Source organism: Zingiber officinale, chromosome 5B (assembly GCF_018446385.1).
Source record: "Zingiber officinale cultivar Zhangliang chromosome 5B, Zo_v1.1, whole genome shotgun sequence".
NCBI classification, from domain to species: Eukaryota; Viridiplantae; Streptophyta; class Magnoliopsida; order Zingiberales; family Zingiberaceae; genus Zingiber; species Zingiber officinale.
This window is the reverse complement of record NC_055995.1, coordinates 105,064,097-105,136,185: the sequence shown is the minus strand read 5'-3', so window position 1 is coordinate 105,136,185 and position 72,089 is coordinate 105,064,097. Positions and strand designations below refer to the sequence as shown.

The 72,089-nt window shown below is 39.0% G+C and overlaps 1 protein-coding gene across 2 annotated transcripts; it reads left to right on the top strand.

Annotated features, from left to right (window-relative positions):
- The first annotated feature begins 38,229 nt into the window (after positions 1 to 38,229).
- LOC121985265 lies at positions 38,230 to 65,506 on the top strand. 2 transcript variants are annotated; one of them, XM_042538605.1, is made up of 18 exons: positions 38,231 to 39,719; positions 42,406 to 42,491; positions 42,586 to 42,966; positions 53,974 to 54,057; positions 54,134 to 54,568; positions 56,041 to 56,104; positions 59,740 to 59,950; positions 60,152 to 60,258; positions 60,353 to 60,562; positions 60,681 to 60,934; positions 61,016 to 61,234; positions 61,300 to 61,521; positions 61,617 to 61,670; positions 61,831 to 61,896; positions 61,986 to 62,123; positions 62,430 to 62,483; positions 63,821 to 63,880; positions 65,362 to 65,506. In XM_042538605.1, the coding sequence occupies exons 1-18, from the start codon at positions 38,534 to 38,536 to the stop codon at positions 65,383 to 65,385; spliced, it is 3,855 nt and encodes a 1,284-aa protein (XP_042394539.1). In that variant the 5' UTR covers positions 38,231 to 38,533; the 3' UTR covers positions 65,386 to 65,506. The 2 variants fall into 2 exon arrangements, 1 of the variants encoding a protein (XP_042394539.1); XR_006113107.1 differs by lacking the exons at positions 63,821 to 63,880; positions 65,362 to 65,506 and having other exon boundaries at positions 38,230 to 39,719; positions 61,991 to 62,123.
- The last annotated feature ends 6,583 nt before the right edge of the window (positions 65,507 to 72,089 follow it).

Here is a 72,089-nt window from a genome sequence, read left to right as displayed (position 1 = left end):
AGAGAAGTCTAGTCATAACTAAATGACTAATAAGGGTAAGTCCTAACTGAAGGTTAGGCAAGTAAGAAATCTACTAATTGACTAGTCCTGACTAGAGGTTAGGCAAGGATAAGTCTTAACTGGAGGTTAAGCAGATGAGAAGTCTAATAAGTGACTAGTCCTAACTAGAAGTTAGACAAGGGGAAATCCTGGTGAGTAAAGGCAGATCTTAGTGAGTGAAATTAGGTGGTGGAAGTCTTAGTGAGTGAAGTCAACCCCTAGTGAGTGAAATTATGTGGTAAAAGTCCTAATGAGTGAAGCTAAACAGTGAAAAACCTTAAGGAGAGGTAATTCTAGGTAATGGAAAGTAGTGGAGGAGTGAACTACAAGCATGAAGCCTAGTAGATTGAGTAAACTTACAAGAATACAACTTGATCCTAAAGGATTGACCCTTATATGGTAGACTTGGAGGAGAAATCTCTAAGTAAAAGATAAACCTAGTAGGTCAAGTATACTTACAGGATTAAGACTTAGGTTGTTTGTTTGTTGTAGTATACTTATTTTGCAAGAATATGAAGTTGAAAGCAAGATTGGGGAGCAAACAGAAGGTAACATAACACATGACTTGGAATAGTCAGGTCCATATGCCTAGAACTGGTCCAGGCATCCTAAACTGGTCCAGGCACCCTAAACTGGTCCAGGTGCTTGGGACTGATCCAGACACTTGGACCAAAATGTTGGATCGAGATCGCGCTAGAGGGGGAGGTGAATAACGCTCGTGACTTTCACACATTTCGGATTCGTAAAATGATCAAGAATTAAAGCAGCAGAAATGTAAAAGAACACAACGCAAACGCAAGGTATTTACTTGGTTCGGAGCCTGTGGCAACTCCTACTCCAAGGCCCATGCTCGTTGAGCGTTTACGTCGGGAAACAACTATAATATCGTTAAAATGTTTACAAATGAAGTACAATCAGCAATAGTAAAATTTACCGACGACAAACAAGAAATAGTAGAATCAGGGTTCCGGGTCGTCGACGTCAAGTTATAGCTTCGTCGGAACTTCTCGTTAGCAGCTGGTTGCGTAAGGATTGCTTGGAAGGTTATTATACCAACTGCTGCTCAAACTCTCCTTAAATAGCCTGCTTGAGGCACCTCAAACCCCAATCAAGGCGCCTTAACCCTGCCAAGTCAGCCGCGTGGATGAGTGCTAAATTTTTCGTCACTTATCCTGCTTGAGGTGCCTCCATGACCAGTCCGAGGCGCCTCCAAGCTTCCAAGGCACCTCCAATCCCTAGTCCAAGGCGCCTCGAGCTCCTCTTTGCAGCCAATTTATGCTTTGCACCCGAGGCACCTCCAAGCTCCATGGAGGCGTATCAGACACTGTTCATCCGAGACTTAGCTTGTTCCTTTTGTATCTGCAAGACATATTAGTCCCAAAACAACAGCATGACCTACAAGACAATGTCAGCACATATATAAATAAAGTATTGACAGTCTCTGGACTGTCCGGTTCTGACTTCATATTTTCGACCGGAAACCCTAGGTAGAACCGACGCCTACTGTTCCCTCTTCCGGGGAACGCGTCCTCACCTACTCCCCTCAGGAGAGATTACCTTATGTTAGTCTGGTCCTCCAAACCGACTGGACTTTCTGTTTAAGGTTACCACCCCCTAGGACCTAGGGTTACTGTCCCCTAGGGGTTTTCTCCACCTAGGGTTACCACCTCCTAGGACCTAAGGTTACCCCCCTTAGGATTTTCTTCCACCTAGGGTTACCACCCTCTAGGACCTAAGGTTACCACCCCTTAAGATTTTCACCTGCCTAACCGCAGTTAGGACTTTCCTACAAACTCATTCAAGCACATTAGATAACAACACAACTTAACTTGAACCCTTTGACATAATCAAAACATAGGTTCAATTGTCGGATACTTCCTGCACCAACACAAAATTGATTTATGAGATAAGGGTGTGACTAGATCGAATTCGATGAGAATGAATTCAGGCGCCTGAAGAAAGAGTATAAAAGCCCTAAGAGTAGAGGCTTTGAAGCATAACTAACTACTATTCTACTCTCTATCTCCGCACTCAGAAAGCTACGCTATGAAACTCTATAATTGAGGAAGTTCTAGGAGGGGTGTGATGCGGTCAAGACTTCTGGATCGACGCCTTCATCGGCTTTACTTCCTCCTCCAAAAATGCAAGCCTGTGGCACATGGCCAGACTCTCTACCCAGTACTACGGATGAGCAAGGAAAGGTCAGCGCCGATCGAAGGTAATATAAGAAGGTACAACAAAGGGAACACTTACCCTAGTGGATATCTGGGTGTGGTTGTCCGGGAGCGCCCCTAGGGTCATTATCGCCGCACGGGAATGAGTGTCCTCCCATATCTTCACAAGCATCCCTTGGATGTGAATTTGGTGCTCGGAGGCCAGAGACTCGGTGCTCGACTAGCGATATTCTTCGGTCGATAGGTGGAGGATCGCCATGATATGGCGCTGGCCGCTAGGGGTTGATTGCGCCGAGGTCACTCGGCCAGACAGTCGGGAGGAAGACGTCGGGCGGATGCCAGACCTTTTTACCTTCGAGGGCTTTGAAGTTTGTGGCATGAAGGCTATTGGCGGTGCAGCGAGAGTCCCCTGCGGCAGCTCGGCTAGAGAAGGCGTCCTATTAGACGATGTAGCTGTTATGATCTCCAGGAGGGGAGTAGGGCTCAAGGTCTCGACCCGTTCAGTAGATCGCGCCCCTGAAGTGGCAGAGCGCGATGAGGCCTCTGCTCGGCATCTCTTGCCCTTGTTCAATGGTACATCGGAGGAGGCCGAACCCGATGGCTCCTCCACCGGGATGATCGGGCGCCGCTCAGATGGAGCCTGTGATCCCGTGGCGGTTCCTCTGCTTGGCGTATGGCTGACCTTGTTGGAATGTATACTAAAAGCCTAGCTTTTGTATAAATATTTATAAGAATCACATTGGTCAAATGCCTACATTTATGTTAAGTGTAGTTGTCCGTTTAATTTATATTATAGATAACATGGTGTGAGGAGACACACAGAAGTTCATGTTATCAGTTCCTTATAAATTATAAACAGTTACTCACGACCAAGATGGAATGAGACAAACCATTGGAGTGGTTGTAGTGTAATTATGTATTAACTTATCTTGACTAATAAATTACACTAGTATATTATGAGTGTATTGAGCAGGATCATTTGAAGTAGTATCTTTTTATACTGACTATGTAAAAGAACAAAACCTCTATTATTATGGAAGTGTGTACTCTTAATCATGATATAATAACAAGCACGTATATCTAATATTTATTTCTTTAATTTATCAAAGGGTGTGATTTAGCTCGTTAAATCAATAGGCCCGATAAGTTGAGAAATGATATTATTTATATGGTGTGTTATTGATTATAGAATGAAACTGTGTCCTAGTAATCTAGGTTGATGATGTCCCATTGAGGAGCTCATAAGAATTGTCATGTAAACCCTGCAGGTGGACTTAGTCCGACATGATGATAAGGTTGAGTGGTACTACTTTTAGAGCTAGATATTAATTAAGTGAGTTGTCAGTGACTCATTTAATTAGTGGGCATTCAATATCTTAAACATAGGGAGACTAACACACTCATAATAAGAAGGAGCTCATATAGTAATATGAGATTGGTGCGGTAGTGCAATAATAACTCTTTAGTGGAATGAGATATTATTGATGAACTTGAGTTGAGTGTTCGGGGCGAACACGGGAAGCTCAAGCTCATTGGGAGACCAAAACCAATTCCTCCTCTCGGTCCCTATTATAGCTTCTTATTTATAAAGTCTTATATTCACAAAAAACCCAACCTCTTACCCACTTCCTGGTTGCCAGCCAAGCCTAGCTTGGAGCCCAAGCTAGGGTCAGCCAAACCAAACCAAGTTGTGAGCCAAGTTGTGGTCGGCCCTAGCTTGGAGCCCAAGCAAGGGTGGCCGGCCACATATAGATTACAAGAAGATTTTAAATTTTAAATCTTTCCTTATGTGGAAGTCATGGTTTTAAAAGAGAGTTTTAAAAATTTTAAATATTTCCTTTTATAGCTTTCTACAAAGGATTAAGAGAAAGGTGTAAAATACCGAAAATAGGCGAATATTAATAAGGGAATTTTCTGGAATTTTTGAAAATTTTTCGGAGCTCGAATGGACGAGTTAACGGGGATAAAAAATAGGGCCCGGGAAAAGCCTGTTTGGGCTACCCATTTAAGCGAGGAAATGTTTATTTCTTAAATTCCTTTTTATTTTTATTTTATTTTCTCTTTTCCTTAATTCCTCCGCTTCTCTCCCTCGCGCACCCGAGCCGCTCCCTTCTTCTTCCCGACGCTGCCTTTTTTTTCTCCTTGCCCTAACCGCCGCCCTCTCCCTCGCGATTAAAGCCTCACCGATCCTTTCCTCTTTTCCTTCTTCGTCACCGAGCACTTCTCTTCTCCTTCCTTTTTCTTTCCTGAGCCGCCACCACAGCCGACGCCAAGCATCGGCCACAAGAGCTCCAGCGACTGCCTCCGAGCCCTAGTCGCGTCGCCTCCACTCCGACCCGTCGCCGTGCCCTAGATCCACCGCCGGCTGCAACTCACAGAGCCGACACTGCTCTCTTCATCTTCTTCCCGAGACACAACCGGCCACCGCGAGCCCTATCTCCAATCGCCGAACTCCATCTCGAGTGCCCTAGCCGGATCTCTTCCACCGCCGGCCAAAGCCCTAAACAGTGCCGATCACTTGGCAACTTCCTTGCCCAAGTGTCGTTGATTTTCTTCCCTTGTTCCCTAGCATTGCCGCCGGCACAGTGTGTGCATCCCAGTCGTGCCCTATGTAACGCCCGCCCTCCCTGCTAACCCTAAGGGGCGGGACTACGATACTCTATGTATAAATTTTTCTTTTTAAAACAGCGGAAGACTTAAAATAATTCTCTTAGTTTAATAAAAACTTTTCTTTTGTTTTCCCTTTCATCAAATCCGTACTACACTATCATGGCCTCAATAACATGATATCAAAATTAGTAGAAACATAACATCAAGTCACACATACGGTACTACAATTCATGATACCAAAGCATAGTTCTTTAAAAGTTTTTAAAGCAGGTTCTTATTTGGTTGCCTAGCCACTGCCACACACATCTCCTTGCCTCTCCTGCTGCTCCTCTAGCTCATCCAGCTTTTTCCTTTATATGTGGTACAAGGACAGTAAGCTGTGAGCACTCATGGCTCAGTAAGTTCCTTTCCTACTCACTAAAACCGAAAATCATAGTATAATCAAAGAATGTCTCAACATGGCATCATTTCAACTAGTCATGACATAATGTAACATACTCTTTTAAGCATATCATGCAACATGAAGAAATCATAACTAGTCATGGCATATCATAGCGTAAAGCATAGCATGAAGCATAACATAATCATATCTAATCATGGCATATCGTCATAAGGAGTCATGGCATATCCTACACATGGACATATCATGGAACATAACATAATCATATCTAACCATGGCATATCATAAATCATCATAAGGTATATGCAATATGATTTTGAAAAACATGTATCCGAAAAACATGTGTATGTCTCATGATCTTTAAAACCATTTCTTCTTACATATATACTTGAACATAATCTCAACTTAAAGGGGATCCCGGCTATATACCACTTACATATTACGCGCAACCTATGTAGGTCCAAGGTAGCAAGTCTTGAACCCTACAAGGCAACATACTAGGCCCGAGTCTTACTCCATCGACCTAGGGGCACTTAGGAGCCCATCCCTAAAGAGGTCCGAGTCTTATTCCATCGACCCCGGGGCGCTTATGGAGCCCACCTTTGGTACAAGCCATATAAAGTAAAGTACATGTCATACTTATACATATCATACATCATAAAAGCATGCATCACTTAGGCACACATCCTATCATAAAAGTATGCATCACTTAGGCATACATCATGTCATAAAGGTATGCATCACTTAGGCATACATCATATCATAAAGGTATGCATCACTTAGGCATACATCATGTCATAAAGGTATGCATCACTTAGGCATACATCATACCATAAAAGTATGCATCACTTAGGCATACATCATATCATAACAATATGCATCACTTAGACATAGATCATAAAAACATGCATATCTTAAGCATAAAGCATATCATCAAGCAAGCATAATTTAACCACATAGCATATCATGAAAGCATGCATATTTTAAGCACTAAACATAGCATCAAAGCATGCATAATTTAACCACATATCATAACATAAGCATGCATATTTTCAGCTCATATCATATCATCAAAGCATGTAAAATTTACCCACATATCATAACATAAAGCATGCATATTTTGAACTCATAACATATCGTAGAAATTCTCAGCTTGTATAGCTCAAAAGCATACATGTCTAAGCATAAAAGTGTATCATGTGCTCATCCAATCATAAGGAACAATGTAACATAATTAATTTGGGTACTAAGCTTCCTAATCCTTTGGGTTCTTATCTTGGCCGAAACCCTCTTAGGTGCCAATTCAGGTTTTAAACAACATCCAAGCATGTAGAACCTAATTCATCCACATATCATTTTCATAGGAAGTATTATAAATAAGATTTACTTGGACTCTAAGTTCTCCAAGTCCTTAAACCTCATTTGGCCGAACCTTAACAAGTGTGAAACAAGGTTCTAAATGACATAAAGCATGGAAACCTTAACCATATTTATAGCATTTGTTTCAAGGAATATGGTAAGTACAATTGAGTTAGTTCCTAAATCCTTTAAGCCCTTAAAATTATGTCATGGCCGAAACTTACAAGTACTCATTTAGGTTTTCAAGCAAGCATACAAGCATGTGAACTTACTCTAACATCATGTATAAATTTATAAATGGCATCATACAAGTGGTCATGGTCGAAACTTCCCTTAGCATCAATTTAGGTCACTAACAACATATAGCATGTGAATTTTTAGCTTTCTACATTTCATATTCCATGGAGAGTGACATGAGCATGTTCAATGTAAGTTCTAGGGTTTCTAAGGCATGTATCCCTTCATGGCCGAGACTTTAAGGTGTCCATTTGAATCATAGTTAAATATATAAGCATGTGAACACAATCAACATGTTATCTCAATTTCATAAGAAGCATCTTTAACACATGAGGTCTAAATTTTAAGGTTTCTAGGTCTTTAAACCCTACATGGCCGAACCTCATCAAGCATGGAATTTGTTCAAATGACATAAAAGCATAGAAAGTCGTAACACATTTCATAACATGTATCAAAGTCAAGCACTATAAGCATACATTTAAATTGTGTCTTAGGTTTCCTAGGTTTTTCCTTTCTTTATCTCATAGCATATGTTTGGCCGAAACCTTCCAAGTCTTTAAACTAGGTTTTAGGTGGCCTAAAGTATGGAAAACCTAAACAAGTTTTATGGCAAAAATATCAAAGAAACTATACATATAAGTTTGGTTCACAAACAAGCTAGGACCCTTGTGGTCATAATTATCATATATCATGCAACCAATTTTCCTATACTCTAATTAAGCATGGGAGTATCAAACAACTTTCATATCTTATTGTCATGGAGGTTTTGAGCATGTTAAAAAAAATCGGTTTAAGCTATTCTAAACCATCCACCTTACCATGGCCGAAACATTAAAAGTGATGTTCATGAGTTTCTATCAACATACAAGCATGCAACTCTTTAAGAAACTCTATATTCTATCATATAAACATGGTGAGTTTAAATTCAAAGTCTTCCTAACCCTAAACCCTTCCTTGGTCGAAACTTGTGAGTGAGGTACTTTTGGTTCCAAGTAACCTTCAAGTATGAAAACAATAATGGATCCTTAACCATTTATTTAGAGGGTTTTGTGCAAGTTAGGTAAACAAATAAATTCCCTAGCCCTTATAAAACCTTTTGGCGAAACTCTAGGGTTAGGTACATCTCTAATCCAGCATCACATATATATAAAAATATGAGAGAAAACCTTCTTACAAAGCATAGAAAAATTATCATGAATCAAGGCTTATATTAAACATTCCTAGGATCAACAAGTCCTTTCTTTGGCCGAATTTTCACAACTTTGTTTCTAGGTTTTAAAATCCTCACAAAATCCAAAAACACATTAAAACCACTTGTACCACAGGTGAGGGGATACTTACTTCCTTTTCGCTTGTGGTTCTAAAGTGTGGTGATGGAAGAAAGGGTCTCTTCTTCTTGTTCTCCTCCTTTGATTTTCCCTTGGTAGCCTTCCTTGTATCCTAGGAGGAACCTTGTTTTGGGGGCCGAAAATGGAGGAGAGGGGGCTGAGGCTCTCGGTGGTGGAGAGGAGAGAATGAGAGAAATGAGAGAAAAATAAAATCTTCTCTTTACATGCTCCCTTTTATGTTAAGGGGGAAGAGGTAGCAAAATTGGTTTTTGCTTTCCTTCTCCCTTAGCCCTTCTTTTTTTTTAAAAAAAAAATTTATTTTATTTATTTATTTGTTCTCATCATTCATGATGAAGCAAGGGGGAATGAATCCCCTTAATTGTTCTCTTTAAGTCACGGCAGAGGAAGAGGAAGAGGGAGAGAAAAGAAGGAAGGCAAGTTGCCTTTCTCTTGCTCTTTTCTTGCTTTCTTTTGGCTAGCTTTTACTCTCATCCTTATCATGAGTTTCCCTCCTTTGCTATCAATATATCATTCCTATCCCAACTGGTTATTACCCATTAATCCTATCATTTACATTATGAGAGGTTCAAGGTTCAATCCTTGACCACTCCCTATTTTTATTTCTTTTTGGTTCAACATTCTACTAATATTTTTCTAAGGCAAATTCATAATTCTCATATTTATCTTAAAAGCTTAGTGGGTGTTACACCCTAGGTTATGATCTGTGATTTCAGAGGGTATTCGGTTGCTTCGACGCGAACTGGTAGCAACTTCCATTGGTTTGCAGTAGCCGGCAGCCTGATCCGGTAGCAAATCCATCCAGCAGTTGCTAAGAAATCAAGGTAAAATACTTGGTTTTTGGTCTTCGTTGTAGATGATAGCTAGTTGTGTTAGCAAAAGTTGTTAACTTAAGTTTAGAAATAAATCTAAAGGTGTAATTAGGGTTAATGAAGCTAACCCTAGTTGGTCGATGGATTGGAATTTAGTTTGGCTAATGGTTGTATGATAAATTAGCTAAACTAGACATTATGTTTGATGCCACAGGACTTTGACGCGAGACGAGCATCTCGACGTCGTATTTGGACCAGATTGGACTATTTGATTGGAGGCGGGTACCTCTTGACTTATCTTTTATGATATCGTCAATTGGATATGCATAGTATTTTATAGCTACAAGCAATAATCATGTTTGCCTTTGGTATATCACTGTTTGCTACCCGTAGCATGTTCTGTTTGGCGTTTGTTATGTATCCATGTTTACGTTTCGTGATTATTGCCATGAGTACCATAGTTCCTAGAGTAAGTGACAATTTATTTGGTATCAGAGCATAAGTTTTACGATCGTTGTTTTCGTATTTTGGATATTTGGGATAACCTGATACCAATTTATTGGTATCAGAGCGCCAAAGTTTGGCGACACTTGTTTGATTTCCGTGTGTTGGATTTTTGAGATTTATCTGATACCAATTTATTGGTATCAGAGCAGGGTGTGATACCTGCTTTTAGTATTCTGGATATGTTGTGCTAGCCCTAGTTTGCGAGTCAAACTGGGTAGTTATTTTGAGTTACACGGATTTTTCCATTACGTTTATGTTTTGGACTTCCGTTTCGGATTTATATGGATTTCCGGTGATTTTCTCGTACGGAATTCTGAGGACAATTTGGGGACTGGACATCGATGGAACATCTCCAGACAGCAATTAGGTATGTTATTTATTGGTAATTGTTTATATCTGTAGTAATATCTGTAATATAATTTAACAGATATGAGGCGATCTACGCGTATTGCTGCGAGACGTGGTGCTGGACGATCACGTACGAGGACCACGGGATCTCTGGATATGCCAGAGATGCCCTCTGTTGATGAGCCTAATAGCCTGGGACAAACTCAGCATGCTACGGGCGCGTCGGGCCTTCAGACCCCGATGGCTCCCTTAGAGGTACCTACCTCAGCCGCACCGACAGTATCCACCCCTACTGTATTTTCGGTACCACCAGGGGTACCATTGGCGTTCCCGACACCAACTCCAGCCCAGCCTATGGCGTATTCGGCACCACCGCCACCTGGGCCTACAGTGTACCCGACACCAGCGGCACCTGTGCTCCTAGTTCATCCAGTGTACCCAGCAGCACCTGCATTAGGGATACCGGCTACTCCACATTCGGTACCATTACCTACTGTACCTCCAGTCGCGGCCACCTATGTTCACCCTACAGTGCCACCGACAGCATATGCTCCAGTTTACCTAGCAGCACCGGGAGTACCTCCTCTAGTTTATGCAGCGGTACCACCTGTAGCACCAGCTCCAGTGGTTCCGCCAGTTCCGACAGCTGTTCCGACACACTTCATTGACTTTGTCGCGGCACGAGCCAGAATTCCAGTGTTGGCAAAGTCGATGAAGAGTCGATTCACCCTCTTCCGAGGAGACCGTGATCCGAGTGTGGCCCTGTCTTGGATTGAGACTATGGAGCGGACCTTCTGCTATATAGCTTGCTCCGAGTGGGAGAAAGCAGAGTTGGCTGCTTTTCACTTACGGGACGCGGCCGACACTTGGTGGCTTACCCAACGTTCCATCATCGGTGAGCAGAACATCACTTGGGCCAGATTCAGAGAGGCTTTTGAGAGCCGTTTCTTTCCACGAGCTTATCAGATGGCTCACCGGCAGGATTTCCTGAGTCTACGACAGAACAATCGGACAGTGACTGAGTATAATGCAGAGTTTGACAGATTGGCCAGATTTTGTCCAGAGCTTGTTGCTGAGGACAGTTCGCGTATGCAGCAGTTCATTCAGGGGTTGGATGGACATTTGCAAGTAAGACTTGCCGGTCTTGGTATCACTTCCTATCTGGAGACTTTAGACAGAGCCCTATTGATTGAGTCAGCGCAGCAGAGAGCATTTCTAGATAGAAAGAGGAAACAACTAGGTCAGACATCTGGGAAGATCCAGCAGCCTCAGGCTACACCACCGCAGAGCAGGCGTAGTCGGTCAGATCAGGGTACATCTGGGGTAGCACGTAAGCCTCAGAAATCAGGACAGTCTTCTTCAGGACGTTTCCGGTCTCCCCAGCAGAACCGGAAACAACCCGCCAGCGACATTCGTTGTTTCAGATGTGGGTCCAGAGATCATGTCACCTCAGCCTGCTCACTGGGACAGTCAGTTTGCTTTTATTGCAAACTGCCTGGGCACCAGAGCCGAGATTATCCGTAGAAGACTCAGCATATGACTTCTGGAGGGTCTGATCATGGAGGATAGTCCAGTCAGTCCGGAAGTTATCGAGGAGGGCGAAGAGCCCAACCTTCGCATGGCCAGCAGCGGAGTGCTTCACCTGCAGCAGCGGCATTTGGCATGATTGGACAGGAGTACTCCAGTGCTTCCATAGCACCCCAGAGTTCTGTTCTGGGACTTTATTATCCGACGCAGGGGCAGTATCAGATGCAGCCTCAGCCTTTAGGCCAATACCAGACTCAGTCCCAGCTAGCTGCACAGTATCAGTCACCGTCCTCTCAGTCTTCTCTGGCACATTATCCAGCACCGCCTCAGTGGCAGACTTCTGCCCAGCCGCAGCAGCCGCTGGCAGCGTTACCTCCTCCTCCTCCGCCAGAGACCTGTCGTATACATGCGATTACTAGAGAGGATGCGCAGCGTGCCGACGGATCCGTTTTCCGCAGTATGATTTCCATTTATGCATTTTCCGCTGATATATTGATTGATACTGGTTGCTCGGATTCTTTTATATCCCGTACCTTTATGCGGGAGATTGGTAGATTACCTACTTTTAGACTGCAGCGATTGACCGTCTCACTACCGTCCGGTGATACTTTAGACATCACCCAGGAGGTCAAAGGTTGCCCGTTAGACTTTGGCAACATGATTCTTACGGTAGATCTTCTAGTATTGGAGATGGTCGAGTTTGATATCATTCTTGGCGTGGATTGGCTGTCAGTATATCATGCTACCGTTGATTGCCAGACGAGGGTGGTCACCTTCCGGCCTCCGAACCAACCCTCATGGGATTTCACTGGCATCAGAGATGACGGCATATCGATCATTTCGGCGATTCAGGCTCAGAAGCTGCTGTCACATGGCTGTCAGGGTTTTCTGTTATCTTTGATCAGTATTGAGGACAGTAGTAGTTCGCAGCTCTCCGAGGTTCCTGTAGTCCGGGAGTACCCAGATGTATTTCCAGAGGAGCGGCCAGGTTTGCCTCCCAGAAGGCAAGTCGAGTTCGCTATTGAGCTAATTCCGGGGACCGCACCGGCATCGAAAGCTCCTTATCGTATGACACCAAAAGAGTTGAACGAGCTGAAGGTTCAACTCCAGGAGCTTTTGGATAGGGGATTTATTCGCCCTAGTGTTTCTCCATGGGGTTCTCCGGTGTTATTTGTCAAGAAGAAGGACAGTACCATGAGGTTATGTATTGACTACAGATAGTTGAATGCAGTGACTATCAGAAATAAATATCCATTACCACGGATCGAGGATTTGTTTGATCAGCTCAGAGGTACTTTAGTGTATTCTAAGATTGATCTGCGATCCGGATATCATCAGCTGAGAGTCAGAGACTCAGATATTCAGAAGATAGCTTTCCGTACGAGATACGGTCATTATGAGTTTTTGGTAATGTCATTTGGACTTACCAATGCTCCAGCGGTGTTCATGGACCTGATGAACCGCATCTTTTTGAAGTATTTGGATCAGTTTGTTATCGTCTTCATTGATGACATATTGGTCTACTCTTGTTCTGAGGAGGAGCACGCACAGCATCTTCGCACAGTTTTGGAGATTCTTCGACGACATCAGCTATACGCGAAGTTCAGCAAGTGTGCGTTCTGGCTATCCTCAGTCGGTTTTCTAGGACACGTGGTCTCTAGCAGAGGTATTTCAGTAGACCCTCAGAAGATCGAGGCTGTCACCAGTTGGGAGCAGCCGAAGTCAGTTCAGGAGATCCGTAGTTTTCTGGGATTGGCCGGATATTACCGACGTTTTGTCGAGGGTTTCTCGCGTATTGCTATACTGCTGACACGCCTTACCAGGAAAGGGGTGAAGAGATTTGGCCTCAGAGGTAAGCTAGCTCCGCGGTACATTGGCCCTTTCGAGATCTTGGAGAGGATTGGAGCGGCAGCTTACCGGCTAACACTACCACCGTCCCTGGCAGGCGTCCACGATGTATTCCACGTATCTATGCTGCAGAGATACATACCTGACCCGACGCATGTGCTGACAGATATTCCAGTTCCAGTTCAGCCTGACATTACATATGAGGAGGTTCCGGTACGGATTTTCGACCGGAAAGAGCATCAGTTGCGGAACAAGACTATCCGACTGGTTAAAGTCGGATGACAGCATCATTCGGATGAGGAGGCTACTTGGGAGCTCGAGGATACGATCCGAGCTCGATACCCCCATCTTTTCACTTGAGGTATGTGATTCAGTTTACCATTCAACATTTATACTTTCTGTTTATTATTAGTACTTGCTGATGGTAGATAACGAAATTTGGGGACCAAATTTTTATTAGTGGGGGAGAATGTAAAATATCGAAAATAGGCGAATATTAATAAGGGAATTTTTTGAAATTTTTGGAATTTTTCGGGAATTTTTCGGAGCTCGTATGAACGAGTTAACGGGGATAAAAAATAGGGTCCGGGAAAAGCCTGTTTGGGCTACCCATTTAAGCGAGGAAATGTTTATTTCTTAAATTCCTTTTTCTTTTTATTTTATTTTCTCTTTTCCTTAATTCCGCCGCTTCTCTCCCTCGCACACCCGAGCCGCTCCCTTCTTCTTCTCGACGCCGCCTTTTTTTTCTCCTTGCCCTAACCGCCGCCCTCTCCCTCGCGATTAAAGCCACACCGATCCTTTCCTCTTTTCCTTCTTCGTCACCGAGCACTTCTCTTCTCCTTCCTTTTTCTTTCATGAGCCGCCACCACAGCCGACGCCGAGCATCGGCCACAAGAGCTCCAGCGACTGCCTACAAGCCCTAGTTGCGTCGCCGCCACTCCGACCCGCCACCGTGCCCTAGATCCACCGCCGGCTGCAACTCACAGAGCCGACACTGCTCTCTTCATCTTCTTCCCGAGACACAACCGGCCACCGCGAGCCCTATCTCCAATCGCCGACCTCCATCTCGAGTGCCCTAGTCGGATCTCTTCCACCGCCGGCCAAAGCCCTGAACAGTGCCGATCAATTGGCAACTTCCCTACCCAAGTGTCGTTGATTTTCTTCCCTTGTGCCTTAGCACTGCCGCCGGCACAGTGTGTGCATCCCAACCATGCCCTAGGTTATGATCTGTGATTTCAGAGGGTATTAGGTTGCTTCGACGCGAACTGGTAGCAACTTCCATTGGTTTGCAGTAGCCGGCAGCCTGATCCGGCAGCAAATCCATCCAGCAGTTGCTAAGAAATCAAGGTAAAATACTTGGTTTTTGGTCTTCGTTGTAGATGATAGCTAGTTGTGTTAGCAAAAGTTGTTAACTTAAGTTTAGAAATAAATCTAAAGGTGTAATTAGGGTTAATGAAGCTAACCCTAGTTGGTCGATGGATTGGAATTTAGTTTGGCTAATGGTTGTATGATAAATTAGCTAAACTAGACATTATGTTTGATGCCATAGGACTTTGACGCGAGACGAGCATCTCGACGTCGTATTTGGACCAGATTGGACTATTTGATTGGAGACGGGTACTTTGACTTATGTCTTTTGATATGCATAATAATGTGTTTAACATATAGCAATAATTGTGTGATTCATTTATTTCGGTTGGTCACTACATGATCTGTTACATGTTTGCTTGTTTACTTATTATGCACTGCATGTTATTATTTACCTGATCATACATGCTGTAGCTAGTGACCCAACCATATGATACATTATGTTCAGGACCTAGGGTTTATTTGATACCCTATCTGTTTGTGTACCTTCCATCTGATGCATTGACTTGTGGTACACCTTTTATTTATGTATGGATCTTGCTAGGCTATTCATGATATTGTCATGTTTAGTGTCATGCATCATCTTGCACGATTGCATGCTGTGCGATTGTCTGCTCCATTATTGAGAGCGCATCGCCAGTTACATGTATCTGTACACACCACCACTCATGGGTTAGTAGTATATCAGACAGGTGTGTGGCAGTTCTGCTGTTTGGCTCCGTTGGTCTGGTGACTCAACGTGGTAGCCGGTAGACAGTTCCGCTCTGTTTGGCTCCGTTGGTTTAGTGTAGCAGTGTTGTAGCCGGCAGACAGTTGGACTTTGTTTGGCTTCGTTGGTCCTCTCATGGGTAGTGTGACTCGGCGTGGTAGCCGGCAGAGAGTCCTCCCTGTCATCATGTACCGGGAGATGAGAGCATTGCGCTCCCCCATTTATTATTCCGGGGTAGGAGTATGTGTGTACTCCGACAGCATCCCGTCCACTCGGTCACTCATCAGGGGCAGTGATGTCAGAGTGCACGGTTGTCACAGCTCTACCCACTCAGACTCACCATTATGTGTGAGATGGCTAACTGGCGTCAGGGGTGACCATGTCATTGGCATCATATGCATTATGCATTTATTGTTTGTGTTTGCTGCATTTACTTGCTGCATTTATATGAATGCATTTGATTGACATGCATACAGGATTATGACACCTTCGGTCTTACGACCCTGTTACCTTTTTACCTTGATCCTGGTTAGTACAGTTTTCTCCTGTTTTTGTTTCAGTTGCATTTATCCTTCTCGTATTCAGGAGACTGTACGCATGATTAGTATTGTCTGTTATTTACTTTATTTTGCATATCAGTTGTACCTGCTGAGTGTTGGACTCACCCCGCCTCCATTGTTGTTATATTTTCAGGTTGAGCCTGTCCGGAGCAGTTCCAGTCACTAGTCCCCATCTGCACGTAGTGCTAGTCCTCTGCTGGTCTTAAGTTGTTATTTTATCTTAGTTTCTCTATCAGACTTTGTTTTTAGTCTTGTATTGTTTTACTTATGGATATTGTATGGATTCTTATCGTTTGATGGATTTTTTGTATGATTTGGATTTATTCTACTACATGCCTGCCTGGACGGCAGAAGAGATGAGTTTATCGGATTTGAGCTTTACGAGTGTAGTTGAGTAGGATTGATTTTGAGTCATGGTATTACTGCTTTGGTTTGCTTATATTTATATAAACTGCGTGGTGATGGTTTATTTACATGTTATTATTCCAGCCGCATGTGACTGAGGTATATGAGGATGTATAAAAGTTTCAGATTGTCCGCCGTATAGGGGAGATACTGCCGAAATTTTCTCGGACAAGGACTCCTCCGGGGTGTGACAAAAGGTTTGATATCTTTCCTTATTTGTAGTTAAAAGGAATATTTTAATTTTTGATAAAACTTTCCTTTTTAGCAATCATCCACATGTTTTAAAAGAAAGATTTTAATTTATATAATTTTCCTTTTACAACCAACAAGGGATTTAAAGTAAGAAATTTTTTAATTAAAATTTCTTACCATAAACAAATAAGGAAGTTTTAATTTCATATTTAAAACTTTCCTTATTTGGAATTAAAGGAGTGGCCGACCATGATAAGAAGAAAAGGAAGTTTTAATTTTTTTTAAAAAAACTTTCCTTTTTAGTTATTGGCAAGGAATATAAGGAAGTTTTAATTATGTTTAAAACTTTCCTTATTTACCAAGACCAAGAAATATAAAAGAGGAGGAGGGGATGCCTCACCAAACAACACATCTTCTATTTCTCTCCTCTCTTCCTTGGTGGTGGCCGACCCTTTGCTCTTCCTCTTCTCTTCATCTTTGTGGCCGGCGACATTAAGACTTGAAGGTTGGATTGGTGGCCGGTTCATGCTTGGAGAAGAAGGAGGCATTGTTTCCTAGCATCCCTTGGAGCTTGGTTGGTGGTTGAACTTCATCATCTCTTGGAGAAAGTTGGTGGTCGAAACTTGGAAGGAAGAAGAAGGCTTGGATGGATTCTCGTCTTGGTAGATCGTCGCTCACACGACGTCCGAGATAAGAAGAGGAATACAATAGAAGATCAAGAGGTCTATAAGTTACAAGAGGTATAACTAGTTATTAGTTTCCGCATTATAACTAGTTCATCTTTTGTATAGAACTTGAAAAATCTAACACAAGAGGTTATCGGTTTTAGTTATCATTTTTGTTATCGATTTTCATTTCGATTTCATGTTTCGATATTATGTTTCTATTGAGGTCTCTATAGTTAAACCTAGTTTACTGTAAGAAGTTAAATATCTGATTTCTTTGTGAGGCTTTATCTAGGAAGTGGTGGATGATCCCATACCCAAGAAGGTCTAATGCCTCGCTATGTTTAACCTGGAAGCCGATCTTTGAAATGTGTATTTGATAACTTCTGTAATATGGTTTAACTTAGGAAGATTTTATCAGTTGAACTTGGAGTAAAAATGTTAAGTTTCGTTCTCAATCCAAGTTTAATTTCTAAAGGGGGAATTTGGATTAATAATGTTAAGCATCGTTTACAATCCAAATTTAACTTTAGTAGAGCACATGAGTAGCTAGGATAGTTATATGCTTGTACAAATTTTTGTACAGGGGAACTAGGATGATATTCCGAGTAGCAATCAACAGGCCTCACCTCCGCTCACTAAGATGGGCGTCACCTCGCTCTCATCCTGGGGCTCTTCGTGTGAGCCGACTGGCTACAGGCCGCGACTCGCCAGTTCTTCAACGACCACCGCATTGATCGCGGCGTCCTTGAGCTTCGCCTTGCCGGCCAGATGTGCTCACATCATGACTTCGGATGTAAAAGAGAAGGAGAAATCAGTTAGCATCAAAGGAAGAATTAAAGGAGCTTCATACTTAGGCTAGTCGACATCTGGGATTGGATCGGGCTTAAGCCAAAAATATAAAGGACGCCTTCCAACAGCAATTTGTGGATGTTGTACTTCTGACTGACCAACATCGAAGCTACATTCAGGTAGTCTAATCGGCTCTTGTAACTTTTCAAAGGAGACTGAGGTGCCACTTCGAGTTGCTAGCTGGTCGGGAAGTCTGGCCGCTCGGAAAGGTGCATGAAGAAGAAATATTCTTTCCAATGCTTTTTGGATGTCGGCATCTTGTCGAAGAAAACTAAACCGACTTGAGACTGAAAGAGGAAAGTCCTCGGATCAGACAGTTTGGGATAGTAAAAGTAGTGGAAGACCCGGAGAGTGAGGGGGATGTCGTGTTGACGAAACAAAACAACGATTCCGCATAGCAGTCGGAAGGAGTTCAGCACAAGTTGAGGAAGGGAAATGAGAAAATATTTACAAACTGCGAGAAAGAAGGGATGAAGGGAAAATCGCAGATCGATGATAAACTGATCCCGGAAGAAACAGATACAGCAAGTTGGCAGAGAATTGGGACGATCGGAGGGAGAAGACATAATGATTTGATGATCGGAATGGATTTCGAAAATATCTCTCAAGCTCTTAGCGTCGCCTCCATCGAACCTAGACTCCATGGATGTGTAACAGAGTCTAGGGACAGAGGTAGACGGCTGCGAAGAACTTGCCATCGCAAAAACAGATAAAGAAGGGATGTTGAGGGGAAGAAATGCGATCGAAAAGGGAAGGAGCTACTGAATATCACCATAATACAAGAAGAAAGATCGAAAAGCTTCAAGAAGGGGGCGATTGGAAGGAAGCTTACTGGGAAGAAGGTCGTCAGAGAACGAAGGACGCATAGGAACAGAGGAGATCGCCAGAGGACGAAGAACACGTCGCCAGAAGCACTTGAGCAAGACTGGGAGAAGGAGACGACGTGGTGGGCTTATGAGCCTAGGGGTCGGCTGATCGGAGCCATCCGATTTAGGTCACGGAGACTTAGGTGAAGATCTCACCATTGAATTCAAATCGTCAAATGTCACATCACGCTTGTCACGTCAGGCGTGTGACGACATTGGGCGTGACACGTGGAGCTTCGCCATAGGTCGGCATTTAATGATGGTATGGAAGCGTGCTCACCCTTAATGTGCAGAGATTTGCATGATTTCCTAGAAATCTGGGTGATGCCAGCCGAATTGTGCTTGCCTAGAGAAGCCCCAGAAAAGAAGCTCAAGTACGAAGGCTTGTTGTGCTGATCGGCTTAAGGGAGCAAACCTACGGACGATCGACAATCTTCAACAAACCGACCGACAAGGAGGGGTCACATAGTAGGCCGCTAGGCTATGTTACTCTGATCGGCATCCAGGGAAGGTCAACAGCCGATCGAGAGAAAAGCTTCACAAACACTTTTGTCCAGTCAATCGGACTTGCAGCCTCCTTCGACTACACTTGAGGGGGAGACTTGTGATGCGATGATGATGAAGGGCCCCACCCCGCGACCACGGTGGAGGTTAAAGGAGGTCAAAGTCAAGGTGGTCAATGAGTGGGTGGCATTAACCGGTCGGACGAATCATGCTCCGACCGGGGAGAGGGCTTCGACTCGACGTCGACTTCGACACGGGGGGCATTCAAACAACCGACGCTCTAGGGAGAGCGACGCGCAGAAGCCGAGCCGAGAGGCTACCCCGCTCGGCAAGACAGCAGGGCATGACATCAAGGGTTCAACTTCGGCCGAGCGGCTACCCCGCTTGGCTAGACAACAAAGTATGACATCGACAGAGGTCAACTTCGGCTGAGCGGCTACCCCGCTCGGCCTAGCAGCAGACTTGACATCAGTCGAGCATGCGGATAGTGGACTTCCGGCCGAGCGGCTATCCCGCTCAACCCGACAACGAACAGCGCGTGGATAATGGAATTTTGGTCGATCGACTATTCCACTCGACCAAGAAACATACACAGCAGGCTATCTTTCAACATCCTTTTGGGAGCTAGTGCCGCTGACAGGTGGCATGGTCAGACAGAGGATTGTAGGCGGAAACTTCTACTGTCACTTCAGAGATATGCTCGGCCTGTTAAGGTACTGTGTCAGAGACACGTTATTGATAAGTCTTTTCAGGGAAAGCTTTGAGATGCATGCTCTCCTTGGGAAGTGTGCACACGCGCTATCGAAGCAATATATAAGGGGGGGTCCAAGCATCGACGGAGGTATGCGATATTTTACTGTTGCGCTACAGTCTTCTTATTGCTTCGATCTTTGCTTCTTCTTCTTCTTCGTCGTCGGAGACTGACTTGAGCGTCGGAGGGCCATCGCTGGGCCATCGGAGACTGACTTGCACAACATGTTGAAAAAATAATTTTGAAAAAAAAATAGAAAAAAACAAATCAGGAAAAAAATGAATCAAAGCAAACGATAGGATGAGAAAAGACAATAAGAAAGATAAGTAAGGTAATAGTGGAAGCCATGGACATAATGGAACATTACATAGATGAGTACAAGAAAATAATGCCCTAAAAAGATATTCCATCCAACTTCCAAGCTAGCTCTAAAAACTCAATAAAAATGTGAACAATCTCTACGATAGCTTTTCAATAAACATCTACTCATGATCTACCATCAAATCCAATTTTTGCTACCATAAAGATTGTTACAGAAAATTCTACCATCTTTCACCAATTCAATAGAAATGTGAACAAGTCCTACTCTAGCATTTCATTCTAAAAATCTACACATGATATACAATAATACCTCAATATCACTAAAGTAAAAATTGTCACTCATAAAAATTCTACCATAAATGAATAAAAATGACACATGTCAAAGTTTTTCACAAATCCAATAAACATATAAACAACCTCTACTATAGCTTTCCAATAAAAATCACTACTCATGATATATAATAAAATCTAAATATTGCTACAATAAAGATTGTCTCTCTAAAAAGTTCTACCACACACAAATACAAAAGGACACAACATGTTAAAGCTCTTTTTTTTCAATTTTTTTTTTTTGTTGTTCTCTTTTTCTTTTCTTTTCATTTGTTTTTTTTTCTTTTTTTCTGATTTGTTTTTTTCCATTTTTTTTTCAATTTTTTTTTTTCAACATATTATGCAACATTATACAACATCATCAATAGCTCACATAAAAAGATACAAAGCATGGTTTACCTAAAGTGATCAAGCATGGTTCACCTATGCTTCCACTAAATTCCACTAAGCTATTTCTCTTCCCCCACACTTAAATTTTTGTCTGTTTCGGGCAAAACACTCATCATGTAACATCCAAGATATCCACATCCAAAAGAAGAATAGAGGAAAATAAATGGAAGTGAGAAAATAATGAAATGACCAAATGATATGAATTTATTCAAGAAACATGTGATAACAAAAGGGATGAATAAAAGAAAGTGAGATAGTCTTCATAAAAATCATGTAAACCTATGATAATGTAGTCTTGAAAGAATTAAGCAAGTTCTAGAGTAGCATTAACCACAAGTGCATCACACATCAATAGGAATAATAGGCTTAAAAATATCCTCACTAGGTATAAAAAAAATTATCATCTCAATTTACCAACATGAAATCCATCACCAAGTTGTAATCCAAGAATCCAATCATGACAATACATCATCAAATTTGACAATCAAATTTAACTAGCTTTCACAATTTCTAAGATGATAAAAAGAATGCATAAGGAATTTATTATGAAAAACCCGACTAGACAAACTAAAAATGAACTTTCAAGCAAAAGCAAATAAAGCAAGGCAATATGTACAAGCAAAAAGAAAAAGAAAAAGTGAGATGGAACAAACTTCCCTGAAATTCTGGTGGTCGGAGTCGATTCAGTTCCATAAGCCACTCTGGAAGTGGGATGAATGTAGATGAAGTGAGGATCGCTCCCTCCACCTTTAACTCCTTAAAAATTTTCTCCGATGGCCGAAGACGGTTCAGTTGGAATGTCCACTCCAGAAGCTTCATTATTGCATAGAAAGTTAAGGTTTTCTTTAATCAGTACAATGCATCCTTGCGTGATTGACTGCAAATAAAATATCTAAAAAAATTCCTGTGAAATAAAAAGAGGATGCAAATCCTGCACGCATGCTGAGTAAGATGTATCAGAAACAATATCAAAAGTAACAGAGCATGAATCAAAAGATGTATCACATCCACTACAATCAATATGAACTACCTCCATGGTATTTCCTAAAGATTCAGAAGAAATATCAACCTTACCATCCTGAAAGGTACTTGGAGGCTCTAGAACAGTGAATGTGACATCATCTTGATCATGTAAAGGTACTGACTCTGGATCAGGTTCAATCAACGGAAGTGATTCTTGAGTTTACCCTACACTTTCATCGTCACTAGGTACAATAAAAGGCTCAACCTGTGGTAGAATAATCCAAGGAAGCGATTCTTGGGTCTCCCCAACACTTCCATCATCAAAGACAACACTTGCAACATCAAGACTATCTGGAACAACAATATCATTGACAACAACATTATCAGAATCAATTACAGCATCACGATATAAAAGACTAGAAGAGTCATATAAAGTAGCAGAATTAAAGTCAAGAATATTACAAACTCTACAATCCATCTTCTCAGGAATTGATGCGGTAGGTTAATCTGAATGCAACTGTAACTCTGTCGATGAATGTGTTCTTGGCTGGAACTATGTTTCTTGATGTTGTACAAGTTGTTGTGACTGCTCCCAAAAATCCTGCTCAGGCTGATGTTGCTGAAAGTAAGGCTGGTAATGTTGGGACCACTCAGAAGTCCCTTGTTGTATGTTCCCATACTTGAATCCTTCAATTAAATTATACCTGTCCTGCTGATGAGTCTGATAATACTGAGGATCAGGCTGTTGATACTGGATTCTGGTTGGGAATACACTAGCAAAGGAATGAACATCTTCGGTAATCATCGGTCTAGTCTCATACTACTGATAATTTGCAGCCATAATCTCGATAAGTTCTCTGGTCTGAGTAGATGTCTTGTTAACTAGAGCTCCTCCACTAGCTGCATTAACCATACTTCAGTCCATGGGAAGCAATCCCTCATAGAAGTATATAATCAGTAGCTGATCGCTTATCTGGTGCTGAGAGCAACTAGCAACAAGTCTTTTAAATCTATCCCAATAATCTTGAAACAGTTCTCCTGTAAATTGTTGGATTCCACAAATACTCCTCCGAATAACTACGATCCTAGAAGCTGGAAAGAACCTCGTCAAAAATAATTTCTTCATTTTGGTCCAACTGGAAATTGAATTGGGTGGGAGACAATACTGTTGGGATCTTAGATGGCTAGAGGGGGGGGTGAATAGCCTCTTAAAAAAAAAACTTAGACAGAGATTTCTACACAAAAACTAGTTAGCACAGCGGAAGTGGAAAACTAAAACGAAGGAAGAAAAACACATACACAGCAGACACAAAGATATACGAGGTTCGGGGATAACTTGCCCCTACTCCTCGGCGTGTCCGTAAGGTGGACGACTCCTTGATCTTCGGTAGATCGCACCCCGGATAACTTCCGGCTAAAGATGTCTCCTTCTCGGTGGAGCAACCTCTCAACAGAGTCTCAAGAAAGATCTAAATTAAAGCACGAGACTTACAGAAACTCGGTGGCAAAGGAGAATAGAAGTGCTTACAACCACGCGAGGATCAGTAGCAGAAAACAGAGATCGCAGTTCACCCGAGAGCTCAAGAACTTCGCACAACAGCACAGACTTTTTTTTTAAGCTTTCTTCGTTGTATTGTTCTTGTTCCCCTCTCGCTGTTTTTACTGCTTCTCAAATCTGATCTCTGCTGTCACAGATCTGGTCAAAACTGCGCAAATCAGCGCTGCAGCCAATCCCTCTTCCTCCTTACCTGGTTCTCTGAACTCACACCAATGATATCACAGTCATCACTGGCGTCTTCTGAGCTCGAACCAATCCCCAGGAGTCAAGCAGATCGCAGCCCAATCGCAATCAGAAACCCAGTGAACGTTGATGCCTCAAATGCATCTGTTGCAGCAAATCACAGTGTAAAGAGCACTTGTCTTCTTCTCTTAATGAAGCTCAATTTGAATTCAACCATGAGAATGTGACCTGCAACCTGCAAGCTCAAAAGACTCACAGCAGATGGTTAAAAACAGATGGTGAAGACAAATACGGCAATCAGAAAAAGTACATGCAAAATAAACAATACCGTGGATCGGTCCGATCCACTCGAATCCTCCGATCGGTGCGGACCGATCGCCTGATCGGTCCCGGACCGATCAGATGGCGATTCCAAATGCGCAGCTTCGATCGATCTGCGGACCGATCGGCAGGAATCTGATCGGTCCCGAGACCGATCAGATAGCCGAAACGCTCAACTCCTCTGATCGGTCTCGAGACCGATCAGATGCTTCTGATGGTCTCGATCGATTTCGATCGGTCTGACCGTCGATGGCGTTCGCAGCCATCTCGATCGGTCGGCGGACCGATCGACTGACACCCACGCGATCACTGGCTCGATCGGTCGAGCCCTCTCTGACCTAGTCCGGAAAAATGAGCTCCCTAGCCCTTTCCGACTTTATCTGGTCCTAGAGAACGAGCTACCGAACCCTCTCTGACTCCGCATGCCAAGTTTCCTTCTTGGACTTTTCAACACCAGATGTCCGATCACCCTTGATCCATCTGAATTTTTTCTTGCCCGGCTTCACTCACCAGGACTTGCACCTAGCTTCACTCACTAGGGTTTTCACCTGGCTTCACTCACCAGGACTTGCACCTAGCTTCACTCACTAGGGTTTTCACATGGCTTCACTCACCAGGACCTTCCAATCTGCCTGGCTTCACTCACCAGGATATGAGTTAATTATCTGATACAAACTTAAATCAGTGTCAACAGCAAAACAACATCCAGGTCAGACTGTATCAACAATCTCCCCTTTTTTGTTCTTTGACAACACGATTTAAGTTTAGATCAGAAATGCTCATATACCCATAATTTTAGGAAAATCAGGATCCTCCCCCTAAGACGGATACACCACCAAGTCAAGGACGGGAATCAAGATCCTTCCCGTTATCCTCTCCCCTAAAATCAAGCTTTCATACATTTCTAAACTTAGGTATCCTCTCCCCCTTTGTCAAACACCGAAAAGGTGCAAATGAGGTGACAAAAATTCAAAAGGCTCCCCCTTAACCCATACTGCCTTCTCTTAACTGACCTAGAATTCCCTCTAAGGTCACAATATGACAATAAGAAAGACATAAGATACAATCAAATCATGGCATAGGAACAGCATATTAATAACCGATAGAAAATGAAACATAATAAAGAGCAAGCAAATATAAAACTGAGTAGCATAAATACATGAGTAGCATCAGAAGTGCAAACATCCAGGTCAGACATAAAGACTAACAAATAACATCCAAGATACAGACAGTCAACAAACAAACTGTATCAATCAATATCCTTACACTGAGGAACATCACCATCATCGGCAGGAGGGGTGAAATCCTGAGGCGGCACGCTGGAGGATGGATAGCCTGGGTAAGACTGCGGAGGCGGGTAGCGTGTCATCCATCCAAGTAGCTAGCCATGTCACCACACGATGCGCATATCATCGGTTACCTGGTCAACCGCAGCAGTCATCGTGGCCGGTCTATCCGAATGCGAAGTCCATCGAACTCGCAGCGACCACCATCACCTCGTGTCGATCAAAAGCGACTCTCAACTCGGCGATGCGCGGTAGCAGATCGGATCGGCCTCTCCATCGCCGCAGCGGGAGGAGCAAGAACAGGAGCAACCTGTCGTCGAGGTAACTCACCTAGTGCCCTCCCATCCTTCCACCTAACTGTCCCATCCTGTCCTAAGATTCCAGACTTGGAAAACGCACATTTCCCAAGTCGACAATCCTGCCTAACCATCTTTACTATCCTCCCCTTAGAGACATCAATACCCAGGGTCTCAAGCCAGTCAGTAATTATATACCCAAAAGGCATATAGATGGTGTAACCGCTTGGCTCGCTATGGGATATGATAGAAGTATAGACACTCGACATGACATCAAAGTCAAGACGCCTACGCAACCCGTAAAGCATCAGACAATGATACGGTCGAATCTCTGCCAATGGTTTAGAGGTGATAGTTAGAAGACAGTTTGTGACAATTTTGAAAAGAATGTAATCAGGAGCAGAAAGGCCAAGGGCTGCAAATGTAGGAAAGTCGACATCTAACTCATCTAATCCATCCGATCTCGGATGTCCAAAGAAGTACTCATAAATCGAGTCAGATGAGACATCAAGAGGATGAGGCACGGGTTCAGGCAAAGAAGGATAGAATGAGAACACCGTCCCCGAACACAAACGACAGCCTAAATAATCAAAGAAGGCAATTAAGCTGAAATCAACGTTTTGCTTAGCCACTCTTGATCTATAACTACCATCAATAGTCTGATGAAGGTTGTTATAGAATTCAGAAACTAGGTCAAAGTTGATATCTCTCTCTAAATATACCAAGGAATCAAGTTTATAGTACGCTATGGTCTCCGTAATTGCTGGACAAAACTCATTCATGTATTTTTGATCGACTGATCTACATGGGAGCAATTTGAAAGTCCTTTCCTTAAAGGATTGTTCAAACTGTTGGTTGAGAAATCTTCCTGAACTGGATGGTTGAGGTCGGGAACTAGCAGCAGGAGCTTTGGATTTATCTTTGGACTTGGAAGTACCCTCACCTACTGGTTTCTTTCTAATGGGACACAATGGGAAAAAGAAGAGCACAGGAGCCACCCGAAACACAAAGTCACAGATATGTGAGAAATGAAGTCGAAATGCCAAAGTTCTAGAGAAATAGGAGTTACCTTGATGCCATTGAACTCTCGGCTAGAGCTTCGGAGGGCTAGAACTGGACTAGTGTTCCGGCGTGTAAAGAGAAGAGAAAGGGTGAGCTGGTGGGAAGAGTCAGCTAGGGTTTCCCGTGAATGAGGAAAATAAGGGATCGGGAGGTTTTAAGGGTTTAGATGGGTGTACAGTGAAGAAATGATCGGACGGTTGTCCGATCAGAAGGTATCAGAAGCCTCCTGATCGGTCCCTGGACCGATCCTGATCGGTCCACGGACCGATCAGGAGACGATCAATACTCACCGATCGGTCCCTTGACCGATCAGCAAGATTCCTGATCGGTCGGTAGACCGATCAGAGATTGATCAGTGGCTTTTCTGCCGAATTGATCTGATCGGTCTCCGGACCGATCAGGGAACTCTCTGATCGGTCTGTAGACCGATCAGAAAGAGATCAGTAGCGGGCTCGAGCGTGCCAGGCTGACTTGATCGGTCCGTAGACCGATCAGTGTCTGATTTCTCCCGTAATTTCAGTAACTGAAAGTAGTAATTTCAGTAACTTGTGTTCGATAATTCGTGGGAGTTTCTCTAGGAAAACTCCCAAGTTCAGCACCTAGAACATGGAGGATCTACAAGCATAGCTCTTACCTAAAAGTTATGGTCTGAACAGGTTTATAGCCCTAAAGTTTCAGATTCTCATCAAACAAAACCTCACACTAACTCCAAACATATGGAGTTCTGTCTTCTTGGTCCTTAAGAGTTCAAAACATATTTTTGCTAAACTCGTCTCTATGATCAGGTTCAAGTTTGTCAAAATATAGACAACTTGTCCTAATTTGCAATCAAGGCATGAAAGCTGAAATTCTTGATTCTTGTTATGTTTAGTTTCAAGTTTGTCAAAATATATCCAAGTTATTATTATTTCCTTTAATAACCTATCGTTTTATCAATCAAAAGTCATGACATGAACCAAACAACAATACCAATCAACACATCAACCATCAACCATGATTAGAAACTTTCTAGGCAAAAGTCCAACCAAGATTCCTTGGTTGGAATATATGAGTAAGATCTAGGAACCAATTACACATGAATTATGTAATGGTGTTCCCCATACTCAATTAATGTCTCTTCAACCTAATTATTCAAGAGATGCATGATACATTTTGAATAATTTGGTTGTTCCTAGCATCTCACCCCATTTCTAGCAAACAAAAATATTTTGTTAAACCTTATAGTTTGTGTGAGATGTTCCCAAGTTGCCCAAAATCATTCCCAATTTCTTTTGTCATTTTAATTTGTCCTTATTGATCATGATGAAGTCCTAAGGACCTAAGGAGCCAAACACATCCCCAACTCCCTCCTTAAATGACTAAATTCATTTTCCGGAAGGGGTTTGGTGAAAATGTCGGCTAGGTTTGACTTTGACTCCACATATGTGAGCACAATGTCACCCCTAGCTACGTGATCTCTAATGAAGTGATGACGCACTTCAATGTGCTTGGTCCTTGAATGATGGACTGGATTTTTAGTTAGGTTGATCGTGCTAATGTTGTCACATAGCACTTGTACACCCTTATAAGAAAGTCCATAATCCTCTAGGGTGTGTATCATCCACAACAACTGTGATACACTCTCTCCCATGGCAATATATTCGGCCTCGGTCGTGGAGAGAGCAACACAATGTTGCTTTCGACTTGACGAACTAACTAATGATGAACCTAAGAATTGGCAACCCCCACTAGTGCTTTTCCGATCCAATTTGCACCCAGCATAATCGGAATCGGTATAGGCTATCAAGTCAAAAGACTCTGTACGAGGGTACCATAGACCTACTCGAATTGTGCCCTTAAGGTATCTCAATATTCTCTTAACTGCAATTAAATGAGATTCCTTGGCACAGACTTGATACCTAGCGCACATGCCCACAGCAAAGAGTATGTCCGGTCGACTAGCTGTGAGATATAGAAGACTACCAATCATGCTTCTATATTGCGTTAGATCAATTGGTTTCCCACTCTCATCATTGTCAAGGCGAGTGTTTGTCGCCATTGGAGTGGACACTTCCTTAGAGTCACTCATATTGAATTTTCTAAGCATCTCTTGAGTGTATTTCGTCTGATGGACATAAATGCCATCTCGAGTTTGTTTGATTTCAAGTCCAAGGAAGAATGTCAATTCTCCTACTAGACTCATCTCAAACTCACTTTCCATGTGAGAAATAAATTCATTCAAATAGCCCTTGTTATTTGAGCCACAAATTATGTCATCGACATATACTTGAGCTACAAAAATATTTTCACCATCTCTACGAGAAATAGTGTTGGGTCTATTTGGCCTCTCACAAAACCCTTTTCTAGTAAATATGTTGACAACCTTTCGTACCAAGCTCGTGGTGCTTGTTTAAGCCCATAAAGTGCTTTCTTGAGCTTGTACACGTGGTTTGGAGCTTCGGTATTCACAAACCCCGGTGGTTGTTCAACATAGACTTCTTCTTTAATAAAACCATTTAAGAAGGCAGATTTAACATCCATTTGATAGAGTTTGAAACCTCTATGTGCAGCAAAAGCTAGCATCAAACGAATGGACTCTAATCGTGCCACGGGAGCATAAGTCTCATCATAATCGAGACCTTCGACTTGACTATAGCCCTTGGCTACAAGTCTTGCCTTGTTTCTTACAACTTCTCCCTTTTGATTTAACTTATTTTTGAAGACCCATTTAGTTCCAATAATGGTGGTCTTTTTCGGTCTAGGAACCAAGTCCCACACTTGGCTCCTTTCAAATTGACCTAATTCGTCTTGCATAGCTATGATCCAATCAGGATCGCGCAATGCCTCATCAACTAATTTTGGTTCAATCTCTGAAATCAATGCGACTTCATTAGACTCATTTCTGAAGAATGATCTAGTCCTAACCCCTTGTTGGATGTCTCCCACAATTTGGTCTTGGGGATGACTAGTGGCTATCCTAGATTGTCTTGGTGTTGGTGGTGCCTCATGAATGGTCTCACTCGGCACAGGCGAGGACTCAATATAAGGCAAAGGATCAAATTGAGTTCTTTGTTGCCTTTGCTCATCAACATCAGAGTCAACTTCGACTCGTTCTTCATTTTGATCATTCAAACTTAGATTTCTAAGTTCAAATTGAATTTCTCCTACATCCCTTGGTTGATCATTTAAGTTAGGGATTTCTTCAAAGGCTACATCAGAGGACTCTTCAATCAATTTGGTCCTATTGTTGTAGACTCGATAGGCTTTGCTGGTAAGAGAATACCCGACCAGTATCCCTTGATCAGCCTTAGCCGTGAACTTCCCAAGATGGTCCTTGGTGTTCAAAATAAACACCTTACAACCAAACACCCTAAGATGTTTAATTGTAGGTGGTTTCCCAAACCAAAGTTCATGGGGAGTCTTTCCTAAAAACCTATGTATTAAAACTCGATTTTGCACATAGCAAGCTGTATTCACAGCTTCAGCCCATAAGTAGCTCGGTAGTGAGTACTCATTGAGCATGCTTCGTGCAGCCTCTTGTAAGACTCGGTTCTTTCTCTCCACAACCCCATTTTGCTGTGGGGTCCTTGGAGTAGAGAACTCATGCCTATATCCCTTTTCTTGACAAAACTCTAAAAACCTATGATTTTGAAATTCCCCACCATGATCACTTCTAATGGTTTTAATTGTTGTCGATTTTTCATTTTCAGTTCTTCTACAAAAGGAAATAAAAATATCTATAGTTTGGTCCTTATGTTTCAAAAAGAAAGTCCATGTGTATCTAGTAAAATCATCAACGATTACCAAGCAATATCTACTTCCATTCAATGATATTACACTACTGCAATCAAATAGGTCCATGTGCAATAAATCTAAAGCAGTAGATGTACTTATAATGCTTTTACCTTTATGAACACCTTTTGTTTGCTTACCCTTTTGACATGCATCACATAGTTTGGTCTTGTGGTACTTGATGCTGGGTAAGTCTCGCACTAATCCTTGGTTGGCCAACTTCCGGATGTTCTTCATGTTTACATGTGCCAACCTTCTATGCCATAGCCAAGACTCTTCTTCTTTTGACATGAAACACTTAATCAAAACATTAGTAGCACTTTTAAACGATACTTGATAAATATTATCAACCCTTGTGCCTACTAGTACCGTGTCAAGTGTGTCAACGTGTTTAACCAAACATTGACTTGAATGAAATTCAATTGTGTAACCCGTATCACACAATTGACTGACACTTAGGAGATTAAAAGTCATCCCCTTGACTAGAAGGACATTCTTGATATGGAGACATTCGGATATATGAATGTCTCCAACTCCTACAACCTTAAGACTACCATTGTTACCAAATGACACATTACCTCTATTTTTGTTTTGAATGGTAGAAAATAGTGACTTGTCCCCGGTCATGTGCTTGGAGCATCCACTATCAACAAACCAAGTTGATAGACGCTCCCCCTTTACCAATGCCTACAAGACACGAAAGATAGATGTTTTAGGTACCCAAATCTTGGGACCTAATGCATCTACAATGAAAGACTTAGGCACCCATGCCTTTGTTACCTTCTTCCTAGTCTCATGAACCCTAGAAACATGCGATCTATGAAATTGGGTTCTTGACACTAAAGAAATAAAACTAGACTCCTTAGGTTGGTATCCTAATCCAGCCTTGTTGTAGACCGCCCTTTGGGCATTTAGAATCATGTCTAATGTCTTGGAGCTAGTTGAGAATTTCTCAAGCATTTTCTTGAGTTTCTCAACCTCACCCTTCAAGGCTTTGTTTTCATCTTCAAGGAGCTCTAGATGTAGGTCATCAACCTCATCTTCCCTAAGAGCTCTCAAGTTCTCTACTTCTTCTTTTAATGATTTATTTTCTGTTTTTGATTTTTTAAGCAAGGTAGACAAATGTGTAATAGTCTTATAGCATTTTTCTAAGTGAGAAGAGGTTACCTCTTCATCATCCGAAGATGATGAAGCCGCGGCTGATGTGCTTGAGTCATCACTCTCGGATTCGGACTCCTCCCTTGCCATGAGTGCCAATTGCCGAGTACTCTTCTCCTTCTTCTCTTCCTCCTCCGATGAGCTTGAGGAGGATTCATCCCAAGTGGCCTTGAGAGCTTTCTTCTTCTTGGCTCTTTCCTCCTTCTTTTTGGCCCGTTCCTCCTTCTTGAGTTTTGGACACTCACTCCGGTAGTGGCCTTTCTTGCTACACTCATAACATGTAACATTAGTCTTATCGATATTTTGATCATTAGATTTACCTTTTCCTTTATATCTCCTGCTTCTTCTCATGATCCTCCTCACAAAATTTGCCATCTCGCTTGATGATGATCCACCTTCATCATCGGACTCGGAGGAGGATGAAGATGAAGGAATCTCTTTCTCCTTCTTCTTTTCTCTCCTTCTTCTCCCATCCTTACTCTTTTCTCCTGCAACCAAAGCTATACCTTTCTCCTTTTGACCTTTGTTAGCAAGTTCATGAAGTTCCATTTCACAAAAGAATTCGTCTAATTTAACAATGGAAAGATCCTTGGAAACCTTGTAGGCATCTACCATAGATGACCACAAGGCATTCCTTGGAAAGGATTTAAGAGCGTACCTTACTAGGTCGCGATTCTCCACGCGTTCATCCACGGAATGTAAACCATTGATGATTTCCTTGAACCTCCCATGTAGTTCACTTACCGTTTCATTTTCCTTCATGAGTGAGATTTTGTAGTTGATTTAAGAATAGGTCCCTCTTGGCTATCCGAGAATCTCGAGTTCCTTCTTGGAGCTCGATAAGCTTGTTCCATAAATCTTTTGCACTCGAGAATGGACCTACCTTGACGAGTTGGTCCTTGGCAATCCCACATTGTAAGGTGACAACCGCCTTGGCATCGGCTTGCCCTTTACGAGTTTGTTCAGTAGACCACCTTGATGAATCGAGTTCCTTACCTTCTTCATCCTTCGGTGGTGTGAAGCCTTCCTTGACCGAGAACCACATGGAGATATCAGTCTTGAGGTAATACTCCATGCGGCTCTTCCAATACTGGAAATCTGCTCCATCGAAGAACGGTGGTCTGTTGGTGCTGAATCCTTCCTTCATGGCCATCTTGTTGCTCCTTGGAATGTTAGTCCAGATGAAGAGCACCAGGCTCTGATACCACTTGTTGGGATCTTAGATGGCTAGAGGGGGGGTGAATAGCCTCTTAAAAAAAAACTTAGACAGAGATTTCTACACAAAAACTAGTTAGCACAGCGGAAGTGGAAAACTAAAACGAAGGAAGAAAAACACATACACAGCAGACACAAAGATATACGAGGTTCGGGGATAACTTGCCCCTACTCCTCGGCGTGTCCGTAAGGTGGACGACTCCTTGATCTTCGGTAGATCGCACCCCGGATAACTTCCGGCTAAAGATGTCTCCTTCTCGGTGGAGCAACCTCTCAACAGAGTCTCAAGAAAGATCTAAATTAAAGCACGAGACTTACAGAAACTCGGTGGCAAAGGAGAATAGAAGTGCTTACAACCACGCGAGGATCAGTAGCAGAAAACAGAGATCGCAGTTCACCCGAGAGCTCAAGAACTTCGCACAACAGCACAGACTTTTTTTTTTAAGCTTTCTTCGTTGTATTGTTCTTGTTCCCCTCTCGCTGTTTTTACTGCTTCTCAAATCTGATCTCTGCTGTCACAGATCTGGTCAAAACTGCGCAAATCAGCGCTGCAGCCAATCCCTCTTCCTCCTTACCTGGTTCTCTGAACTCACACCAATGATATCACAGTCATCAATCCCCAGGAGTCAAGCAGATCGCAGCCCAATCGCAATCAGAAACCCAGTGAACGTTGATGCCTCAAATGCATCTGTTGCAGCAAATCACAGTGTAAAGAGCACTTGTCTTCTTCTCTTAATGAAGCTCAATTTGAATTCAACCATGAGAATGTGACCTGCAACCTGCAAGCTCAAAAGACTCACAGCAGATGGTTAAAAACAGATGGTGAAGACAAATACGGCAATCAGAAAAAGTACATGCAAAATAAACAATACCGTGGATCGGTCTGCACCGATCCACGCTCGATCATCTGATCGGTCTGCGGACCGATCAGCACTAATCTGATCGGTCCCGGACCAATCGGATGGCGCTGTTTCAACACGCGCGACCGATCGATGCGGACCGATCGATCTGATCGGTCCGAGACCGATCAGATAGCGTTGTTCCCAAACGCTTTGCCCTGATCGGTCTCCGGATCGATGCTTCTGATGGTCTCGATCGATTTCGATCGGTCTGACCGTCGATGGCGCTCGATAGCCATCGATCATCGATCGGTCGGGACCGATCGGTGTCAGTTTCCTGGATCGGTCTGGCGGACCGATCCGACTCAGTCCGGGTCGAGCCCTCTCTGACCTAGTCCGGAAAAATGAGCTCCCTAGCCCTTTCCGACTTTATCTGGTCCTAGAGAACGAGCTACCGAACCCTCTCTGACTCCGCATGCCAAGTTTCCTTCTTGGACTTTTCAACACCAGATGTCCGATCACCCTTGATCCATCTGGATTTTCCCTTGCCCGGCTTCACTCACCAGGACTTGCACCTAGCTTCACTCACTAGGGTTTTCACCTGGCTTCACTCACCAGGACTTTCCAACTGCTTCAATCAGGTCAACCTAGTCAACCTGGATTAGTAATTAATCCGAGTTAATTATCTGATACAAACTTAAATTAGTGTCAACAGCAAAACAACATCCAGGTCAGACTGTATCAACAAATACAACCAATCTTTTGCTTAATCTGCTACTGAAAATGGAAATGCTCTAAATCTAACATTTTCTTCTGATATGTCAAGTGGGTTCTATGAAGAACAAATCATCTCCAAATCATGCATATGTCTGTTGAGATCTTCACCAGAAAGTCCATGAAACTTCGGTAACAGATGTACTATTTTCCATAACTCGAAGTCTGCTTCCAAATCAGAATAATGAATGCAGAATGAATCAACTGACAAATCTGATGCCCAAAGCTCTCTGAGAGTATTTTCAGTGTTCTTCTCCATGTTGCTCATCAAATCTGAGATCTTGTACACACTGAAACTCTAAAACTGTTGATAATACACAGATTTCCTGATCTTTCCTGAAACACTCATGCAAATATCATCAAAAGACACAGGAAATAGATAAGATATCACATATGCATACAAGAGATGAAATAATTAAGCCCCTAACAATATTTTTGAATTTTTGCAACCACAAAAAATAGAAACAAGAAAAGAGAGGAAATAGAAAAATAATCCTAAGATTACCAAACACCGTTACTTGTTCCCCAGCAACGATGCCAATTTGATTTCGACCCAATTTGTCGTGAATTAGGCATCAAACAATGAAGTACCAAACCCCTAATACGCTAATGTAGCATAGGAATGACTCGGATCGTCCGCTAACAAAAGCAATGGTAAACTTAGGATCGTATGTTATTTTTATTTTTAGGGTTTTCAATATAGAAAAGGGGGTTTGGATTTTAATTATAAATCTAACAAATGAAAGGCAAAGCAAGTAGGAAATTAATCTAGTGCTAGAATGAAATCTAACTATGTGCTAACAATTAATCCACAACGTATTGTCACTCTATGCTATGGATTAACTATCAACACAATTAAACTAAGAAATAGAATGACAAAGTATTAAATGAAACCTAATCTAGTAAATGAAAGGCAATGCAAGTAAAGAAAACTATGTTTACCCTAACTAACCATTGAAGATTTTCCTACATCGCATTGTCACACTATGATACAAGATTATCTATCAATGAGCATAACATGAAGTAAAGCATTAACGAAACTAAGAATGTAATGAAGCCTAAAGCATGTAATGAAAGCCTAAACTAATCTATCCAAATTGCATTCAATCAAAACTAGAACTTAACAAAATTGAAATAACAAGACAAAAACAGTAATTAAACAAAATAAAATACATCAAATTGAACCTAACTACTTAAAGAAACATTTCATCAAACACATGATATGCATGAAACAAATTAAACGAACTACATGCAATTCAAACATGGAAATCAAGTTCAATATAAGGATTCAATAAAAATTCAACACAAACAAGCAAACATGAGTAATAAGCAGAATTAAACTAACTAAACCAAACACAATCCACACTTCTTCTTCCGATATCGAAGACTACCCTTCGCCGTCACACGAAAGGCCCGGCTCGGAACCCCCAAAGCCGGTGGATAGAGCACTCTACTGGTGGCTGCTTGCGTCGACACGATGATGGTGAACGGATCTTGCCGGAGAACCCCTCCGGCGAGGTGAAGTTGGACTGCTGCCGCTGTGAAATGGAATAGAATAAACCACCGCCGCTTCCTCCTTGCTCTGCCGCTTGGACCCCAAACTGAAGAGCTGCCAGGAAGAAGCTGGACGGTGGAGATCACACCGGAGAACCCCTCCGGCGAGGTGAAGTTGGTCGGAATCGTCGTCGTCACTCGCTGCCCCGCTGAGATTGCTACTGCTATCGCCGCTGGAAATCGCAAGGAGAAGGGTGGAGAGGGCTGGCCGGCCGGTGGCAGTGCAAGCAAAGGAATAGAGGCCGCCAGCCGGAGAGAAGGAAGGAAGAAAGGAAAGGAGGAGAGGCGCCGGTGGGGATCGCGTGCCCTAGCCGAGGAAGAGGTCGCGCGATCAAGAGGGAATCTCTACTGTAGCGCTGCGTGAAGTGTAAAGAGTGGAAATTTCTCTCTTGTGATCTGAGCCGTCCAATTAAATGAAGAGCTGATCTTGTTGATGAAGAGATGAGTGGTCCGAATCAAGTTGCCTTCTTACTTGGATCCAATGGTTTATATCATTTTAGATCTGGGTCAAGGGTAGGATGCTTAGATCAGAATGAAGGAGCAAGATCTCTCTTGATCTAGATCAACGATCCACACTAATTCAACTTGATATCCTCCGTTTGATTTCCAAATCAAGCCAAATTCGATCCGACTTGACCATAATCCACGACTCTTTGAATTTTCTACAAAATCACATAAAAATATGAAATTAAATTTCACAATTTATAGGAAATTTATAATTAAGCCTAAAAATAGATTCTCCTCACAAAATATAATATAAGCATAAAATTAAGTATGTGAGAAGGTAAAAATGACAATAATAAGAGCCAAAATGATGCAAAAAATGTTAGTTATCAGAGGTCCAAGCAAGGAGGTATACGATATTTTACTGTTGCGTTACAGTCTTCTTGTTGCTATGATCTTTGCTTCTTCTTCTTTTTCGTCGTCGGAGACTGACTTGAGCGTTGGAGGGCCATCGCTGGGGACCCTTTCCCTTGCTCGACACTCACACTACTTGTGTTGCAGGTCGGAGCGAAGTCCACAGGAGATCAACGGGCGCCACATCCCTAGCATCCATCTCATCAACTTTCGGACAGGATCGATCTCTATATCTTTTGCTTGGCCTTTTAAAGAGGCTTGGTAGAGATCATTAAGGTATTTTGGCGTACGATAAGTATGTGTACAATATCCTTTCATGCTACATCTATAACATGAATTTTCTGATCTCTTTTCATCGTTATCTTATCTATTTTAAACCCTTTTACCATTGTTTTTTGTCCACCTCCGGTGGACATTATTGTTAATCTATTTATGGTGAGTTATTTTATTTCTTTTATTATAACGCCATGATTTACTTGAAATCGATCATTTTTGTGTCTATGATCATGACCATGACCACGATGAAATTTTTATTTATGCTATCATTTATCATTTTTATAAATTATCTCATTCATTTCAGGTCAGGGAATGGACTAATACCAGTTGGATGAATTTCATAATTTTTCATCAAAAAGTTCATTATTTTGCTCAGCCACAGATATGTAATCAACTCAAAATATTTCTTGAAACCTTTCTCTCTCTATATAAACAAATCTATATATTTTTTGATATTATCGATAGCTAAAATTAAAAACTAAGTAAAAATATCAGGCTGATAACGTAGTGTGAACTTATATATATATATTATTAATCATTTTTCTTTCCCTTACCTCTTTCTCTTATATTAAAAAATAATAAATCTAATTATTTTCATTGATTAGTCCTAGAATGACTAATTTAATCCTAAGAAAATTTTCCATTAAGATTTTATGGATATCTATATACATATATTATTTTACAACCGAAGTGATTTTGATGAAATTATTCTTAAAAATTAAAGCTTTCTGAGACCGAACCTAATTCAATATGGGCCGCGCCGGCCCACCGTCGGACGTCGTTTTCTTCGGTCCTCCTCTCGCTTCCAACGTGCCACGTTGCCCCCATTCGCCTCGACCGTTGTTGCATTAGCGTCGGTTTCACTCGATTCGTGCCAACGCGCTATCTATTTATTCCCCACCGCGGCAGCCAAGTAATCAGATGCCGTCACCCGGCATAAAAAAGAAACACAAACGAAACCCAACCCCGAATTATTCAAATCAATTGAAAAGCCAACAAAAAAAAAAGGCAGGGGAGGAAGAAAACTAACAGCCAAGTGACGACTCTCTCTCTCTTCTCCCCCTCCCGATCTGTTACGGAAGCGAAAAGGGCAAAAAAAAATATGAAAAGAAAAATGGTACACGGAACCAGGAACCGGAGCTCGAAACCCTAACCCTAGCTCCCTCCCCTGTTCTCTCTTCTCGCCTCCTCCCCCCCCTCGCCCTCTCTTCCCTCTCCTCTCCGCTCCTCTCCTCCCTTCTTTCTCTTGCCCCTCACGCTTAGAATTCTGGAACGTCGGGCTGATGCTCCTGTGTCGTGATGAAGGGTGAAGACACTGACGCCCGTTCCGATGCCGACGAGGACCCTCCCTCCGTTGGCCTCCCGGCTACCAGCTTAGATCTCTTTTCCCAGGCGCAGAAGGCGCTCTCTGTTCGATGCCCCTTCGACGGCGAGGAGTCTGCGCCTAGGGTTCCGACGCTCCCTTCGCGTTTGGCGTCTTTTCTCGCGCGCGCTTCTGAGGACCACAAGAAGCAGAAAAAGGCCGCGGGGGAGAACGCTGAGAAGCCGGCGGTGCACGGTAAGCCGCTCACTGTGTGGGATGAGACTGAAGAGTACTTCCGGCCGCTCACTCTGTCTGACGTCGACTTTCTGGTTCTGACGCTTGGGTTGGGTCCTGGTTCAGTAGCTTCCTGTCTAACCATGCCAGTTCTTGGAAATTGGGCGGAGCTTAGCGAGAAAGTTGGGGAATTGGACGCTTCTGCCCCTCGATTGGCTTTCATTTCATTGCCTGGGAAAGAGCAAGAACACTCGGAGCTTCAACCGATGGAGACAGAGAAAGTTCACGCACACGAGAATGTGCCTCTTGCTGAAGCAGATGGGAGAGCGGTTCCTGGAGACTGTGCATTATTAACTGAAGTAGAAGAAAGTGATGATACTTCGTCTTTGCATTGGCTTTTGGGTTCTAAGGAACGTTTCAATCTCACATCTGAACGCCCAAATAAGATTCGGAAGCTTTTGGGTGGAGATGCTGGTTTGGATAGGCTGCTACTGCTTCCTCATTCACATTCAGGAGCTGAAATATGTGATGTCTGTTGCACTGCAGAGAGTAGAGTGAAATCGAACAAGTTGCTTCACTGTCATTCTTGCAAGGCTTTGGTGCACCAGAAATGTTATGGGGTAAATGAGGCTTTGAACGGGCTTTGCATTTGTTCTTGGTGTAAGCATTTGGAGAAAGCAAGTAAAATTATACAGGGAAGGCCATGCTTTCTTTGTCCTAGGGAAGGCGGAGTGATGAAAGAACTAAGAATTGGTACTTCCCTTTACCCTGCTGGTTGTGGTACATTTGTACACTTGTTTTGTGCTCTTTGGACACCAGAAGTGTATGTTGAAGACACCAAAGCTATGCAACTGGTTATGAATGTTGGTGGCATAGATGATAGTCGGAGGAGGTTGGTCTGTAATTTATGCAAGGTGAAGCATGGTGTATGCGTAAGATGCAGCTATGGTAATTCTATTCTTCCATCCCTTGTCGCTCTTTATTGCTAACATATAGCTTGAATTTATGTTTGTTGCTGTTCAATGTTTAGGCTATGTTTTCTACAAGGGAGTGAATTTGTGAGTAGGAAAATAAATTTTGAGCAAAAGAATATGGAAGTTTATCCTTCATTTGTATTTCTTTGGAGGGAAAAAATCAAGAGAGAGAATTCCCTACCATCTCTTTAGGGGGAAATCAAGGGGAGAGAAATTTAAATTCAAGAATTGGTTTTGTAAAAAACATATAAAAATAAAAAGTTAAACAAAAAGTCATATTTTTATTTTTGTTTTTTTGACTTTTTTTAGCTACTGACATTTAACAGCAATTTGATTTTTTTCGTTTGATTTGGATGGAATCCAAATTATTTAAAATTAAGGAAAGAGTTCACCAACTATTTCCTCCTTTTCATTTCTGCTCAAGGAAGAGGAGGCAAAGAGTATAGGTTCATTTCCCCCAGCTATTTCCACCCAAGGAAACAAGCAACATGGGCTTGTTTTTAATCTTTCACCATTTCAGATGATATGCTTGTGCACTTTATTTAATACATTGTCTGTGATTATGCTTAGTAAATTTGATATGATTTATTATCGTTTGCCCTTTTTATTTGTTTATAAACAAGTTCTAGTATTCATTTTCCCACAATTTTTTTCATTCCATTATTACTATAGGGTTGTTGAACCTACATTATGGAGTTGCATCAACTGCTATTCACATCAGTGTTTTCCCTCTTATTAGCTTCTAAACAAGTGTTTTAGTATTCAATTTTCCACAATTGTCTACGTTCCATTATAACCACGGTATGCTAGTTGAAGCTATATTGCGGAGTTGCAAGTTATTAAGATCTATCCTGCAGCACTCTATTTGCAAGCAGCTGCATCAGCTGTACTATCATTGAGGTGGACTTTTCTTTGGACAGATAAATTCCCTGATTTGGCAGTTTGCTTAGAAATTTAACAAATACAAGGAGAAGATAGGAAGTAGGAGAGGTTTATTTGTTTTCAATCCTGTTGTGTACTAGGGAAGAAAATGGGAACAAAGTTTATTATGCTTTCACTCCTATTGTGTACCAGGGAAGAACAAAAGTGGGAGAGAAATCTTGTATTATTAAAATGATTAAAAAACCATTTTAACCATGGTGTGATTCGTGTGAATCATGCCTTCAGTGAAAAATGGGTAAGTTGGTAATTTCAGTTTCAAAACACTCCCCTTCAATGCATACACTGGTAATTTCAGTTTTGGATCACTCCCCTACCATCACATCTTCCTAGTTTTGGGATTATTTGATTGGGATAAGTTTATGGTTTTCATTCCTCTAACTTTTGTTCTCTCTCTTAATTTTTTTCCAAGCAACAAGATTTTCTTTTTAAGGCATTTCTCATACTTTTTCTCCTATTCTTTCTTTCTTTGCATTTTACTGATTAAAGCATAACTTATCATTCTCTAAAAGCCATGTTATTATTGACTAATTTTAATTTTCTATTAGATTTGTGTGTAGGAGCTAATATGATTTATTACTATCGGGTCTGCTGGGGAAGATACTTTAATTTGTTTAGACTCAGCAGGGTGCAACAGATGCTTCCAATATGGTCATGATGTAAGGAAACTGAAGGACCAAAGTGTATATTTAGCATGAACCTGTAGTCCCATTATCCAGAGTAATTTTTTGAACACGTACCAATTTGGAACCATGTGAGATTTTAAGACAGCAACAATATTTTAAACAACTGCAGTTGGAAACAGATATTTGTACAATTGAGATGATTATTGTTCAGCGCGTCTTATCTTGGTTAGCTTACTTTGTTCGGACAGTTGACTATCTCTTGAGCCACTGAAAAAAAAATCCTTTATTTGTACTCTGATACAAATTATTTGTTGGCTCAGAGATGTAGGAGTGCCCATCATTTGTTTAAAAATAAAATATGAATCCAATTAAATCACATTGAGAGTTGGGTTTGGTTTGTTTCTTTTACCAAATTGGTTCATTTGGCTTGATTGAAGCATAACAAAATTTCAGTTTGGTTTGATTGATTGTAAACCAAATTAACCAAAAAATGTTTGTTTGTAAATATAAAAGATACATGTTTGTCATTAGAATTCATTCCAAATAACACAATGTTAATAGATTTTATGTTAAAAGTTCTCAATATTACAACTTATTTTAGGATATTATTGTGATTTTTGGAACTCTCATGGACAAAGAGTTGCAATTTAAAGAAATTTATGATGTTCAGATGCATACTGGTTCAACCCAAATTGAATTATACCATATTCTTGTTTTTTCTTAAAGTTCATAAAGAGTTGCAATTATTAAATTTTAAAAAATAGGACGCTCAGCTGCATATGATTCAATTTGAACTTGACCGAACCAAATCCATAATTTTGGTGTGGTTTCAATTAAGTTTACACGCTAAGGTTTGATTTGTTCTTTTAAATCAATATAAAAAATGTTTGGTTTCAGTCCATTTTGATTTAGCTCAGGTTAGTTTTGTTTAGTAATTGCAACTATGGAGATGCATTTTATTTTATAGATGGCACGAATAGTCCTTTTTCCATACAGTTAAGATTATCTTGCTAATTAATGAAATATACAAGTTTCTTTGTTCTTCAGTTTTCTTGTTTTCCCTTTATGATAACTTATTCAGGTTTGATGCTTCAGGAACATGTCGAACGGCTTTCCATCCTATGTGTGCTAGGGAGTCAAAGAATCAGATGGAGATTTGGGGAAAATTTGAATGTGCTAATGTAAATCTTCATTGCCTCTCTTCTTTTCTGTAAACTGCCTTTTGCATTTTATTGATGTCATTCATTACTGAAACTTTTTCTTCTTCCACCTTAGGTTGAATTGCGAGCATTTTGCTCAAAACACTCCACTTTCCTGGATGCAATAAGTGTCAAAGACCCTAATAACCTCTTGATGGCTACTGATGACCATTCTATGATAGACAAGCCTTCTGCCCTTATCCCCAGTGCTAAAAAATTACCAAAATTCCAATTTACTCGCAAGAAGAGAGATAAAAATACCATGAAAAATGAAATTGCAAAGTTTACTTCTGAGAAAATAGACCAGGTAGAACCTGGTGACCAAGATGCTGTGGGAAGTAAGCTTAATCCTGAAAGTGGTCCAGCAGGTCCTACTACAGAGATGGGTTCTGTTGGGGCTATTGACAGTGAAACTATTAAGCGAAGTACTCCTGATGTTCCTGCAATACTTCGAGAGGTAGTAATTCACCAACTTACAACCCTTGTCAGGTTGCTGATATTGGTTAAGTTTGTCTCTTCATTGATATAAATCTGTTTTGGTTGGTATTTTTGGTCTCCTTGTTTCCTAAATTTTTTTAGTTATTTGTGCTTTTCTGGATTTTTTTTTTTTGTTTTTGCTGAGATATTGGCTTGATTTTTTGGTTTTCTTTTTGAACTTCCCTAAATTGATGTGACTTTGCTATTATCATTATATGTGATATATAATCAACTATGAAATGTTTTGAAAATGTGATGTAAATTGATTTAATCTGAGCGGCTCAGGAAAACTCTAAAAACCAAACTTGTTTGTATCCTGACCCAGTAATCCCTGATCCTTAATCTTAGAGATTTTGTCCAACCTAGCTTGTTTCTGGCACCTAGTTACTTAACTTTTTGCATAACTTTGGCTAACAATTGTGGTTGTCAAAGATGCAATATGGATATTAGGATCTTTTGATATATAGCTTAAATTAGGCTAAACGATTAAGATCCATTATAGGATCTTAATTGTGTTGGAATCTCAGAAACCTACAATGTTGTCCATTGTATTCTCATCACTCCTGGATAGCACCTCAATCATACCAACCGCAATGCAGTGAAATATATTTGGACTTCAAAGTTTGACATTTGTTAAAGTAGGCCATAATTTTCTTACAGAAGTACCATCTGAAAGAATCAATTACATAAGAACTTTAATACTCAAGTAGTAGAGTTTGGTTGCTATCATCTGGGTTATAGATGTTACTCAATTTGTTGCATAAAGATTTAAAATTAGTTTTTGGAGGATTATTTTTTCTCATAATCATTGCAGAAAAGAATTCCGACATATATAGACAATGAAAATGCCCGTCTCTTTAAAAAAAATGAACCAATTAATTAAGAATATTTACTTTTAAAAAATAGAAACAAAAATAACTACTATCGTACAAATCAAGTTTCTCCTAAATAAAATGATTTGGAATATGTTCCTCTGAATAGAATGATTCTGAATATCATCCACATGGAATGATTCACAATATCTTTTATCCAGATCATTTAAAAAATGATGTGGATTTCTACTCCCCCAGAACATGTACTATATTATGATGATCATTTTGAGTTTGTTCTCTAATTCTTTAAAATTTAATTTATAAAGCTTCTTTGCTAGAATGCCATTTGTTTGCTCCCTTACATACACTCCTATTATCTATTTTCTCCTTGATGAAATGACAGTCAACCTGTACATCTTTTGTTTAGTCATGATGAACAGGATTATGGTACAATTGCCTTGTTTTCTTTTTTTGTAATATAGATTCATAGGAGAGGTGCTAGGGATTTTTAATCTTTTAGAAGCCTCCCTAGTAATACATGGTGAGCTAATGCTTAAAATTCTATCTCTGTCTTGCTCCTTTAATTATATGTTGTTTTTTCTTTGTCACAATATTACCCGAATGATAGGTATAATAATCTGAAATTGACATTTTATCCTTAAAATGGTAATATTCTAACTTTGCTCCCAACTACTTTACGTAGGAAGTATCTTTGAGCTTCAAGCCCCTTAGTTTGAACTCACCTATAAATTATTTCTTTAAAGAATTGAATGCTTCATGATTATCCCCCTGTGATAATGATGTGAGCGTATGAGCCAACTAATAACTTTGTTTGCAACTGCAATATCAACTTTGCATGGCATTAGTAAATGAATTTAAACATTAGCCTCAAATACTACCCTCGATTAACCTTCTTTTCACCCATAGTGCTTCATATTAGGTTTTGTAGGTTCTAGCTGATCTGTAGCCTAGTATACTTGTCAAATGAAGAGGATCAATCAGTACATGGAATGGTACTACTTTCATACTAAGGAATCTTAGGATTCGAAGATTCTTTGTTCAAACTCACAAGAATCTGATTATTGCCTTTGATAATGATGTCATTGACATACTCTCTATGGATGATAATTTTACCATCTATAGAGTGGTTGCAAAAGAGTGTAATCCTTTTGACCAGTTACAAAAGAGCCTTTTAAGCTAACTTTTTATACCATTCTATTAAAAGATTATTTCACTCGATAGAGAGATTTTTAAATCTAGGTATGTAGCTACCTTCATTTTCAAAGCTGCAAGGAAGATCCATATAAACTTCCTTCTTCCTTCTTTTGTAGGTCACCATTTTGAAATGAGTTCTTCATATCCAATTGTGGTTGAGATTAAATCAAGATTGGATTCTAATGATAGAAGCACTCAAATTGTATTAACTTTGCCTATCGTGTTGGATCAATAGGTGAGGCTAGAGGGGGGTCAATAGTTGATCGCTTGTTCATCTATAATACTAAGACAAAAACTGTGGTTTAGAACCCTTTACTCTTACTCTATGATCTATGACTCTTTAGTGAATCACTACTCGAAAACTACAGTTTCTCTTTTTTGGATACCTTCTAAAGATGGAGAGACCTCTTATAATGTTCTCTTACAAAGGAACACTTTACACAGAGTAAAAACTAGAATAAAACAGATGAGATCACAAGAAAGCTGAGATAAAAGAGAGTATAAACGCTTTTCAATATAATTCTTGTTGTTCATTTGTTTTATATTATATATAGCCAACCTCAAAGATAATGCTTGGCTGTTGTTGTTATTAATTATTATTATTGTATTTATTCCATATTGATTCCATATTAATTATTTCATCAGCTCACCTTCATTCAGTTTTCCTAGTGCAAATTCATTTGACTACTTAAAACTTCTGTTGTTCTAGATGTACCAACTTTAATAGTAATTTAGTCGATTCAGCTTACCATTTAGGTTAACTTATATTGCTAAAGCACCTATACTAAAATTTTTTTTGTAACGATTTCATTGTAATAGAATAACCATTTTTCGGTCAACTCAACTTGCCATAAGTAGATTCAACCATTGTAACAAACTAGCCTTTTTTAGTGGGCTCAATCTTCCATCAGTCAATTACCATTTCTAAAGTCTATTTTGTGCCTAAGGGGGGTGTATTCAATCAAGAGATTGAATGACTTTCATTGACTTTTTTTTAATGATAGACTTTTGTGGAGTTGATTGATTTTTATTGACTTGTATAGAATCTCGCGTAGTTGTGAAAAGAATTCTATGGAGTTTTATAGATTTTTTTGCAAGACTTTTACAGATATTTATAAATTTTTTCATGGAAACTTGTGGATTTATGAGAAAGAAAAACTCATTTCATTATTGCCAATATGATAAACATCGCTCCACATTCGATTCGCTATTGTATTTCTCCATCAATTAGCATTTGCTCGTTGTTCTTGAGTATCAGATAATTGATCAAAGCAATCAACACCATGAACTTGTTCTTGTAAGGATGATGTAGCTTCATTATCTGGTTCAACTAGAAATTCATCATAACGACACTCCTTGCGAAGAAAATTATGCAATCTGACACAAGTCAAACTTTTTATAATAAGCATTTTATTTTAAAAAAGACCGTAAACTTTTAAAAAAATTAAAGAAAAATTAAAAAAACGGTAAACTAAAAAATCATAAACTAAAAAAAACGGTAAACTAAAAAAAATCGTAAACTTAAAAAATATGTAAAGAAAAAAACATAAACTTTAAAAAAAACTTAAATAAAAAAAACGTAAATAAAAAAACCATAAACTAAAAAACATAAAGTAAAAAACTTAAAAAAAAACCTAAACTAAAAAAACATAAATTTCAAAAAAAAATGTAAACTTTAAAAACAAAAAATAGAGAAAAGCATAAAATTCAAAATAATAATAATAATAAAGTTAAAAAAAAACATGTATAGTTAGTTTTGTAACAGAGGGTAACACACCCCTAAAGTAATCTCTATGGTAGATCGCCAACGTGATCAAGGTAGTGAAGGAATAACATCGAGAATAATGTTAAATTTGATCAAGGTGGTGGAGATTCCTTGTTGAATATGCGTCAAGTTGGACTGTGTACTATTGTATTGGTAGGCTCTAGACGGGGCTCAAAGAAATAATCAAAATCGAGGAGCGGAAAGAGAAAGGACTTATTCGTAAAAAATTAAAATGATTTGAAGTCTAGAAATCTCAAGGGTGAGGAGAAGACTTTTTATTTTATATTTAAACTTGTACCAAGTATTTTGGAGAGCTCTCATTGGTTAAAATTTATATCCAAGGAATTCTAAAAGAATCCATGAAAATCTATTAAAATTTTGGATACCAAAAGATTTTCATAGAGTTTTAAAAAGTCATGTGGTATTCAAACTCGACTTTTTAAAACTCTATAAAAATTCAATGGATTTCTATAGAGTTTATAAAAGTCTAGATTGAATACACCTAGACTTTTAAAATCCACAAAAGTCATTCAATGTAATTAAAAATCCAACATTGAATACACCCCCCTAAGTCTAGTTCTATGAATAACCCTTTGTGCAATTTCATTTAACTCTTAATGTCACCCAAAGTTAAATGCTAAGAGAATCCTCTTTCGGGATTTCTCGTACCAAAACCTTGCTTCGGTGTCTGTCGGACAACATTAAAACATAAACAAATGTTATGTATGAATCCATAATAAATAATAAACTATCATGTTAATTCTAGGTTGTTCCTAGAAGGAACACGATCCAATTGTAACATTTGGTAAGGATTGCTAAATCTTCTTTAGAACTATGTTGTGGTTGTAGTGTTAAATATACAAGAGTTCTTACATCCTTGGGGATAAAAACAAACATTATAGGAATATCAATTATCTTAGATTTGAAATAAGGAACGTAGGAACGCTTAACGGCAAAGTAATGGAGGTATTAGATTAGGAGAAGAATTAATATTTTTATTTTATAAAAGACAAAATGGGTAAGGGAGAATGCAAAGATGATAGAAAACTCAAGTTTTAAGTTATGGTACACAAGAAAGAGTAATATGAGAAATGGAGTAGGTAGTATTGTAACTATTTTGTGAAAGGATAAAATAGTAGTAGTAGATAAGAAGGGAGATAGGATTATAGTTCTTAAGATAGTAGTAGTAAAAATAACTATTAATGTAATTTAACATATATGTACCTCAAGTAAAATTAAATGAGAACATCACATATAGGTTGGGGAAGATGTGGATAAGGTAGTTTTAAAAATTTTGACAGGCAAGATAATTTTAATAGGAAGAGATCTAAATGAGCATGTAGGAGGAAAAAATATGGAATATGATAGTGTATGAGAATTATAGTTTTGGAATAAGAAATCAAGAAGGAAAAGCTATATTGGATTTCATGATAACATATGAACTTAGAATAACTAATATATTTTTTAAGAAGAGAGAAGAACACATAGTTACTCAAAAGTGGGAACAATAAGTCGTGAAAATTTACTTTCTCATGTTAGAAAGATAGATAAAAAAATATATAAAGATTGGAAGGTCAATCTTAGAGAAAACTTAACCATCCAATATAAATTAGTGGTGTTAGATATGCATCTCAAGCATAGTGTTAGTAGAAGGAAAATATGCACGAATCCAGGATGAAGTGTTGGGAGTTAAAACATGGGAATAATGTACCAAATAAAAAATCTTAGTGGTGGAATAAAGAAGTACAAACGAAATTGAAGAAAAAAAAAGAAGAGCCTATAAGTTACTATACTCTTGTAAGAATAAGAAAATTTTAAAAAGTATATAGTATTAACTACTTAGGATCTTTTTTAAAAAAGGATAAAGGGCTAATAGAGATGTTTTACATAGGATATAGACAGGATGGTTGAAATAGAGTGAATGTTAGGTGCTCTTTATGATCATAAGGTACCGCTAAAGCATAACGGGTAGTTTTATAAACATAATGGTGAAACTTGCTATGTTATATAAAGTTGAATGTTGTGTTACGAAGCGAGTACATGAGCATAAGATCAAGGTTTAAAATTTCGACTCCTGTCGAGGTTACGGTCTTAGACTACAATGATACGGTTTCGGTATTGCATCATGCCGTGCCGATACGGTTTCAGTATTTTTTTTTGTTTATATATAGTAATTATAAAATAAATATGGTTATGGTGTATATAAAAATAAATTGTATATTGATTTTGTATAAATTCTCAATTATTGAACAACTTAATATCGTTAGAAAAAATAATTAAAAATAATTTTATTTAAATAAAATTGATATATCAATAACTCGAATTAAAATGAATCTATCTATAATAATAAGTATATAATTAATATAATATATTACTCTATATATAATAATAATTATATAAATGAACTATTTATTCATTTAATTAATTATTAATTAAATAATATATATTTTAAATAGTAAAAAAATATTAAGTAAAAAATATAAAATAATAATAAAAAAAATCAGAATATAAATAATTTATTAGAATTTTTAATTTTTTAAAAAAATTTTAAAAGACTTTTTAAAAAATTTTAAATGAAAACTTAAATAATACAAAATAATAAAAAAAAATAGAATATAAATAAGAATCATTATATATTTTTTAAAATTTCTAAATGAAATTTAAACATTAAAAAAATTTCAAAATATTAATTAATAAAATTTATTAAATTTATTTTAATTTTAAATATATCTTATTAGGATAATTTAATTGGGGTTTATAAAAATCTGTTCGAAATATCGCACATCCTTAGTAATTGTTTAAATTAATTAAATAAAATAATTAATTATCGGGAAAAGAAATCACGTCCCGCGATCACTCGCGCGGGCCGTGACTGATGTCTTCGGTGGCGTCCTGCAACTCCTCCAGCGCTGCCGAGACTAGGACACCTCGTGTTGATTTTGGCTGTCCGACGGAATGGTAAAAACTGTCCGTGCCGCCCGGCACGGAACAACATTTCATTCTATGCATAAGATGATAATTGCAGATATAAGGATGTTAAAGAGGATGTACGGATATACGAGGATACACATGATAAGAAATGAAAACATTAAAGAGAAAGAGTACATCTATTGAGGCAAAGCTTCAGGAGACGCGTTTTAGATAGTATGAACATATATTTAGGGGACCAATAAATGCCCCAATTAAGCATTTTGAGATCATGACTAATACACATTAATTGAGGAAGAGGAGATCCAAGAAACTTTCATCATCAACGATAAAACAATATAAATTTATTTAAATATAAATGAGGTTATAATAGGGGATTGAGCCCAATGAAGTAGGAGGATTCATATTGTTGACCCCATTTAGGCTATGTTTACGGTAAAATGGAAAGGAGAGGGAAGATAATTTATTAGGGAAAAATCCCTAGGGATAAGGAAAGGAAGGGAAAGAGAAAATAAAAAGATTGGAGGAAAAGAAAAAAAATAAAATAGAATTGCGGTCTCACGGGTAAGTTGTCGTTGCCCACGCGAGCGACCTTGGGAGCCGCTGCATGAGCGATCTCGCATGGCCGCTATGAGGTCCGGGCCTCCTGAGAGACCTCACGGAGCCGCCTTGTGTGGCCGTTGACTACAATCGCACAGGGTCGCCTTGCGTGGTAGCCGATTGCGATCGCGTGGGGTCGCAGTCTCGGTTGGGTGAGGCTAATTGCTTAGAAATTCGGCTTTGCATAAAAAAAATGATTAACCAGGCTGGGTAACGTCGAGCCTGGGTGACCGGCCCGACCTCACGGAAGTTTCCCACTGGCCATCAGGGTAAATCGGGAAGCGCTCGCAGCGGGCAGCCAGGAGCCCAACATCCGTTAGTTGCGTGCCCCATTTGGAGGAAAAAGTCTTACAAATTTGCCCTAGCCGGGGCTCGAACCGCGGGTGCCTGGTGACAACCCGGATGCCCTGCCGCTACACCATAGCCCCGGGGGCAAAAAAATTCGACTTTGCATAGTCACTTGTGAAGGGAGGGAAATTAATTTCCATCCAATTTGGACGGAAGCAAAAATGATCGAAAATTGATCTGCTGATGGATTCATAAATCCGTCATTCCATTGGGTAAACAAAAAAAGAAAAATAATCCATCCTTTTTTTTTTGATGTAAGGGAAAGTTTTCCGCAGGTTTTGTTTCTCTCCTCTCAAGATGGTTGAGATCTAGGTTTTCACTTTGTTGCTCAACATCATGCTTAATTGGTTTGCTACACAACTGAGCTTGAACTCAGGTTAGACTTTTGACTTTGTTGAGCTTTAGGTTTGCCTCCACTTTGTGAATTTTTGTTTCTTATTCAAAGATTGCACAATCTTTGTAGATGAGACACGTGAAGGAGTAAATGCTAAGCTTGAATTTTGGAGGGAAACACTAAAAGGGAAAGGTTTTAAGCTTAGTAGATTAAAGACAGAATATATGGAATTTAAGTTTAGTAATATTAGAAGTAATGAAACAATTGTTAAGATAGGAGAGGACGAGTTGCCCGGAATCGAGAGATTTAAATATTTAGGATCATTTTTACAAAATGATGGAGGGATTGAGAGAGATGTCTTACATAGAATACAAGCAGGATGGGTGAAATGGAGGGGAGCGTCGGGTGTTTTATGTGACCGTAAAGTACCTCTTAAACTTAAAGGTAAGTTCTATAAAACCGTAGTTAGACCTGCTATGTTATATGGAGCTGAATGTTGGGCTATGACTCGAGCACATGAGCATAAGATGAGAGTTGCAGAGATGAGGATGTTAAGGTGGATGTGTGGACATACGAAGATGGACAAAATAAGGAATGAGAGCATTAGAGAGAAAGTCGGAGTTGCATCTATTGAGGACAAACTCCGAGAGACACGTTTAAGATGGTACGGACATGTACTTAGACGACCAATAAATGCTCCAGTTAGGCGATGTGAAACCATGATAAACATGCATATCAAACGAGGAAGAGGACGACCAAAAAAGACTTGGTTAGCAACAATAAAACAAGATAAAATTTATTTAAATATAGATGATAATATAATAGGAGATAGGGCTCAATGGCGTAAAAGGATTCATACAGTCGACCCCACCTAGTGGGAAAAGGCTTGGTTGTTGTTGTTGTTGTTGTATTCAAAGATTGCACAATAGGGATAAAGGCGATGGTAAAAAAGGGGGAACATGCAAGTGGTAAATTCAAGTTTTGGAATATCCTGAGATTTTTCACCACCCAAAGTCTCCTCTTGGAGAGGAGGAATGGAAAAATAAGGTTGGGATTAGAGGGAGGTAGCATCCATGGACCCCAATATGATTGAGACGTGGAAACCCTTATTTAGTTGGTGAATACCCAAATAATACCTACTTGGTTGATTCGGATAAATGGTTTTAAGGTTGGGTATGTATAAGGTCCAAAGTGGAAGATAGGAGGTAGATGGAATTGGGTTTTACAAAGTCTATGCCTTTGTAAATGTAGCCATTTGGCAGATTTCAAGGGGACACTATAGTGATCATATATAGTAGTGTATGACACATGCAGTTCCAGTGTTATAAATGGTGGTAGGCGGTGGCGGGATGGTCATTGACGATCTACCACCTCGGCCGCCTATGTAGTTGAATTTTTTTTACTATTTTTTATACATAATATTATAAATAATCACTATTCTTTATAATATTTACTTTTAATAAAATATATTAATTAAAAATCAAAATTTTATTCTAAATATTTAAAAATAAAAAATATTATATATATATTAATTAAAATTAATGAGATAATTGTATTATGCTTTAATTAAATTTATTTAAATTATCTCAATTATAGCTAGGAGTTAATTAAAATTATTAACCTAAAGTTGTTTAATTAAATCCTAGCTTACAATCTACCCGTGTACCATGTTTCAGCTGGCCGACGAGTCTGATGCGTTGTTGGGACCATGCTATGTGACGGGCGCGGAAGCGTCGCCGGACCCGTCGCATGGCTCAGGGTACGCGTCCGGACTCGTACCTAGCCAGGCGACGTGTTCAGGCGTGTTGTAGTGGCGGTTCTAGGCGTAGCGGTGGCTGCTCAAGGCATGACAGTGGTGGAAGGAGGTGAGTTCTTGTCTAAAACACTGCCTCAAAGGTGGTGCGGTTGATGCTCGCGTCTAGCCTAGGTGGCCGCCTCAACCGTCATTTAGAACACTGTGTAATTCGCATGCATAGGTAAAAAACCTTATTTAATCCATTAAAACCAATTTAAATTTAACCACATTCACGCAACCTTAAGTTAGGATTTAATAACTTGTAACTTTACATACTTACGTTAGACACTTATTTTACTAGTGGTAAATACTTTAGATACTACTACTGGTTATATGCCTCCACATATATCACATGAGATATACAATGAGTCAGACATTATGCAGCCTGCTTATGCTTTTGAAATTTTGAGACAAAAATTTGGGTATGTTTATAAAAAAAAGTGATTAGGAAATCAAACTTGAGAACTTTTGAGGGCATTCTATTATGAGATAAGTAGCTATTAGAATGCATTAACCCCAAGGATATTCTATAACTGCATAGTTAACCATTAAAGCTTGTGATTTTTTCCTTATGCACTGAATCTTATAAATCTGTTGTTGTTCTTAGATAGGTTCTCAAACCTAACAACCTTGTGAAGAAAAGTTTTTTTTTAAGAAATGTGAAAATTGCGATAGAAATAAACATGACAAAGGAGTTTGAATGCAATGGACCAGAAGCTTCCTGGGTGTGGCCAGTTAGCTGGTCATTGTGTATTGCAGATTGTATAATGCAGCTCAAGTTTGCCTTCCAAGGAAGATTATTATTATTATTATTTTTATGCAATGACTTGCTCTGGCAGCATGTCCAAGTTAGAACAATCAGTTGTTCTGTCCAAAATGGCACATGGAAATTGCCTTGCATACAAACATCATACATGTGAGATTGAGATGACGCATTATGTTGTAACATTGCTGTTAGTATACAATTGTAACTGTTTTCTTGTTCAGGCGATGACCCGCGTAAGCAATATGCAAACTTCTACCAAATTAATTAGGAACCCATGTATAATGATTAGACCAGAATTCAAAATTTCTTTGCAATATGGGTGGGAGGCAGGGGTTGTAAAAAACATGGGATCTAAAATCATTCTTCTTAATTTTGCAATTTCCATTGAATTATATAATATACTCGTACTCTTTTCTATTTACAGCTAATTGTTCTTGGCAAAATCAGTGCTGAAGATGTTGCATCAGAGATGGGCATCTCATTAGGTTCCTTGCAAGCAGCACTTGTTGTATGTTAACAATTTTTTTTTTTTTTAAAAATCTCTTTGTAGTACTTTTTTGATAGAGAGAATTTCTGTACGGCAGGGGGAAACAACATCCTTTTCACCTGGTTTAAAGTTGAAAATAATCAAATGGCTTCAGAATTCTATACATGTCTCAGCTTTGCAACCTTCAAAACTCAGAAATAGCCTTCCAGCATCATCTGAGTATAAAGTCACAAAGGTTGATAGCTTAAATTCTGTCAAAGAGAAGGATTATGAGAACAGATTAGTTGGTGCTAAAGTCACAAGTATTGAGTTGTCAGATGCTGTTCTTGTTAAGTCACTATCACCATGGAGAACAACAAAAAGCCAGATGACGGTAAAGAATAATGATAAGACACCCATACTCCCTTCTGTTTTGGAAAATAGTAATGGGAATATAGATGGTGTTCCGCTTGTCATCAACGAAGACATTAGTGGAAAGAAATCTTCTAATTTAATTGAGGCAATGCCAAATGACCAAAACCTTTCAGAGATGGTAATTATTCTATTAAAGAGTTGCAATATTTTGTATTTTTTCTAGAGTGACTCGACACTTGATTCTTGTTTAACAAATGCAATTTTTGTGTGATCCTATGTTCCCTATTTTACCTAGGCAATGGTCACACTCAATCCTTGCTTTTTTATGAGGTGTTAAACATTTGTAGTAGTGGAGTGGTTTTAAATTGGTTGAATTATGATTTTGTGCTTTCTAAGTATTTACTTTGTTGATCCATGTCTAGGGTAGGACCCAAATCCTGTCATTTTAGAAACCAAATCAAAGGGGGTTTGGTTTAATTTTTTAACACACCTCATCGTTGCTGTTGGTATACTAATAATAGTGGAGCTGTTGCTTCTGAATACCATTATCATGTGAGGTTTTATGTTTGTTGGTCACTGCATGCCGTACGTGGAATCTGGAAAGGATGCACATATCAATTGGACTATTTATGAGATAATGATGCTTAATAGCCATGTACTTGATAGTTTGATTTGTTGAAATGAAGAAAAACTTAGATTATGCAAAATAATGACTTATTGGCTAGTCAGTATTCAGTTTTCTCCTTCGGAGTAAAATCTTGGGTTTTTTGGTTGTTAACGAGTTTATTAATTGCTTTGCATTCCCAAAGATGTGTATCGTATAATATTGATTTCTGATCTTATTGGAGTAAAATAGTAGTTCAGTTTTTTTTATGATTCCCATACACTAATTATTTTATGCTTCTTTGCTCAAAGAAGGGAGGTAGTACTTATATATGCTTAACACTAGCAACTATTGGAATATGCCAAAATGTATTAACAAATAGGAGATGGTGCTTTTTATGACTTTATGATTAATATACTGTTTTTTTTTTCTGACTCACTGACTAAATACTTAAAATCTTAGATCTGAGTAACTACTCTAAAGGGTAACAAGAAATGTGCAGTACTTTTTTTATTTTCCATTGATTTGCTGGAAACATTTTGTAATTAAAATATCATGTTTTGTAGAATTGTATATCATGTCCAGTGACTGTGTTTTTGACCTGCATCATGATTTTATACTGTTAATATTCAAATTCATTCTAGTGGTGAATACTTCTTCAAAATACTAAAAAAAAGCAGCCCAGTGCACGAAACTCTCGTCAATGAGGGGTCGCGGGGAAAGGTCGGACCACATTGGGTCTATTGTACGTAACCTTACCTTGCAGTTGTTTCGTGACTTGAACCCGTGATCTCAAGGTCATATGGCAACAACTTTACCATTCCGCCAATGCTTCCCTTCTACTTTTTCAAAATACTAGATGACTGAAATAGCGGCCTCTATTTGTTGTGACCATTTTTCAACTTTAAATTTGCTTACTCAAATTCTTTTAGCATTTGATGAGTGAGGCTAATTTGTCTTTTATGCAATAAAATTCAACTGAGTTTCTCTTTCTTAATGAGTTATTTATGATTAGATTCATGGTCTTATCTCATACTTCCTAGCAGATTACCGAAGACACTCTTAGGAATGACGATTCTAATGCTTTTTACCCAGTTTATGGGCCTGAAGGTAGGTTATTCTGTTAATTTTTTATCCCTGAATTCTCCTTGTTGTGTTCTTTTATTTCATGGCTCATGTTGGATATGATATTTGAAAGAAATTGTGTCGAGGCATGATTATAGTTGTGTTGTTTGGACTTCATGTTTTTTTTGTTCATCTTTAAAACTCACTGGACACATTTGACATGGTATCCACTCGACAACAAGATTGCATCAGATGTGGTTTCGAAATTTGTCTTGATCCTTTGGGATAAGAGTCACCTGAGTTATATCAATTATGTATTATGGGTTTGGTTGCACATTGGGTATTTTATTCTCCGAGTACATAACAAAATTTTATATATGGTGTGATGTGCTCTGCTAGGCAATACAATAAATATGGTATTTTTTCTCCCAACAAGGATTTTCTCTCTCTAAAGTATAAACAAGGATTTTCTCTCTAAAGTACAAACAAATCTTTTTCTCTTTCAATAGGGTGTCAAGTTAGTCCATCTCATGTGATGAGTGGGATAAGATCACAAATATGATACCTGTTTTATTGAATTTGTTTTTATTAAAACGATAAAGAAGTTGCTTAGAAAATATTATATTTGGCAAAAGGGGAAGATCATTTTTTTTCTTAGGATTGTGCTGATGGGTGCTGCAATAACACTTAGTACGCTTTGGCACATTGCAATACACATTAAGATGAATTAGTATTAAGTTGGGATAAGATTAATGAAATGAAGACTACGAACTTCATTTCCTTCCTTCTCTACCCCCCCAACACACACACAAAAATGGAAATTCAAACATCACTCAAGATTTCGAACCTACACTATTCTAGTATCCTCATTGTCTTGTGTAAAAACTAGAACTTTAGTTTCCTCTTTGGCCACACTTTACTTTCCTCATTGGCCACGAGACATGCATACCCTACTGGGTGTTTGTCCAGGTGGCTATGCTAATCACTAATCCCAGTTGAGGAGAACAAGGAGGCAAAGAGGAGAACAAGGAGTTGCGTACTACATTGAAGCTTCGCCACATCGGGACTACATGAAGGAAGACACATAGCATCAGGATTGTGTCACTGAAGACTCAAATAGTGTCAGGATTCCACGTCAAAAACTCACAGCGTTGGGACTATGTCGTTGAAGACGAGCTGCGTTGAGACTACCTTGTTGAAACCCTAGCCTTCATTGCCCATGGAGGAATGAAGGTCTTTGTCAGTTGCCTGCACCACTCATGGAGGTGGAAATCATCATTTAAGGAGCCATTGAGGAATGAAGAGAGTATAACATCTCGAGTGTTTTCACATGAAGTGGGTAGAACAACAAATTTTGCCAATGCTCCGATTAGCATGGAAAAGTTTTAAAAACTGTGGATAATATCAAACTTTCTTACTCAATCTTTATCCTGAGATTAATTCCTCTTCTCAAGAGTACATACTGCAACCCTAACTTTCTTATTCCTTCTGTGACCTCACATGTCACTTTAGCTTCCCAAATTTTTGAATTTTGTAGTGATTTCAGTAGTTTGAGGAGGGATTTAAGAGGATTATATTAATCCTTTTGAAGATTATTGTAAACTTAAATTTTGAGAATTGCATCTTGAAAGTTTCTTGGCTGCCTTGGTTATATCGTGTCTTTGTCATCTTAGGCGAGTTCATTTTCAATTTTTTTGTTTTTTTTGTGTTTTATGTAATAGGCTAGACATAAATAGTATCAATTCTTGAGTTCTAGTGGAGATCTTCAGATTATTAGCTGACAGTTTTCTGCATGGTTTAAAATTTTAATTCTGAGCTGCATATCTGTCCCCAAGCAAAATTAATTTGTTTTGGTGCTGTTTAGACATGCTGACAGTGGTGCTGATCAACACCAAAGAAGAACAACTACCTTTGGCTCCCTCTTCACTGCCGAACCCTAGCAGTATGAGAGGGGATGAGAAACCTGGAGTTTTACCATAGTTGTTGCCATTGAAATCACCTTAGAAATCCCTGCTAGATGCTATTCATTGAAGAGCCCAGACATGCGTTTCTGTGCCAGAGCAGATTGAGATGTCTTGCCTGATTCAGGCGAAAGAGTGTGAGATTTAAAATCATGATTGTGTCTTGGTTTTATCCTTCATGGGGTGTTTGCTCTTTGGGTATTATTTTAAGGTCTTACATATCTGTTGTAGTAGTTCTCTCTTGGACATTACAACACAAAACACAACACAATATCTTCTCTTAATTCTCTACTTAGAATAATATATTGAATATGTGGGTTGCATTTGGAGTATATGCGATGTAGGTAGGCAAATATGGGAGCTGGTCCAGTTGGATATGCATTTGAGTCAATATACGAGTCCAATAAAGTTTATTCTTTAATCTAGTCAAATAAGAAATTCTTTGGCCATACCATCGTTTACACTAATTCAATAAGAGTGAGAGGAATATGATGATAGGAATTTAGTTTTGAGAATGATGGTGTTTTGTCACATAAATTTATTATAAAGAGGAGCAACACTTGTGAAGGTCTTTGTATGAACAATTTATATTTTGATAATTGTTAGAAACTCAATGTTTGGTAAATGCTTTTTTATATATTAGTGTATAAAAATATATATACTGCTTTGGTTTATATTTGATATAATTGGCGCAATGATAAAGTTGTTGCCGTGTGACTTAGAGGTCACGATTTGAATCTCAGAAGCAGTCTCTCGCAAAGTAGGGTAAGGCTAGGGCTGAACCGAACGTTCGTGAATAAGCTTGGTGGTTAGCTTGGTAAGAGCTTGTTTATGTTCATTCAATATACACAAGATCAATTAAATGAACAAGCTTGAACAACTCGTTTAACTAAACGAACAAGCTTAAATATATGTGTTCAGCTTGTTAACGTTCGTGAACTTGTTTGTGAACCATGTTCATCAATAAAACTCATATCAACTTGTTAAATAAATAAAAAACTTTCAAAATGAACAAACAAACTTGTATTATTAAGCTCAATAACTAATCAAAGAAGTTTAAAATGTAAAGTTTCAAATAATCAAACAAGCTTGAATTGAAAGCTTGATAATATCTAAATGAACCAAGCTCAAACAAGCTCAAACCAAGGTCAAGCTCATAAAATAGAAATCAAACAAGCTTGAACGATCATTTTAACGGCTTGGTTCATTTTAGGCTCGACTTGACTTGGTTGCCTTATCAAACAAGCTTGAACACTACAAAGCTTGGCTTGGTTTGACTTGTTTACGATCATAAGGCTGTGTATAATAGATCCTTGCCCAAGACCCGCATTGGCGGGAGCTTCGTGCACCGGGCTTCCCTTTATGTGATTGATGTAAAATTTCTTGCATATTTACACATGTCCGGGTTTAATTTGAATGTGGTTGTCACTCTAATTAATTTTTCATGTTAATATGTATTACCTATTTATCTATATGCCTTATAATGTGGTTCAGTTTAGCATAAACATTTTGTTAAAGTTTATTTTGAAAGCTCCATCTATTATGGAAAATATTAATAGTTGTATGCTAAAATATGAACAGAAATATCCTCACAGTTGACTTTTCAAATTGTTTTTGTCAAGGACAACTTATAAAATACAAACAGCCAGATTGTTCAGACATGAATTTTATATTATGCAACATACTGAATCTCTGACTGTATATCATCATCACCAACAGGAAACCCATTAAGAGTAGATTCCAATAATTTGTCCTATGGAGAGTGCAATTCAGATGATGTTGAGGTGAAAGTAACTGGACTTCATAACAATGACAAACAAGCTGAGGATGCTAATGCCATCTGTGAAAATAAGCAACAACAGGAGTATAGTTCTTCAAAAGAGTTTAATAATGAAGTTGATGCAGCACTTTCTTATAAATTTCATTTCGAGTAAGTATTTTTTTTTAATAACCCAAAACCTGTTTCTTGTTTCCTACAGGGTATTTATTTTATGTTGCTTCTATCATTTGTGAATTTGTTTTTTCTTGTCGTTGTTAAGTTGAACAAATCTTTTTTAAACCAATAGGATAATAATTAGTATATTTGTATTTTAAAATTTTAATTTATTCAAGTTTATTAATTTTTGTGCAGAAATGGTGCTCTTGGTTCTATTTCGGATATCCATCCTTTGATCAATGTGAAGATGTTGCATTTGCAGAACTTATTCAAGAAAACTCCTGGAGATCCAACATATGATGGTAAATTCTATGTCAACAAATGGTTTAACTAGACCTGTTCCTTTATGTTATACCAATATATGTAGTTGAAAACATTTTTGTGTACTGATAACAGTGAATTCATGTCCTCAATGCATCAAACAAGGCTTGCCTTGTTCTTGCACGGATACAAAATGTTCGTTGGGTGGAGCAAAGTTTGATCAAACTTCTAAAGTTAAGAATGTGGGCCTCTTGGAACTTTCCCCGCAGGATGAAGTGGAGGAAGAAATAGTTTACGCACAATCTAAGCTACTTGATATTGCCATGACAATTAAGCATAAATATGGTGAAGCAGCTTTTTTGCCCCCCCAAACCTGCCTTATAGCTGTTAGAATAGTATTGGTGATTGGCCATTAATTTATTTGAGATTGTATACATTCTGAATTTTCTTTTGTACCGTGCAGATGATTTATTGTGGAGGATAGTTAAGAACCTTCCTCGTGAGCTAAATGAATCAAGCAAACGAAAATGGGATCTAATCCTTGTTAATCAGTTTTTTCGCGAAGTTAAAGAAGCAAAAAAGCGAGGGAGAAAAGAGAAAAAGTACAAAGAAGCTCAGGCTGTACTCGCTGCTGCTGCTGAAGCAGCAGCCATTTCATCAAGAAACTCATCATTAAGGAAAGACACCAATGATGAGATCATGGCAGCTACTCAAGAGGTGAAGATTTAATTCTACTATTGCATTATTTTTCATGCATACGAGCTTGTTCCTTCATTTTCTTTGTTTCCTTGTTTATAGGCTTCCGCAAAATTAAAGCTTGCAACTGGGGGAGCTGGGTTACCATCAGTGCGTCGGCCAAAGGAGGCGTTGAGATCATCTGTTCCAAAATTAACCTCAGATAAGCAGTCTATGATTTTCCAGATGCCTGAATTTTTAAAAGACAATGTATTGTCTTGTGAAATATGCATGCGAACTGAGACAATACTGAAGCGTATCTTCGTTTGTTCAAGATGCAAGGTAAATTTCATCTCTACTTTTGATAGCTTTCAATATCATATTATTAAGACTGGTACATCTTGCAGGTTCCTGTTCATTTAGATTGCTATCGTAGGATATCTGAAATTCCAGTTGGTCCATGGAAATGTGAGCGGTGTGAGGAAATGCCACTGTTATCTACCAGCCCTAAAAATGGAGCTAATGCCAATGATAGATATGCTACAGGTCAGTGTGGCGTATGTGGCATTCGAAGTGGTGCTATGAGAAAGTCAGCAGATGGACGGTGGGTTCATGCCTTCTGTGCGGAGGTAATTACTTATCCTTTTATAATAATTAATATTGTAATAGTTCTCTTTGGTTTATTTGTATTACCTTGTCTAATGTAAGGAAATGTATTTGCTAGTGGTTGTTGGAGACAAGTTTTAAGAGAGGACAAGAAGAACCAATACAAGGCTTGGTAATCTTTTGTCGCTATAATATAGATGTTAACATGTCCATTTTATCTTAAATCCATTTTGTGTCAAACTAATTTTAGCATACGATTCCCATATAACTTTTTTTTGGTATCCTATTGCTCATCAAAAGTATAATATTTCTTGAACATTTGTTGTTTGCAGGAGAGTATTTCCAAGGGGAAGGACAATTGCTCTATATGCCATCTCAATATTGGTGCATGCCTAACGGTCTGTCTTTTTCTGTAGTATAATGGAGCATCTTAGAGGTCTAAAAAGTACAACCATTTGTTGACTATGTTTCTTCCTTCCTAATGCAGTGCAGCTATGGAAATTGTAAGAGTCATTTTCATCCTTTTTGTGCTAGTAATGCTGGGTTTTATATGAATGCCAAGGTTACTGGCAGCACCACACAACACAAGGCCTATTGTGGCAAACATAGTGTAGAACAGAGAGAGGTAATATAATTCTGCATTGTATTTTGTCCATGCCTTTCTTTAACTTGAATAATTTTTTATTTTTTTCTTGTTATTTCCTACTAATATAATTTTCATAAAGTGTTCAATAATTAAAATCATAAGGTATGGATAAATCCCTTAATTGTTTTGTGAAATCTATTATAGCAATATATGGAAAAGGGAAAGAAAATATAAGAAAACCCTGAGAAAATGCATAATCTTCCTTTATAAATATCTCTTGTTCATTGTATTCACCTTTAAACCAAATTTGTTGTTGTATCTCAATGCAGTCTGGTTGTTTTACAGGCAGACAACCGGCAATGTGGAGTCGAGGATCTTAAGAACTTAAAACAAATAAGGGTGAGTCCGTTCTTGGTCTTCAAGTTGGAGCTAAAGAGTTCTTTTTTATTGCTTTTAATACATAGTCAAAGATCGATATTACTCTTAGTTTTAATGCTTCAGTTCCATCTATCTTGAAATGTTTCCGGGACAATTTATATGTTTTAGTTTCTCAGAGAACACTAATGTTTTTGATGTTCTCTTTGAAATATTTATTTGACGAATCCCAATCTTTATTTGAATTTAATTGTTGACCGACGGTAGTAGAAGCTGCAAAGCGTCACGAATTCAAACTAAAGATAATACTGTAGAATAATCTTATATTGTAAGATGCAATATTAGTTGCATTTCTAGACAGGATGCAACCATGTGGTCAAAGTTTTGTCGACTCTTATTCTGATGGAAACCTGGTTGACGTTTATGTTGTAGTTATTCTTCTCTGATTCATATGGTGGTTGTATGAATGTACACATATTATCTTGTCATCAAGTATCTCAATAGTCATTTTAGGCTCCATTTATTTCACTAGAAAATATTTTTTCAAGAAAATAGTGTTTGGATTTTCTAATGTTTAGTATAATAGAAAATCATGATCAACAGAAATTTTTCTGGTAAATTGAGAATATAAGTTTTTTTTTTTGAGGAAAATGATTTTTTTTGAGAAATACTGAAAAATCATTATCCTTAAAATACAGGTATTAAAAAAATATGAAAAATATTTTCGGTTAAACAAATAGAACCTTAATTTTTCTATGTTCTTCCTGAAACATGGCTATGGTCTTGACATCTACTTTTATTGTTTTTACTAACTCTTTGTATCGTTTATTAGTCTAAGACTACAAGGTATTGAGCACTTTTGCAATTTGAAATTTGAAATTTGACGTGAATATCAGATATACAAGCATGTAGGTCATTTTATTTCTTTCTTTCACTTCTAAAATTTGACTGTTCTTTAGTTCTCTTTTACTCTAGTACATCTCCCTTTAGTTTGATTAACAATGATATAAAATAAATGGTGGCGTTATATATGGTCTTGCTTTTTAAGTTACTAATTTGTGGTTTTTAATAAATGAAAGGCAAAGATCATCTGAATTGTGATATTGATGGTGCAACTAAATTAATTCTCTAGATATAATGTTGTTCTCTTGAGGACAACTATGCATATGCTTACAAAATCTTAATTTTGTAAGCTGGGTTCATTTAAGAAGACAGAATAAGAGGCACTCATAAGCAGCAGTTTTTAAATTTTGATTAAACATGTTCGTCTCTATTCGGCTACATACCTTAGCTATTAGACATTGAGTTAGGGAAAAAAAAAATGCTGCATGTGGCTATCCTAATTAAGGTTCTTATGGCAGGTTGAATTGGAAAAAGTACGTCTTCTTTGTGAAAGAATTATAAAAAGAGAAAAGTTAAAGGTACCTATCTTTGTTGATATCTGTTGTTTGATTTTTTTTTCTTTTGTTGTTTCTCTAAAACATGTTTCTTTTGTTTTTTTTTTTCTGATTGTCTTTTTTGCAATAGCAGAATGCCATGTTGACTTATATCTTTTTATTAAGATGCATTAACGAGAATAACAAAGAATAATGATGGCTTAGGGTCCTCTATTCAATTCATCTTGTTTATTTGGATAGAATGAAAAGGAATAAATTATCAGTGTTTTGTACTTATAGATGGTTGAACTTTCTTTTCCTCCACTTTAATCTTTTTTGGGAGGAAATAAAATAGAAGAATTTGATGGAGCTAAATCGCTTTTCTCACTCTACTTTCTTTCAAAATGGATATTTTTTTCTTTTGTTTTCATCCCAGCAAACATGGGCTTTAAATGAGCTGATCCAAGCTTCAGCTCAAGTTTATTAATTTTTCTTATTGAGATTATTTGAGTTTAGTTATCAAAAACCTTATCAAGTTCAAGCCAAACTCCTGCCCTTTACTGAGCTCAACTAGAGATATTATTGTTCTTATAATTTAGTTAAAATATTAACCAAGTAACTGAAACATATTATTTTTAAAAATTTGCAACATGTTAGTGGCAATATATGAAATAAAATTTACAAGATAATAGACACAAATAATATCATAAATGTACATGCTTATACATTTGATTTTTTTTAAAGAAATAAGATAATAATCATGATTTACACAAGGTAATAAATAAGTTTGTCTCGAAATTGTTCACTAGCTTTTTCATTGTTGCTGATAACCCTCACCCTGGGGGGCCTTCATGAACCTTAGCATGCTGAGATTATTAATATTCTTGTTTATTTTTGATGTCTTTTAATATCACATCAAATGAACAAAAGCCAACACTAATTGAATATTAAGTTTGTTTACACATTCCATCCACTTACAGTCCTAAGCAAATAACAATAACAGTTCAAGAAAGAGAGAAGGGAGGCATATTTTTGTGGAAAATAAATGAGATTAATGTTTCTACATCTACAAGCAGTACCAGAGGGAGTTTTTTTTTCATCATTTTACTTTGACGGAGAGGTAGACATCGGGAAAGACATGAAAAGTAACATTAATTCTATAAAAGGTGAAATTTTATAAGAGAGATAACCTTTTTACCTTTAAAGTCGTGCAATCAATAGATAAAATGGATGAACTAAAAGTAATGCTGCTGTTGAAGTGAGGAATATAGTGGTACTTCATGTAGGAAAGCGGAGGGGAAGAACTATAACCATTATTTTTTTTTTATAAAACGACATTTACTTTTATTGCTGATCTTCTTGGTTTAGTAGGGGCCTATTTTTTATTAATAAGTTGCTCTTTTGTGTGTTTATAAAACTCTAGGTTTTCTCCCCTTTGTTCTCTTATTGCTCAAGCTTGGCAAGTTATTCTTATTGGCTTGAGTTTGCTCTAGTGCCTTGATCCTAGTTTGGTATTTACCTGCTAGGGTTTTTGTTGGATGTTGAGGTGATGACACTAGTAGGAACTGGTCTTGTGAGGCATCACAGAAGGGGCGTTGGCAAGAATTGTGAAGGGAGTAGAAGTGTGCCTCTGTTTTTGTCCTGTTATCATTGATAGGAGAGAATGTTCAAGTTTACAGTGGTTGGTACTTGTTAGTGTTCGCCTGTAACCTCTAGCTAACATGGAGGACTTGTATGGGCCTGATGATTTTGATGAAGAATCAATGACATTGCAAAATACAAGTTGCTGGTGGAGGGTAGTCAGAAAAGGAGTTACAAGAAAAGTTGACATTGTCCACTTGGTGGTCGTCCATATTTCACATGCTAACGGTTGGGATCCTGTGGCATTATTGAAACAACCCTAACATCCTACTCATGACAAGATATACAATACATGTTGATCTCATGTTGGATGACCTATCAGTACCATAAAACTCTTGAAAACGAAAAAAAAAACAACAAGAACATTGTATAACATATGAACCTCAAAACTTAACATAACTCCTTCAAATGAAATTTAGAAACTTCTACCAAGTTTAGTAATGCATAAACTATAACTCATGAACTGCATGACATAACAGAGGACAGGTTTCGTGACATGCTAATAGGGCCCCCAGACAGTGTGCCACGCATCCATCTCGCCTCCTCGGCTACTCCGCCTCCATGCCTTTTATCATATCCTCCATGCCTTTTATCATATCCCGAGTTGCGTTTCCTTCACCTACAAAATCCACATAGTGAGTCCTAAGACCCAACAAACATATTAATATACTAATGTGCACGAGATGAAGCTGTAAAACCTAGGACATGGACTTGATTGTACAAAGTAGTATACATAACCTACTTGGGAGATGAATATGTCGTAGATATGGTAACCATCATTAGAGAACATTCGTGAGGTCCTAGATCATGTTAACTTGGTTGCCCACGCATTTCATCATCATTCATGTTTGGAAAGGCCCTCCCCGGAGCTTATCCGGGGCACCAATCCCGTACTGCCACCACACGTACAAATATTCATCCCCATATCCTTACATGCTGCTCTTTTTTTTATATTATTATTATTTCTATCATTCTTTTGCAAGCTTCATGAACATTTCGACATTCATCACATACTTCATAGGCATTCATGCATAACACTTTAATTAACTTTCATGAAAAGGAACAATTGTACCCTCATGCATTTCATACAGATACTAAACATATTTAAATTAACTTCCATAAAAAATTGAAACGGGTTTAGAATCTCATGCTGGGCAGGGTCAATGAGATATGAAATAAGTCACAAAGAGATGCAGCTGGGCTTCTCCCAAATAGGAAAAGAAATAGTTTGTAAAGGATGATCATGACCAAAACACAGTAACAAATATTGATCAATTATCTAAGGAAGAAAATCCAGAGCATGTAAATTTCTTATGGGAAAAGGACGTTGAAAACTTGACCCTCATCAAAAATATGCCACTAAGGTGAGTTACAGAAAGATACTGCACTTTCTCCAAAATCATTTGAGTGATTTATCAAAGTTAAAGTGAATCACATCATTTACAGGACTATGAAACTTGGAAACAAAAAGTCAAGCACTGAAGTTGGTACAAGAAACTTAATATACAATCTGGTAAGGTAAACTAATAAGCTTTCCTTCAACATTATAAATCATGCATAACCCGAAAGAATCATGGAAGGCAATAATCCTACATGACCCAAGTCACCCTCTACCAAATATGTCACAAAATACCTAGCTAACATGATTAAGCAAGCACAAGTTGAAGTCACAGCGAGAACTCTCTGAATCAAATCCGAAATCCAAGCTATCGTGATTAAGCTATCACACATTGAAATCATCAGCAGGAAATCACAGTATCGAATCTGAAATGCCAAGCAAATATGATTAAGCAAGCACGCATTGAAATCGTCATAGGAATCACAAAAATCCTTCGGAAAACAGGGTATGACTTAAAAGATATTCTTCCTCCCTAAGTTTTTTTTTTCCTCCTAACCCAGAGATCTCAGTCACCAAACCAAAACGAAGCATCCCAAATCCATTCGGACTCAATAGAGAATCGTCACTCCAATCGAAGGTACCTCCCTTATTACCCCACAACTTCAAGCTCAACAAAAGAAATATAAATAATGCTTGCCTTTCCTTTGAGATGGAGGAGAAATCAGGCTTCGGAACGTGATCAAACCTTCCTCCCCACCGGCAAAACACCTTTCCTTTCCTTGTTGGTACCGCCGTCGGGGACCTTAGGCAAAAGGAGATCGCACCACTGTCGGGAGCTCTTGCTTAGTGGAAATCACGCCAGCGATGATGAAGAGAGGAGAAGATGAGGGTGGCGGCGACCACGGGGTCGGGAGGTGAGGAAACGAGAGGAAAAGAGAGAACTTAGGGTTTTCTCCCCCTTTTTTTTTGTTTTTAGGTCTCTTAAATAAAACTTTAGTTTAATCAATTCAATCAACTCTCATCTAAATTGATATCCTTAAGGTCTAATAGGTTTATCCCCATTAATATGCCATACGAGCCCTGCTTAATCCTTTAAAAATTCCTGAAAATTTCCTAAAATTCTATAAAATAATTTCTTAAGGAACGATTATTATTTTATATTATTATTATATTATTTATTTATCGTCACTTAATTACCTTCATCTCAGGAAACATCGAACTAATATAAAAAAATATCTCAAATCCCTAATTTACACATTCGATGGCTCGTGTGACCTTACAATTACATTGGTGCAAAATATGCTTTAGACGAAGGATCTACAAGTTCTGAGATGATGAATGCAAGGGCAGAGCAATGATGGAGATGCATTTGTTAGGATCTCATAGATCCCCACACAGGTTCACCAATTAGGGTTGATGAATGGTTAAGGTGACAGATATGGCGACAACAATGGTTTGTGCTATTATAAAGCAATATCTTGTTCAGTGTTTATAAGTTAGGAAGGGTTGGAGAGATGGTTTTTGTTGGAGCAATCTAGGTACCCTAGGTTTTGATATTTGAGCAAAGGTTTAAGTTAGGTTTATTGTTGTATATGATATGCATTGTGAGTGTGCAGGATACAGGTACAATAATGAAAGTACAAGTGTGATCTTGATAAAGGAGAAAAGTCCAAGAGTAGTCATGGCGGTGTAAGTCCAAGTATGTAGTCTTGGCAACGTAAGTCCAAGTGTGACTTGGCAATGGTTGAAGTCCCGGAGGTGAGGAGCCTTTTGGCAAAGGAAGATCCGACAACTAGGACAAGGCTGAAGGAAGCTCCAAAAGGTAAGGCGTGAAGGATGAGGAGACATTCGAGGGGCGCGAGGCTGATGGAGGAGGCTAGAAGGTTAGGTTTAGGTTAGTCGGGCAAGGACGAGTGCTGAGTGAATGTACTTGAGGGTTAAAATTCTAGGGTTAGGGTTTTACCAGTCGACTGGCAACTAGATCAGTCGATTAAGCCAGGACACAATATTTTTGTGTCTGACGGTTGTGAAAACAGTAAACTGGTATTGTAGCAATCACTGTACTTCCATCAGTCGACTGGTATCGAGCCGTTGACATGGAACAGTCGAATTCCATAAAGGACTAGTCGACTGGTAGCGGGAAACACAACTAGGTGTTTCCTCCTACTCTCTATTTAAGAGAGCTCGGGGTGCTTGGCTAAGGTTGACGAAATAGAGGTGGTTAACCCCTATTAGTAGTCTTTCTAGCTCGTGTGTGATCCGTCTGTACGTGATCAAGGTTGTGGCAAAGTTTCTCCATCCACAAGGAGATCGTACTAGCCGGAGGTTTTCCAGGGATTGATCTATCGAAGGATTGAAGTTTTGTCCACCTTACGTACATGCCGTGGAGTAGGAGTAAGTTATCTCCGAACCACGTAACCAAATGTGTTAAGGTTTGCTTGGTTTTCTTCTTGTTTAGTGTTTAGGGTTTAGCTTTGTACTCGTTAGTTTGTTTTGTATTCCGTTACGTACTAACGAGTGTTGGAAGCGAACATCATGGGTGATCGTCTATTCACCCCCTCTAGCCGGCATCATGGTTCCAACAATTGGTATCAGAGCGGGTCGCTCTTCTATGGACTAATCGCCAAGGGAGCAAAGTGCTAGAGGAAGATGGAGTCTGAAAGACCTTTAGGATGGGATATCCGAATCCCACTTCCATACGATCGAGATGATTTTGAGTACTTGATGAAGCGGTTGGTGACTTGATTCCGAATGGATTGGGATCATTGGACTGCATTGGAAGTTCCGTTCGAAGCTCCGACGGACAAGAAGAGGAAGCGTCTCTGATCTCGGTATTGGATCAAGGAGTAAAGGGAGCAAGCGGGGACGAATAGGAGGTAACTAAAATTGTATTGAATTTATTATCTTGTAATATTGTGTCGCATGTAGGTGAATAAAAGTATGCTCATGAGTTATGGAGCAAAGTAATCGCGCTTTATAAGAACTCTATACAAAAACAAGGAGTGGAGGAGCCCAAGGAGAAGGGCTCATTAGTCCAAGAGAACGAGAAGAATCAATCGGAAGTTGAAACAAGCTCAACATCCGAGGAAAAGGAAGATGAGGAAGTGTCATTCACATCTTCAAGGGAGGAGGATGTGGAATCGTTCACTCTTCGAAGGAAGAAGAAGAACAATCCAAGGAAGAGGAGGTCCTGGAAGATCAACCTTCAACTGCACCCAACGAGAAGAGAACTAAAGGCCACATCAAGTGCTTTGAGTGCGGGGAGATGTGACACTACAAGAGTAGATGCCCTTCACTCAAGAAGGGAAAGGAGGTAAATCCTAAACCTGGTAAAAGTTCTTTTGAAGACTAACGTGGGTTGTAGGGATGGTGCCAAGGAGAAGAGACACATTCGATGCTTCACATGTGGTGAGTGAGGTTACTACCACACAAAGTGCTCAAGGAGAGGAGAGCTCAAGAAATTAGCGCACTTGAAGAAATGGGAGAAGAAGGGGAGTTCAAGTCAAAGGGGAGTTCCAAAGGTAAAAGGGAAGGTAATCCCTAATTTAAAGTTTAATTTAAGTTCAAATTCCTTCATGCTGGTTAAGAATAATGAAAATTATGTCATGCATAATTATGGATTTAGGTATAATGATAGGAACGTGGTTAATACGGTAAATAACCCTAGTATATCAAAATCTATGATTAGTCCTAACAAAACCAAACTACCATGCTTAAGGGGAGGAAGGTAGTAAATGATCAAGACATTAATCCCAAGAAGGGGAGACATATGTCTAGAAAAGTGGGTAGGTCTGGGAATGTCCAAGGTGGATATGGTGATTCTAAGGTTATAACCCTAGAATTAGAAAATTAAGCCCTAAAGTCGAGGCTTGAGGAGTTGGAAAAAGTCTGAGATAGGTTCATTATTGGACCTAGAGGACTTGATATGTGTTTGGATGGTCAAAGACCCAAAAGTGACAAATTGGATCCCTCCAAGGCCAAAAGGAGATCAAGTGCTAGGGTGACACATGATAATGGCAAGGGAGGAGTGACTAAGGGTAAGCGAGAATCATCCAAGGCCAATGAGAAGAAATATACTAGGGTTGCATATAATTATAGCAAGGATGAGGCGCCTAAGGTTAAGGACAAGAAGAAATTAACTAAAGATAAGATGTCTAAGGTTAAGAAAGTTAAGTTTGTAGACTAAGTGTCACCCGAGGTGTACTAAAGTGGCCTATCAATAGTGGATGAGTCACATAGAGAGGTGACTAAGGCTAAGGGTTCTAGGGGATCACAAAGGCTTTAGGGCATCTGGTAAATGGATCTCAAGCGGACAATGCTTGAGACTCAAGATGGGTTATCAAATGTGCCAAATTGATTTGGAGATGAATTTGAGTCTCAAATACAAGAAATTGGCATAATTGAGTTGTGATTTATGCATGAAAATATAAAATGATATTCATATTGCATGAAAATTGGTTTTAGATGTATATATGTCATATAAACTAATGCAAGGGATGCATTATGGTTTAGTATGGGCAGATACATAAGAAAGCCAAAACTAGGACTTTAGGTCAAGGTTCAATTGAACAATTTAGATGGTTTTGGATTTCGTGTTAATCTTGGGATCCATGATCAATATATTTATATATATATTTTTCCTAAGTAGAGATTGGTACAACAAATCTCTTCATAAAATTTGAGGGGCCGTTTGGTTTAGGGGAATAGGAGTGGGGAATGGAAATGTGAATCATTGATTACCATTGTTAATGTTTGGATTATAGGAATAGGAATACAAATAAGGGAATGAATCCTTGAAATTGGGTAATGACTCATTCCCATGTACCTCCCCTTCAATGAGTCATTACCATATTTTCATTAATCAAAATATTTCTTTATTCCAAAAATACCCTTGACCTAAAACTAAAATTTTCTCCTTTAATATCAAATATCAAAATATATTTATTTATTTTTTCTTTCATATCACTTCTCTCTCCTTGTTCTCTCTCATCATATTTTCTCTCTCATCATTTTATTACATACTTTCTCTTTTCTTAATCTCTCATATCACTCTCTTTCTTCTTTTTTTCTCATTACACTTTATCTCTCATCATATTTTCTCTCTCCTTAACCTCTTCCATCGCACTCTCTTCCTTCCTTTTTTTTTCTCATCATACTTTCTCTCTACAATTTTCTCCTCGATCTTTACCTCTTTTTTCTTTTTCTCGACTTGATCTCATCTTTTTTCTCAATCATTCTCTAATACACTCTCTTTATCTACTATCTGTCTCTCTC

What these genes read in the sequence shown, in the direction of transcription:
- LOC121985265 (XM_042538605.1), top strand. Translation starts at nt 38,534, where the DNA reads ATGAAGGGTGAAGACACTGACGCCCGTTCCGATGCCGACGAGGACCCT. An exon ending in GACAATTAAGCATAAATATG is followed by an intron (nt 60,563 to 60,680) that starts GTGAAGCAGCTT and finishes TGTACCGTGCAG; the next exon opens with ATGATTTATTGTGGAGGATA. An exon ending in AGAACTTAAAACAAATAAGG is followed by an intron (nt 62,484 to 63,820) that starts GTGAGTCCGTTC and finishes TTCTTATGGCAG; the next exon opens with GTTGAATTGGAAAAAGTACG.